Source organism: Arachis ipaensis, chromosome B4 (genome assembly GCF_059453495.1).
Source record: "Arachis ipaensis isolate K30076 ecotype BB chromosome B4, ASM5945349v1, whole genome shotgun sequence".
In the NCBI taxonomy this organism is placed as follows: Eukaryota; Viridiplantae; Streptophyta; class Magnoliopsida; order Fabales; family Fabaceae; genus Arachis; species Arachis ipaensis.
In genome coordinates, this window is record NC_142439.1 from 54,854,586 (window position 1) to 54,926,674 (window position 72,089).

The 72,089-nt window shown below is 37.6% G+C and overlaps 3 non-coding genes across 3 annotated transcripts; 1 reads left to right on the forward strand and 2 right to left on the reverse strand.

Moving 5' to 3' along the window:
- Positions 1–4,759: 4,759 nt before the first annotated feature.
- LOC148567629 (small nucleolar RNA R71) lies at positions 4,760–4,866 on the reverse strand. The gene has a single exon (XR_015882242.1). It is a non-coding gene; the product is annotated as a small nucleolar RNA R71 (small nucleolar RNA).
- A 19,936-nt stretch (positions 4,867–24,802) lies between these two features.
- On the forward strand, positions 24,803–24,910 carry LOC148567630 (small nucleolar RNA R71). The gene has a single exon (XR_015882075.1). It is a non-coding gene; the product is annotated as a small nucleolar RNA R71 (small nucleolar RNA).
- A 31,817-nt stretch (positions 24,911–56,727) lies between these two features.
- LOC148567631 (small nucleolar RNA R71) lies at positions 56,728–56,835 on the reverse strand. Its single transcript, XR_015882336.1, has one exon. It is a non-coding gene; the product is annotated as a small nucleolar RNA R71 (small nucleolar RNA).
- Positions 56,836–72,089: the final 15,254 nt, after the last annotated feature.

Consider the following 72,089-nt stretch of genomic DNA (forward strand, 5'->3'; position numbering starts at 1 on the left):
ACATGAAAATAAACATAGCTTATCAATACACATAGATTTTTAATTTTTTATAGTTTCACATGAGTAGGTACATAAATTCTCATTATTTTATCATGGTAAAAACATAACACATTCCCTTATTAACCCATGTTCCCACAATTTTCCCACACTTAATTGTTACACAATCTCTATCTTAAGCTAACCAAAGATTCAATTGGGATATTTAATTATTTTTCTACTTAATGCTAGTGATGTGATAAAATATAGAATACATGGGGATTTACAAGGCTCAAAGTGGCTGACAAGGATGATTTAAAGGGTAGGCTTATTTGGGATAAGTGAGCTAAATAAGTAATGGCCTCAATCATATGCAAGCATGTAAATACACTAAATATTGGACATATAGAATGGAACAAAGCAAAGATTACAATCATAGAGAAGAAAATACACAAGAATAAAAATTTATGGTTAAATAATGTAACCATATAAATAAGCTCAAAATCTCACGGGTTGTGTGTTCTTTGGCTCAAAAAACCATGTTCCAAATACAACTTCAAACAAATTTAACACAAAAGTTTTACTTTAAATTAGTGAAATACTATAAAAATTTCTTGAAAAAGAAAATATTACTTCAACCAAGTGGTAACTAAATGCATAAAATCAAACAACCATGCAATTAAATATGCAAATGCAGCAATTAACAAAGAAAATAAAATATTGGTGTTGAGAAGAAAATAAACTAACTCATGGAGATCGGTATCGACCTCCCCACACTTAAAGATTGCACCGTCCTCGGTGCATGGTAAGATGTGCAAGTGGACGGGTTGCTTCAACTGACGCTTTTCTCATCAAGGAATGTGCGTAGGAACTTCGTTTGTCTATCCCATGTAAACGTCTTCCGGTTTTCTTCCTGGTGGCCATCCTGAAAGAAAAAGGGAAGAAAAGTAACCCAAAACAAAGATAAAAAAAACAAATAAAATACGAGTGGGTGAATGCCAAATAATAAGGGTCTGAATTACATGGTAGCTACAACATGCAAGTGAGAAAACAATAGAAGCACGTGGCATATCAATAGTGCAAAAATTGTAACAAAGGGAAAAAGAGTGTGGGTGATGCACGATAGTATAAGCTCATGCCAATGCAAAAGTAATACAGATATAAAAGATTGGCATTGATTTAAATAATATTACCCATTCAGAATAAAATAAATCACTAAGCACCCAAAATAATACAAGAGAAGATGCAACAGTTAGATAAGAAAATTTAACACCAACGGAAAAATAATAAATTTAGAAAATAAAGTAAAAATATGCACAAAATTAAAATGCAATGAATGAAAGTATGCAAATAAATTAAGTAAAATAGAATAAAGGTGAAAAAGAATGAGAAGTGAAAGAGATAAAGTAAGAAAGAAAGAGGGAAGTGATGCCAGGGCATTTTGGCCAGTTTCACTGACCTTTTCTTTACTGTTTTTAGGGTAGCTTCATGCATTTCCTTAGGAAATAAGCTAGTTTTGGGTAGATATTCACTTACATCTTGATTCAAGCATACATTTGCACTTTACATGATTTCATGAGGATTTTGCATGAATTTAATGACAAATTGGATGTTGCATTTCCCATGACTTGGACTAGAACTTTGATGCACTTTATTGCTTGATTTCAGGACAAAGGAAGCAAAGAAGAACCACATTAGTGGCTACTTTAGTTACACTAACGTTAACACTAACGTTGAATGGGAGTAACTTGCAAAGTTAATGAGAAAAGTAATTGCCAATAACGCTCTCGAAGCCATCATTGCCCATGTTAAGAGTCACATTAACTAAGTTAACGTGAACTCTAACGTGGAAGAAAGGAAATGGAGCCAACGTTAGTGACACTTAACATTATCACTAACGTTGGACTAAGCTCATAAGTGGCCACGTTAACTTAGTTAACGTGGCCTCTAACGTTAAGAAGTAAAGGGGAAGCCAACGTTAGTGACATTCAACTTTATCACTAACGTTGGCCAAGTCACAATAAGCCACGTTAACTCCCACATTAACCTAGTTAACGTGGAAGCTAACGTGAAGAAACAAGGTGGTCGACAACGTTAGTGACACCAAACATTGTCACTAATGTTGGAAGGAACCCACACAAGCCCCAATAACCCACGTTAACTCCCACGTTAACTTAGTTAACGTGGAAGTTAACGTGAAGAAGGGAGGTGATCGCCAACGTTAGTGACACCCAACATTGTCACTAACGTTGGAATGAGCCCACACAAGCCACTATGAGCCACGTTAACTCCCACGTTAACTTAGTTAATGTGGAAGCTAACGTGGATAAGGGAATGATGAGCCAACGTTAGTGACACTCAACTTTGTCACTAACGTTGGAGATGGCTAGCATGGCCACGTTAGAAGCCACGTTAACCTAGTTAACGTGGACTCTAACGTGAGAAATAGGGGCACATTGGAACGTTAGTGACAATGGTAAGTGTCACTAACGTTCTCGAAGGTTGGCAAGCCTACGTTAAAAGAGCCACGTTAACTAAGTTAACGTGGACTCTAACGTAGGGAAGGAGGAGACTTCTTAATGTTATTGGGAAAGGCAAATCCCAATAACGTGTGCGAAGGACAAAGAGGCAACGTTAGTGGCAACGTTTGTGCCACTAACGTTGAAGATAACGTGGCACTTACTTGGGAGAGGAACGTTAGTGAAAAAGGTGATTGTCACTAACGTTCTCGAACCCATATTTTCACTGAACATTAACACCACTAACGTCCTGAGCTAAAGTTTCTGCCCACTTCACACTTTCTCTCTGCAAGTAAAGCCAAGCCCAATGAAGAAGAGAACTGCTTCAAACTCAATATCCAAAGGCCCATACCCAAGACTTGAAGAGCCAACTAGAAGAACAGAAGAGTAGTATATATAGGAGTAGCTTTGAATTAAATTGAGAGTTTGGAAATTATAGGGAGCCTCTTGGCATAGAACTACTCTCTATATTTTACTTTCTCTGCACTTCTAGTTTCATCATGTATTCTCCATCTTTGTTTTCATTTTCGAGAGCTATGAACAACTAAACCCCTTTCATTGGGTTAGGGAGCTCTGTTGTAATTTGATGGATCAATACTGGTTTTCATTATTCTTCTTCTATCTTTTCTCTTGATTTTACTTGAAAGCTTTGGATCTTCATCCAATTGGATAGTTAGTTTGGAAAAGAAGCTATTCAAACTTGGATCTCTTCTGAACCTTGAAAGAGGAATGAAAAGATCATGCTAGAAATGCTTTCTCATGCTGGACCAAATTGGGTTTCGATGGATATGTGACTATAATCTTCTCAACACTTGATTTGGGAAATGCATGTGGTATAATCAGTGACCATACTTCATCTCTTCTCATGAGCAATTGACCAAGGAATTGGCTATTGATCAAGATTTGAGAGATTGAATTACAAGGAATTGTAATTCGATCACTTAAGATTGCCAAGGAGATCAATGAGTGCATTGATTGAGGAAGAGATGAAAATGAAATTGATCCGGAGAATGCAACATCTCCTGAGCCCAATGAACTCCCCATTTCTGATCTTACCCATTCTCTTTAATTTCTGTCATTTACTTTTATGAGCAATTACCCCATTCCTATTTAAGATTCTGTAATTTACTTTCCATCATTTACATTCAGCTTTTTATTTCTAGCATTTACTTTTCTGTTATTTACTTTTCCGCCATTTAATTTTCTGCAATTCTCAACTCAAATTCTGATTCGCTCAACTAGAACATTCCTCTAATTAAAGTTGCTTGATCAATCAATCGCTGTGGGATTCGACCTCACTCTATTGTGAGTTTTTACTTGACGATAAATTCGATACACTTGCCAAAGGGAAATTTGTTACGAGACAAGTTTTCCGTGCATCAAGTTTATGGCGCCGTTGCCGGGGATTGATTGTGCATCAACAATGATTAAATTGGAGGATAACTAGATTGAGCATTTTTATTTTTGTTTGATTTAATCTTCTGTTTGAGTCATTTACTTTCTGTTTTAGTTAATTTCTTCCCTTTTCCCTACTTTTTCTTTGTTATTTACCATTCATTTCACTAACCCACTAACTGTTTGATATATTGCATCACTCACACTAACAGTAATTCTGACAGATATACTTTCTGCACCTATTCTCTTTGCTTGTACTTGTTGGTTGTATGACAGGGAGAAGAAGCGGGGCTTCAACTTCCTTTGATTCTGAACCTGAGAGAACCTTCCTTAGACTAAGGAGAGAGGCAAGAGAAAAATGCGTAGTTGGTGCTGAAGAAGAGGAGGAACACTTTGAGGAATACTTTGAACCAAATATGGAAGAAAACATGGAAAACCATCGTGAAGAAGAAGCTCACAACCATGGCGGAGGAGGACGAGCAAATCATGCTAGGGAGGATAGAAGAGTTTTAGGCTCTTACATCAACCCAAACCCAGGAAACTGTGGAAGTAGCATTCAAAAGCCAACCATCCATGCCAACAATTTTGAACTAAAACCACAGCTCATCACCCTTGTTCAGAACAACTGTTCGTTCGGAGGAAGTGTCCAAGAAGACCCCAATCAACATCTAACCACCTTCTTGAGAATATGTGACACAGTGAAGTCTAATGGTGTTCATCCTGACGCCTATAGACTGCTCTTATTTCCATTCTCACTCAAGGATAAGGCAGCCAAGTGGTTGGAGTCTTTTCCGAAGGAGAGCTTGACAACTTGGGAAGATGTGGTGAACAAATTCTTAGCAAGATTTTACCCCTCTCAACGAATCAATAGGCTGAGAGCTGAGGTCCAAACTTTCAGGCAACAAGATGGTGAGACTCTGTATAAAGCATGGGAGAGTTTTAAAGACCTAACAAGGAGGTGCCCACCAGATATGTTCAATGAATGGGTACAGCTGCACATTTTCTATGAAGGACTGTCTTATGAGTCAAAGAAGGCCGTAGACCATTCATCCAGAGGATCTTTGAACAAGAAGAAGACCATTGAGGAGGCCATAGATGTCATTGAAACTGTAGCAGAGAATGACTACTTTTATGCTTCCGAAAGAGGGAACACGAGAGGAGTAATGGAGCTAAACAATGTAGATGCTCTGCTGGCCCAAAACAAGCTCATTACCCAGCAGCTGGCTGACCTCACCAAGAAGATGGAGAGGAACCAAGTAGCAGCAATCGCCACTTCATCAACAACCCAAGAAGGGGTGAATGAAGAAGCAGAGGGTAGTCAGGAGCAAGCCAACTACATTGGAAATTCACCTAGGCAGAACCATGATCCATACTCCAAGACCTACAACCCTGGATGGAGGAATCACCCAAACTTTGGGTGGGGAAATCAACAAGACCAAAGCCTTGATCAAAGACGGCCAAATCCCAACAATGCAGCCCACCAACATTTCACATCTAGACCATATCACCACCCCCATAACAACACCTCTCCACATTCATATCAAAACCAAAATAACTTACCTCATCCTTCCACCTCTGATCCCAATCTACAATCATTGGATGACAGACTCTCAAAGATTGAGAATCTACTTGAAGGCATAGGCAAGGAGATTCAAGACAACAAGGTGTTCAAGGAGGAAGTGCGAGCCAGTTTCAAAAACCAAGGAGACACAATCAAGAGGTTGGAATCTCAAGTGGGGTATCTCTCTGAGCAAATTCCCAAACCCACAGATGGGTTCCCAAGAGACACAGAGAAGAATCCGAGAGGTGAAACAAAGAAAGTAAGATGGGAAGACTGCAAGATGGTCACTATAAGTGATAAGGAGACTGAGGACAAGCAAAACAAGTCGGCAGAACAACCTGGAGACACCTCAGCAGAGAAGGAGGAAAAAAATTACCAAGAACCAGAAATCTCACAACAGGAGCTGCTGAGACTCTATGCACCTTTTCCCCAACTGCTCAATGGTGCTGTGGAGAAGATAATATACTCAAGGTTTCTAGATTTGTTTGCATCTCTGCATGTCAACATACCATTCATCAAGACTATTCAACAAATGCCTGCATACATCAAGTATATGAAGGAGCTGCTTCCCAGGAAAAGCTCACTCAAGGGAGGCCAAACTATAGTGATGAACAAGGAGTGCAGTGCCCTCATTCAACCACAGTTGTCAACAAAAAGAAAAGATCCAGGGAGTTTTCATGTCCCCTGTGCCATAGGAGAAACAATGTTTGATAAAGCACTCTGCGATTTGGGAGCAAGCATCAACTTAATGCCCTTATCCCTGGTGAAGAGGCTGCAGATCAATGAGATAATGTCCACAGATGTAGTCATCAGGCTGGCTGACAAAACTCAAAAACAAGCAATAGGGGTGGTGGAAAATGTATTGTTAAAGGTTGGGAAATACTTCCTCCCAACAGACTTTGTCATCCTAGACATGGAAGAAAGTCACACTCACCCAATCATATTGGGAAGACCATTCCTAGCTACAGCCAGAGCACTCATAGATGTGGAGCAAGGGGAGCTAATATTGAGGATCCATGACGAATGACTCAGCTTCAATGTCTTCCAACTGTCACAAGAAGCAGATCAAGAGAACAAAGAACCAAGCAAAGATCATCATGAGATACTGAAAGAGGAAGCAAGCACTGAAGCACAACCAGCCCATCTGGGAAAGCCCTCTGTTGATGAACAAGGCAAACAGCAATTGTCACAGCTCAAGAAAAAGTTGGAGGAACCTAAACCACCAGAGACATGTGAAGACAACAACAAAATTCCCTTAGAAGAAGAGGTCACAAAGAGTAAGGCAACATCAAAGGGAACAAAGAAGAATGTACCAAGGAGGTGGAGGAACAAGAAGATCCCTACGGAAGACTTCTCTCCAGGGGATAAAGTGATCTAAGCTTACTTCCCAGATATCCCCCCTAATCTCCCCACTGTACCATCTCAGTTACCTAAGGTCTTCACTATCAACAGAGTTCTCTCCTTGGAACATGTAGGGATCATTAATACAACCAATGGATATAAATCCACTGCCAGAGGAGAAGACTTCAAGCATTATCAACCTCCCTTATGAAGGCAAAACGTCAAGCTAGTTACGCTAAAGAAGCGCTTCATGGGAGGTAACCCATGTTTTATATGCTTTTAGAAAATAGTGAATAAGTCAATATTTATGAACTCCAACCCAAACTTGACAAACACTTGGTGAAATCCTTATTATGCAGTATATAGTGAAGAACATGTTTGGTGTTTAAAGCATGCCAAGAAAGCATGAATGCAACCCAGAGCATGCTAGTCCTGGTGCTTTGAACAACAACCTTTTCATCACAATGCTCGAAACTAAGTTTGGTGTTACCCCATGGTGCCACCAATGTGCATATAAGGATACACAGTTAGTTAGTTAGTTGGAGTTCATGGATAAACAATCTAATCTTTTCTTCCCTTTATTATTCTAGCCGTAAAATTTAAATTGATTTTTTTATGATATTAATTCTTACTTTTCTTATTTGATCTTTATAGGGAAAAGGAGAGGAGCATTGAAGGAGATTGATTGGACAATTAAATGAGAAAGGCTCGGCCACTTCATGAAGAGGGACTACACACTTGTCTCAAGAAGGAATGCATTGGAAAATGTTGCCATGCAACATTGAAGAAAGGAGACTCTTGAAGACCGAACCAATAACCCTCACAAAATGATGATCCTTGTCCTTTCTCCATGTACAACCCCAACCGTCCATCAAGCAACCATTCCATCAATCCACACCCTCCATTCACTCACAATCTCCCTATATAAGTGAGTCCTAGTGCATATTTACCCCTCACACTCAAATTCCCACTCTCCACACTTCACACTTTCGACGTCCAAAACCTCTTTATTACACCTCATCCTAACCAACCAAATTCCTTATCTATCCTTACCTTCCAATCCCCTCACACAGCAACTCAAATTCATGGCATCATCAATTTTCAAGAGGCAAAAGAGGAAGGAACTAATGGAGAACATTCCTTTCGATGAGAAGAGATTCAAAACTGCCTTCCATGAACAAGAATTTGAAAGGATCAAGATCAAGAAGATACTGCCTGAGTTAACCTTCCAAATCAATGAAGACGAGTGCCCACAGATTCGGGAGAAAATTGAACAAAGAGGGTGGCAAAGGCTCACTAATCCAGAGGGGAAGATCAATGCAAACCTCATCAAAGAGTTCTACGCAAATGTGGTTAGAGAAGACAAAACCAGGGCCCCAACCTTCAAAAGCTATGTAAGAGGAAAGGAGGTAGACTTCAGCCCAAATGCTATAACAAGAACTCTTCACTTGAAATCACCACTTTTTGATGAACCCAGTTATCATGCAAGGATAAGTAAGAGCCCTGACAATGATGAGCTCACAGAAGTCGTGACTGACATCTGTGTCATAGCAGCTGATTGGGAGAGGTATACAGATGGAAGACCCTGGTTCATCAAAAGGGGAGACCTTAGCCCAGAAGCCAAAGAGTGGTTTGAACTCGTAAGGAGGTCCATCCTCCCAGCTGCAAATAATTCAGAGGTCAATATTAATCGAGCGACTATGGTACATTGCCTAGTACAGGGTGGAGAAATCAATGTGCATGAACTCATAGCTGAGGGGATTCAAGAGTCAGCTGAGAAGGCTGATTCGGGTGCCAGGCTTTGGTACCCCAGCACTATTCTCAGACTATGTACAAAGGCTAAGGTGGTCTTCAAGGATAGCAATCCAGACTGGGTGAACCCTGGAAGGCTATTTACAATCCAGTGTCTTGTCTATACTACACCTGCTCAGCAACAAAGAAGGCCACAAATAGGGAAGCTAAAAGCGAAAGAAGGAGCTCACCAAGAGGAGTCTCATCAAGAAGAATATCAACAAGAAGAGCATCATGACCCAGCCAACTTGAATATCAATCACCTTCCAAGGGCCATTGAAGATCCGGGGATGAGACATATGGAAGGACAAGAGCAAATACTAAACCTTTAGTCCAACTGGATGAGCCAACAAGAAGAGTGGCAGAAACAACAAATGGAGCAGCAACAGGAACAATACTCCCAGCTCACTCAAGCCATCCACCAAGTTACTGAGAGGCAAGAACGTCAAGATAAGCATTTGCAGGAACTCAATCAGTGGCAAATAGCTCAGATGAAAGCATTCAATGAGTTCACTGTACTTAATGAAGGACGACAACTACATAGGAAAGAGTTCAACGTAAACACTCAAGCCAAGTTGAACTACATGTCTAGTAATATGCATCATCTACACTATGCCATCCCTACATATGATGAGGTCCAAAAATATTTTGTAGAACAAGAAGAGAGGAAGGTGAAACAACAGAAGGAAACACTCAAGAAGAAGATGGAAGATGGTGGTTTCTGGAAGAAGCTGATTGGAAAAAGCAAAGGGAGTGCGAGTACGAGCAATCAAGAGGGACACAAAGAGGACAAGCAAGGAGGAGAGCATGGGAAACCACATGAGTAAAAGGTGGTGGAGTTCCTTCTTTGGTCCATCTTTCTCTATGCTTTAAATAAGGAAGATCTTGTATGAAATAGAACTCGCTTCCATGTTAGTTTAAACCTTTTTAAATTCTGTCTTTTAAGTTTTTGTGTTGAAGAGGTCTATGTGTGCTAATGTTTATGTCACTGCATCCTTACTTTGCTTACTTGTATGTTTGTCCCTTTAAATCAAATGAAAAGAGATTGAGTGTTTTTAAAGACCAGAGAGGAGTTCATACTATGGAGTAAGTTCATGAGTTTATGGTATAGTCATAAGTTAGCTAAGTTGGTTCAACCACAAGGTGGGAGGACAACTATCTGTCATGAATACTATGCTTGAGACACACCCCATGAGACTAGCTAAATAAGAAGATCCTAATAAGAAAAAGGGAAAGAATAATAAAGGTTGAAAAATAAAAGAAAAAGAGTAAGCAATAAGGCTAGGCACCAATGGTTTTAATATTGAGGCATGTGTCTGTGGTGCTCCTGTGTGAGGGATCTACTTGGATGAATAAGCTCTTAGGGGTGCCTTATCACTTGGTAACTTGGGTTAACTAACTCGGGATTATCAGCTGAAAGTCCACTATCAAGAGTAACCCTCAATACAGAGCATTTAGTAACCCAAAGAGGTGCTGGACACCAAGGTCTTAAGAAAAGAAAATAAATAAACTATATGCCTGTGGTGTGTATGTATGGGGGAGAGACTTGAGCAAGTAAGTCCTTAGGGGTGCTTCAACACTTAGCACCTTGAACCAACTGGTTTGGGAGTGTTGGCTGAAAGCTTATTTTAAAGAGTTGCCCCCTTACAGAGCACTTAGCTTAAGAACAAAAATAAGCCCTGAAATGACAACAAAAGGATCAATGAATAAAAGTCTCATGGGATGCAATCACAGTGAGTATTCTAGGATATGATAAAGGTCTGAAAGCCAGGAATGAACCTAAGTTGCTATGCATGAAACCACCATAAAACCAGGGACATGACTTCCACAAGAATGACTCATTTCTCTTGGCATTCCATTCATCATTCTCTTGTTCCAATACTTGCTTAGGGACAAGCAAGCTTTAAGTTTGGTGTTGTGATGCCAGGACATTTTGCCCAGTTTCACTGACTTTTTCTTTACTGTTTTTAGGGTAGTTTCATGCATTTCCTTAGGAAATAAGCTAGTTTTGGGTATATATTCACTTACATCTTGATTCAAGCATACATTGTGCACTTTACATGATTTCATGAGGATTTTGCATGAATTTAATGACAAATTGGATGTTGCATTTCCCATGACTTGGACTAGAACTTTGATGCACTTTATTGCTTGATTTCAGTACAAAGGAAGCAAAGAAGAACCACATTAGTGGCTACGTTAGTTACACTAACGTTAACACTAACGTGGAATGGGAGTAATTTGCAAAGTTAATGAGAAAAGTAATTGCCAATAACGCTCTCGAAGCCTTCATTGCCCATGTTAAGAGTCACGTTAACTAAGTTAACGTGAACTCTAACGTGGAAGAAAGGAAATGGAGCCAACGTTAGTGACACTTAACATTATCACTAACGTTGGACCAAGCTCATAAGTAGCCACGTTAGTTGCCACGTTAACTTAGTTAACGTGGCCTCTAACGTTAAGAAGTAAAGGGGAAGCCAACGTTAGTGACATTCAACTTTATCACTAACGTTGGCCAAGTCACAATAAGCCACGTTAACTCCCACGTTAACCTAGTTAACGTGGAAGCTAACGTGAAGAAACAAGGTGGTTGACAACGTTAGTGACACCAAACATTGTCACTAACGTTGGAAGGAACCCACACAAGCCCCAATAAGCCACGTTAACTTAGTTAACGTGGAAATTAACGTGAAGAAGAGAGGTGATCGCCAACGTTAGTGACACCCAACATTGTCACTAACGTTGAAATGAGCCCACACAAGGCACTATGAGCCACGTTAACTCCCACGTTAACTTAGTTTACGTGGAAGCTAACGTGGATAAGGGAATGATGAGCCAACGTTAGTGACACTCAACTTTGTCACTAACGTTGGAGATGGCTAGCATGGCCACATTAGAAGCCACGTTAACCTAGTTAACGTGGACTCTAACGTGAGAAATAGGGGCACATTGGAACGTTAGTGACAATGGTAAGTGTCACTAACATTCTCGAAGGTTGGCAAGCCTACGTTAAAAGAGCCACGTTAACTAAGTTAACGTGGACTCTAACGTAGGGAAGGGAGAGACTTCTCAACGTTATTGGGAAAGGCAAGTCCTAATAAAGTGTGCGAAGGACAAAGAGGCAACGTTAGTGGCAACGTTTGTGCCACTAACGTTGAAGATAACGTGGCTCTTACTTGGGAGAGGAACGTTAGTGAAAAAGGTGATTGTCACTAACGTTCTCGAACCCATATTTTCACTGAACGTTAACACCACTAACGTCCTGAGCTAAAGTCTCTGCCCACTTCACACTTTCTCTCTGCAAGTAAAGCCAAGCCCAATGAAGAAGAGAACTGCTTCAAACTCAAGATCCAAAGGTCCATACCCAAGACTTGAAGAGCCAACTAGAAGAACAGAAGAGTAGTATATATAGGAGTAGCTTTGAATTAAATTGAGAGTTTGGAAATTATAGGGAGCCTCTTGGCATAGAACTACTCTCTGTATTTTACTTTCTCTGCACTTCTAGTTTCATCATGTATTCTCCATCTTTGTTTTCATTTCCCAGAGCTATGAACAACTAAACCCCTTTCATTGGGTTAGGGAGCTCTATTGTAATTTGATGGATCAATACTAGTTTTCATTATTCTTCTTCTATCTTTTCTCTTGATTTTACTTGAAAGCTTTTGATCTTCATTCAATTGGGTAGTTATCTTGGAAAAGAAGCTATTCAAACTTGGATCTCTTCTGAACCTTGAAAGAGGAATGAAAAGATCATGCTAGAAATGCTTTCTCATGTTGGACCAAATTGGGTTTGGATGGATATGTGACTATAATCCTCTCAACACTTGATTTGGGAAATGCATGTGGTATAATCAGTGACCATACTTCATCTCTTCTCATGAGCAATTGACCAAGGAATTGGCTATTGATCAAGATTTGAGAGATTGAATTATAAGGAATTGTAATTTGATCACTTAAGATTGCCAAGGAGATCAATGAGTGCATTGATTGAGGAAGAGATGAAAATGAAATTGATCCGGAGAATGCAACATCTCCTGAGCCCAATGAACTCCCCATTTTTGATCTTACCCATTCTCTTTAATTTCTTTCATTTACTTTTATGAGCAATTACCCCATTCCCATTTAAGATTCTGCAATTTACTTTCCATCATTTACATTCAGCTTTTTATTTCTAGCATTTACTTTTCTATTATTTACTTTCCCGCCATTTAATTTTTTGCAATTCTCAACTCAAATTCTGATTCGCTCAACTAGAACATTCTTCTAACTAAAGTTGCTTGATCAATCAATCCCTGTGGGATTTGACCTCACTCTACTGTAAGTTTTTACTTGACGACAAATTCGGTACACTTGTCGAAGGGAAATTTGTTACGAGACAAGTTTTTCGTGCATCAGGAAGAAGAAAAGATAGAAGAAATTAGGATTAAAAAAGAAAACATAAGATAATTGGCGCTGATTTGGATAAGTTGTGCGACGCAGGCAACGCGGACGTGTGAGTGACGCGGTCGCGTGGTGTGCGATAAGGTCAGGTGACGTGGACGCGTAGGTCACGCAATCGCATGACCTGATTTGTGCGATTGGCGCGAGTGCAGCCTCGCGTTTGCGCAACTCTCTGTTCGAAACTCTTTTTGCCAAATGTTTGGGTGACGCGGTCGCGTGGTTGACGCACACGCGTGAATGGCCTTTCTTTTAAAAATGATGCAGACGCGTAGGGCACGCGGTCGCGTGATAGGGCTTGTGCTTCTAGCACGAGTCCAGCCCAGCTCCATCATAATTCTTTGCCATACACCCCTTTTTACGTCGATTTTGGGGCACGCGTTCACGTGGGTGACGTGGACGCGTGGGAGGCATTTTTCCCATATGACGCGGATGCGTCAGCGACGCGGTCGCGTGGATCAATTTGTGCCAAAGGCACGCCTCCAGCCACGCTCTCGCGTGACTCTCTGTTCAATTCTCTTTTCTTCAAAACGCACTGGTGACGCAGACGCGTCTCGTGCGTACTTTTTTTTTTTATAATAATGCAGTATGCAGAATGCAATGCTAATATGAATGTTATGCATGATTCTAGGTTCAATCAAAACTCAAAAACAAACAAAACAGACTAGAATTAAAACTGAAAAAGGGACGATCATACCATGGTGGGTTGTCTCCCACCTAGCACTTTTAGTTAAAGTCCTTAAGTTGGACATTTGATGAGCTCCCTGTTATGGTGGCTTGTGCTTGAACTCGTCTTGAAACTTTCACCAATGCTTGGACTTCCAATAAGCTCTATCAATATCAAGTAAATTCCTCAAGCTTTGATGGGGTTCTTCACAAGATTTGAGCTCCCAAAGTTGATCCTCCTATATTCCTGGATCCCAAATCTTGTTTCTACACCCATTTTCAAGTTGATTATCATGATTCCATCCGGGTGGTTCAGCTTTAGAATTCTCACTGAAGCTTCCAAACAACTTCCCAGACCCATTCAATTGAGCTCTACACCAACCTTTGCGTTTAAACTTAAAGCTTCCAACCATAATGAACCTTGCAAGACAATTCTTACCACTGACCATCGTCCTCATACTCTTAATGTGACAAAGAGCTCTAAGTTGACCATCCGTCTTCAGTAGCCCATATTCAAGTGGAATTAGAAAGCTAAGGGATATGAATTTTACCCACTTGAATGTTGTGAAGGATGATGGCAACTTAGGGGGGGTATTTCTAACGAATTTGCAAGCTCCACTCTGTTGGGTTCTTCTCTGACAACTTCCACCTCTTTGCAAGTTTCTTCAATATCAACCTCTTCCTCTTGTTAGCTTTCTTCCAATTCAATCTCTTCTTCATTGCTCACCAAGGGCATGGGAGGTTGTGCTTCTTCTTCTTTAATCTTCATCTCTTGACCAACCTCTTCCAAGTCTTCAACTATGATATGCCTTGGAGGTTGTACACCCTCCTCAACATCAAATGCAACCGTCTTGGAAGGAGGCTTTATGTCTTGACTTTCCCATGGAGGTTCAGCATCTCGCAAGTCTTCAACCACTTTTTCCTCTTTAATAATTACTTCTTTGTCCAGTAGTTTTAATATAAAATTGTACTCATCCTTGATGATTTTCTTTCCATGACAACTCCTTTCAACTATTCTTTCATCTTAAAGGGTTTTTACTACCTTCACCTTTAGGGCCTCCTCTAGCTCCTTATGAAGTATGGATTCGCAAAGATGATCCCTTCTCTCTTATTCCATGTCAATAGCATCATTGGGATCATGTTTCTTTTGGATTGATGGATGTGGGTGCTCTACCATGAATCGTGGCGATAGGATGGAGAGATCGTTCTGTGGTTGAAAAGGAAGTGCACTAGAGCTTGAGGGTTGATTGTTGAAGGTATTTGGTGGTCCGATTTGGGCAACGAGAGCTTGTATAGTAGAGTTTAGATCGATAAGTGCTTTCTCTATGGAGGTTTGGGGTGGATAGGAGGGTTCATTTGGCTCATAAGGTGGTTGGTATGGTGGATACGGGTTAGGGTCATATGGAGGTGAATGGTGGAAAGGGGCTTGTGAGTATGGTGGTCCAAAGCTATTTTGAGGAGGTGGTTTATTGGCATATGATGGAGCTTGCTGGTAACTACAAGGGGGTCCACCATATCTATTGTCTTGGCATGCATTGTAGGATGGTCGTTGTCCATGGTATCTTGGAAGGTGATGTTGCCGAAAGGGTTGATTAGATCCTTGTGGCTCCTTCCATCTCTGATTGTTTTGACCTTGATGCATGTTCCTGTAATAATTTCCATTCCTTGCAACAGCATTGGGACTAAACTCAAAGCGATGGGGGTGAGAACTCATAATAGCAAATAAAAATTAAAAAAGAAAATAAAAACAAATTTAAATTAAAAGGTTATTGAAATTTAAATTTTGAATTTCAAAAATTAAATTTTGAAATTTGAAATTTGAAATTTGAAATTTGAAATTTAAATATTGAATTTTGAAATTTGATTTTTGAAATAAGATAAGATAAGATTTTGAAAAAGATATGGTTTTTGAAAAAGATTTGAACTTTGAAATTTAAAACTAAGATAAGATAAGATAAAAATTTTAAAATAAAAATCTGAAATTTTTTTATGCAAATTTCAAAAATTCAATTAAAATAAAGAAAAAAGATATTTTTGAATTAAATGAGGAAAGAGAAAAACAATAAAATGACACCAAACTTAAAATTTTTAGATCAAAACGAAGAAAACAACTAAGAACAACTTGAAGGTCAAGATGAACACGAAGAACAAATTTTTGAAAATTTTTTTATAACTAAATAAAAACCAATAACCTCTTAATTTATGAAAAAGCAAAAATAAAAACAAAAATAAAAACAAATAAACAAGCAAAAAGCAAATATTTACAATAACCAATAATAAGGCACACGTTTACAATAACCATATCTATTGTCTTGGCATGCATTGTAGGATGGTCGTTATCCATGGTATCTTGGAAGGTGATGTTGCCGAAAGGGTTGATTAGATCCTCGTGGCTCCTTCCATCTCTGATTGTTTTGACCTTGATGCATGTTCCTGTAATAATTTCCATTCCTTGCAACAGCATTGGGACTAAACTCAAAGCGATGGGGGTGAGAACTCATAATAGCAAATAAAAATTAAAAAAGAAAATAAAAACAAATTTAAATTAAAAGGTTATTGAAATTTAAATTTTGAATTTCAAAAATTAAATTTTGAAATTTGAAATTTGAAATTTAAATATTGAATTTTGAAATTTGATTTTTGAAATAAGATAAGATAAGATTTTGAAAAAGATATGGTTTTTGAAAAAGATTTGAACTTTGAAATTTAAAACTAAGATAAGATAAGATAAAAATTTTAAAATAAAAATCTGAAATTTTTTTATGCAAATTTCAAAAATTCAATTAAAATAAAGAAAAAAGATATTTTTGAATTAAATAAGGAAAGAGAAAAACAATAAAATGACACCAAACTTAAAATTTTTAGATCAAAACGAAGAAAACAACTAAGAACAACTTGAAGGTCAAGATGAACACGAAGAACAAATTTTTGAAAATTTTTTTATAACTAAATAAAAACCAATAACCTCTTAATTTATGAAAAAGCAAAAATAAAAACAAAAATAAAAACAAATAAACAAGCAAAAAGCAAATATTTACAATAACCAATAATAAGGCACACGTTTACAATAACCATATCTATTGTCTTGGCATGCATTGTAGGATGGTCGTTATCCATGGTATCTTGGAAGGTGATGTTGCCGAAAGGGTTGATTAGATCCTCGTGGCTCCTTCCATCTCTGATTGTTTTGACCTTGATGCATGTTCCTGTAATAATTTCCATTCCTTGCAACAGCATTGGGACTAAACTCAAAGCGATGGGGGTGAGAACTCATAATAGCAAATAAAAATTAAAAAAGAAAATAAAAACAAATTTAAATTAAAAGGTTATTGAAATTTAAATTTTGAATTTCAAAAATTAAATTTTGAAATTTGAAATTTGAAATTTAAATATTGAATTTTGAAATTTGATTTTTGAAATAAGATAAGATAAGATTTTGAAAAAGATATGGTTTTTGAAAAAGATTTGAACTTTGAAATTTAAAACTAAGATAAGATAAGATAAAAATTTTAAAATAAAAATCTGAAATTTTTTTATGCAAATTTCAAAAATTCAATTAAAATAAAGAAAAAAGATATTTTTGAATTAAATGAGGAAAGAGAAAAACAATAAAATGACACCAAACTTAAAATTTTTAGATCAAAACGAAGAAAACAACTAAGAACAACTTGAAGGTCAAGATGAACACGAAGAACAAATTTTTGAAAATTTTTTTATAACTAAATAAAAACCAATAACCTCTTAATTTATGAAAAAGCAAAAATAAAAACAAAAATAAAAACAAATAAACAAGCAAAAAGCAAATATTTACAATAACCAATAATAAGGCACACGTTTGCAATTCCCCGGCAATGGCGCCATTTTGAAGAAGCGGATGCTTGACGGTTTAGAATTTAGAATAAATTCCCGTTGTAAGTATAGTTTCTAAACCAAGCAATCATCCTTTCTTACAAACGTTTTGGTTGTCACAAGTAACAAACCCCTTTAAAATTGATAACCGAAGTATTTAAACCTCGGGTCGTCTTCTCAAGGAACTGCAGGGAGGTATGTTCTTATTATTGGTTATGAGTTTTGTAAATTGGGGGTTTTGAAAGTAAGGAACAAGTAATTTAAATGACAAGTAAAATAAATAAATAACTGTAAAACAAACTCTTGGCAAAGTATGAAAATTCGAAAGTCCTATCCTAGTTACTCCTACGAGAATGGAAGTTAATTCCACTTAGTTAACCTTTACAAAAGCAAGGGAAAGTCAAGTGAACTAATCAGTTAGATTCCCAAGTCCTAGCCAACTCCTAAGGAAAGACTAGAGTTAGTGGAATTCCAGTCAATTAGTCGACATAACAACCAATCACGATAAGTTGATAACTCAAGAGCTTCCAGTTAATCAATTAAAACCAAGAATATAAAAAGCTAAATAAGAATTATAAATCAGAAATACCTCAATTGCATTAATAAGAGAAAATCATTCTAAACATAAAGAGTTCATAAGCCAATTTGGCAACATAAGTAATTAAAAGAAAGCATTAAAGTATCTGACAATAATAAGAGAAATATGAAGTAAAAGGAATATTGAACTTGATAAAGAGTTGAAATCCTAATTTGAAATAATAAGAAATCCTAATTCCCTTAAGAGGAATCCTAAATCTAAAACCTAAGAGAGAGGAGAGAACCTCTCTCTCTAAAAACTACATCTAAATTGTGAATTATGAGCTAATTGTGAGTTGTATCATGAATAGATGCATTCCCCCACTTTATAGCCTCTAATCTGTGTTTTCCGGGCCAAAAACTGGGTCAAAAACAGCCCAAAAATTGCCCCCAGCGTATTCTGGTACGTACAGGTCGCGGGAAAGTGACGCGGAAGCATCGTCCATGCGTTTGCATGGATTGCGTTTTTGCCAGGTCATGCGTCCGCGTAATCCATGCATTCTCGTCACCTGGATTCGGGGCAACTATGGCAAATTATATATCATTGTGAAGCCCCGGATGTTAGCTTTCTAACGCAATTAGAACAATCCCATTTGGACCTCTGTAGCTCAAGTTATGATCGTTTGAGTGCGAAGAGGTCAGGCTGGACAGCTTAGCAATTTCTTCTACTTCTTGTATTCCTTCCACTTTTGCATGCTTTCTTTCCATCCTCTGAGCCATTCCTGCCCTGTAATCCCTGAAATCACTTAACACACATATCAAGGCATCTAATGGTAATAAGAGAGGATTACTATTAGCAAATATAAGGCCAAAGAAGTATGTTTTCAATCATAGCACAAAATCAGGAAGGAAAACGTAAAACCATGCAATTAGTATGAATAAGTGGGCAAGGACTTGATAAAAACCACTCTATTGAGCACAAGATAAACCATAAAATAGTGGTTTATCAGAGTGCATGGAGGCGTTTAACAAGCTGAAGGTTGCCTTGACCCAAGCTCCTATTGTGAGAGGGCCTGACTGGAGTCGGCCATTTGAGATCATGTGCGACGTATCAAACTATGCGGTAGGAGCGGTGGTGCGCAGAAATTGTGACTACACTTTGATCATGTAAAATTCATCGCTCTTTCTTTCCCTGGTAATGGCGCCAAAAACATGACGCCAATACCATGGTTCACAACTTCGCACAACTAACCAGCAAGTGCACTGGGTCGTCCAAGTAATACCTTACGTGAATAAGGGTCGAATCCCACGGAGATTATTGGTATGAAGCAAGCTATGGTCACCTTGTATATCTCAGTCAGGCGGATATAAAATAGTAATGGAGTTTTTGAAAATAATTAATAAAATAGGGATAGAAATACTTATGTAAATCATTGGTGAGAATTTCAGATAAGCGCATAGAGATGCATTTGTTCCTCTGAACCTCTGCTTTCCTGCTATCTTCATCCAATCAGTCTTACTCCTTTCCATGGCTGGCTTTATGTGATACATCACCATTGTCAATGGCTACTTTCGGTCTTCTCTCGGGAAAATCATCCAAATGCCCTGTCACGGCACGGCTAATCGTCTGGAGGCATCACCCTTGTCAATGGTTTCACCTAATCCTCTTAGTGAAAATGGTCAACGTACCCTGTCACGGCACGGCTATTCATCTGTCGGTTCTCGATCATGCTGGAATAGGATTTACTATCCTTTTGCGTCTGTCACTAACGCCCAGCACTCGCGAGTTTGAAGCTCGTCACAGTCATTCAATCATTGAATCCTACTCGGAATACCACAGACAAGGTTTAGACCTTCCGGATTCTCTTGAATGCCGCCATCATTCTAGCTTATACCACGAAGATTCCGATTAAAAGATCTAAGAGATATTCATTCAATCTAATGTAGAACGGAAGTGGTTGTCAGGCACGCGTTCATAAGGAATGGTGATGATTGTCACGTTCATCACATTCAGGTTGAAGTGCGAATGAATATCTTAGAAGCGAAATAAGAAGAATTGAATAGAAAACAGTAGTACTTTGTATTAATCTTTGAGGAACAGCAGAGCTCCACACCTTAACCTATGAAGTGTAGAAACTCTACCGTTTGAGAATACATAAGTGAAGGGTCCAGGCATGGCCGAGATGGCCAGCCCCTCTGATCTAAGAACCAGACGTCCAAAGATGATCAAAGGATCAAAAGATAATCCAAAGATGTCTAATACAATAGTAAGAGGTCCTATTTATAATAAACTAGCTACTAGGGTTTACAGAAGTAAGTAATTGATGCATAAATCCACTTCCGGGGCCCACTTGGTGTGTGCTTGGGCTGAGCTTTAACTTTCCACGTGCAGAGGCCATTTGTGGAGTTGAACGCCAGGTTTTGATCCATTTCTGGCGTTCAACTCTGGTTTTTGATCCCTTTCTGGCGCTGAACTCCAGAATTGGGCAGAGAGCTGGCGTTGAATGCCAGTTTGCGTCGTCTAAACTTGGGCAAAGTATGAACTATTATATATTGCTGGAAATCCCTGGATGTCTACTTTCCAACGCAATTGGAAGCGCACCATTTCGAGTTCTGTAGCTCCAGAAAATCCATTTTGAGTGCAGGGAGGTTAGAATCCAACAGCATCAGCAGTCCTTCTTCAACCTCTGAATCTGATTTTTGCTCAAGTCCCTCAATTTCAGCCAAAAAATACCTGAAATCACAGAAAAACATACAAACTCATAGTAAAGTCCAGAAATGTAAATTTAACATAAAAACTAATGAAAACATCCCTAAAAGTAACTAGATCCTACTAAAAACATACTAAAAATAATGTCAAAAAGCGTATAAATTATCCGCTCATCACAACACCAAACTTAAATTGTTGCTTGTCCCCAAGCAACTGAAAATCAAATAGGATAAAAAGAAGAGAATATACTATAAATTTCAAACTATCAATGAAACATAGCTTCAATCATATGAGCGGGACTTGTAGCTTTTTGCCTCTTGAATAGTTTTGGCATCTCACTTTATCCATTGAGGTTCAGAATGATTGGCATCTATAGGAACTCAGAGTTCAGATAGTGTTATTGATTCTCCTAGTTCACTATGATGATTCTTGAACACAGCTTCTTTATGAGTCTTGGCCGTGGCCCTAAGCACTTTGTTTTCCAGTATTACCACTGGATACATAAATGCCACAGACACATAATTGGGTGAATCTTTTCAGATTGTGACTCAGCTTTGCTAAAGTCCCCAATTAGAGGTGTCCAGGGTTCTTAAGCACACTCTTCTTTTGCTTTGGACCTTGACTTTAACCGCTCAGTCTCAATTTTTCACTTGACACCTTCACGCCACAAGCACATGGTTAGGGACAGCTTGGTTTAGCCGCTTAGGCCAGGATTTTATTCCTTTAGGCCCTCCTATCCACTGATGCTCAAAGCCTTGGGATCCTTTTTATTTGCCCTTGCCTTTTGGTTTTAAGGGTTATTGGCTTTTTGCTCTTGCCTCTTGGTTTTAAGAGCTTTTGGCTTTTTCTGCTTGCTTTTTCTTTTTCTTTCTATTTTTTTTTTGCCTTTTTTTTTCTGCAAGCTTTGTTCTTTGCTGCTTTTTCTTGCTTCAAGAATCATTTTTATGATTTTTCAGATTATCAAATAACATGTCTCCTAGTCATCATTCTTTCAAGAGCCAACATATTTAACATTCTTAAACAACAACTTCAAAAGACATATGCACTGTTTAAGCATACATTCAGAAAACAAGAAGCATTGTCACCACATCAATATAATTAAGCTAAGTTCAAGGATAAATTCGAAACTCATGTACTTCTTGTTCTTTTGAATTAAAACATTTTTCATTTAAGAGAGGTGATGGATTCATAGGACATTCATAACTTTAAGACATAGTTACTAACTACTAATGATCATGTAATGAAGACACAAACATAGATAAGCACATAACATAGAAAACGAAAAACAGAAGAAATAAGAGCAAGGAATGAATCCACCTTAGTGATGGTGGCGTTTCCTTCTTGAGGAACCAATGATGTCCTTGAGCTCTTCTATGTCTCTTCCTTGTCTTTGTTGCTCCTCCCTCATTGCTTTTTGATCTTCTCTTATTTCATGAAGGATGATGGAGTGCTCTTGATGTTCCACCCTTAATTGTCCCATGTTGGAACTTAATTCTCCTAGGGAGGTGTTAATTTGCTCCTAATATTTATGTGGAGGGAAGTGCATCCCCTGAGGTATCTCAGGGATCTCTTGATTTGCAGCCACATGTTCTACCACTGAGCTATAAACCCTTGAGATGAATCTTTCCATCTCCCATGACTCGGAGGTGGAAGCCTTTGTCTTCCCTTCCCCTCTTTTAGAGGTTTAGGTGCCATCAATGGTAATGGAAAAACAAAAAACTTATGCTTTTACCACACCAAACTTAGAATGTTGCTCGCCCTCGAGTAAAAGAAGAAAGAATAGAAGAAGAAGAAGATATGGAGGAGATGGAGGGATGTGTGTATAGATGTGAGTGGTGAATGGAGAACAAAAGGGATGATCATGAATGGAGAGAGAGAGGGTGAGGTGGGTGGGGATCCTGTGGTATCCACAGATCCTGAGGTGTCAAGGATTTGCATCCCTGCACCAATTAGGCATGTAAAATGCCTTTGCACATAACTCTGGGCGTTCAGCGCCAGGTTGGTACCCATTTTGGGCATTCAACGCCCATTTGTTGCCATTTCTGGTGTTGAACGCCAGAACCATGCTTGTTCTGGGCGTTCAGCGCCAGGATGCTGCCCATTTTGGGCGTTCAGCGCCAGAACCATGCTCTGTTCTGGCGTTGAACGCCAGGCAGGTGCTTCCTCCAGGGTGTGATTTTTCTTCTGCTGTTTTTTATTCCGTTTCCAATTTTTATATTTATTTTGTGACTCCACATGATCATGAACCTAAGAAAACATGAAAAACAAAAATATAGTTAGATAAATAAACATTGGGTTGCCTCCCAACAAGCGCTTCTTTAATGTCAATAGTTTGACAGTGGGCTCTCATGGAGCCTCACAGATGTTCAGAGCATGGTTGAGACTCTCCAACACCAAACTTAGAGTTTGGATATGGGAGTTCAACACCAAACTTAGAGTTTGGTTGTGGCCTCCCAACACCAAACTTAGAGTCTGACTGTGGGGGCTTTGGTTGACTCTGCTTTGAGAGAAGCTTTTTCTGCTTCCTCTTCATGGATGCAGAGAGGGATCCTTGAGTTGTAAACACAAGGTTGTCCTTATTTAATTGAAGGATCAATTCTCCTCTGTCCACATCAATCACAGCTCTTGCTGTGGCTAGGAAAGGTCTTCCTAGGATGATGGATTCATCCTCTTCCTTTCCAGTATCCAGGACTATGAAATCAGCAGGGGTGTAAAGGCCTTCAACCTTTACTAACACGTCCTCTACTTGTCCATAAGCCTGTTTTCTTGAATTGTCTGCTATCTCTAATGAGATTTTAGCAGCTTGCACCCCATAGATTCCCAATTTCTCTATTACAGAGAGGGGCATGAGGTTTATTCCTGAACCAAGGTCACACAGAGCCTTAAAGATCATGGTGCCTATGGTACAAGGTATTATGAACTTTCCAGGATCCTGTCTCTTCTGAGGCAATGTTAGTTGATCCAGATCACTTAGTTCATTGGTGAACAAGGGAGGTTCATCTTCCCAAGTTTCAATACCAAATAATTTGGCATTCAGCTTCATGATTGCACCAACAAACTTGGCAGTTTGCTCTTCAGTAACATCCTCATTCTCTTCAGAAGAGGAATACTCATCAGAGCTCATGAATGGCATAAGGAGGTTCAATGGAATCTCTATGGTCTCTGGATGAGCCTCAGAGTCCTTTAGTTCCTCAGAAGGAAGCTCCTTATTGATCACTGGACATCCCAGGAGGTCTTCCTCCTTGGGATTCACGTCCTCTCCTTCCCTTACAGGTTCGGCCATGGTGCTTATGTCAATGGCCTTGCACTCTCCTTTTGGATTATCTTCTGTATTGCTTGGGAGAGTACTAGGAGGGATTTCAGTGATCCTTTTACTCAGCTGGCCCACTTGTGCTTCCAAATTTCTAATGGAAGACAAGTTTCATTCATGAAACTCACAGTGGCCTTAGATAGATCAGAGACTAAATTTGCTAAGCTAGATGGATTCTGCTCAGAATTCTCTGTCTGTTGCTGAGTGGATGATGGAAAAGGCTTGCTGTTGCTAAACCTGTTTCTTCCACCATTATTAAAGCCTTGTTGAGGCTTTTGATCCTTCCATGAGAGATTTTGGTGATTTCTCCATGATGGATTATATGTGTCTCCATAAGGTTCACCCATGTAATTTACCTCTGCTATTGCAGGGTTCTCAGGATCATAAGCTTCTTCTTCAGAAGATGCCTCTTGAGTACTATTGGATGCAGCTTGCATTCCATTCAGACTCTGGGAAATCGTATTGACTTGCTGAGTCAATATTTTATCCTGAGCCAATATGGCATTCAGAGTATCAATTTCAAGAACTCCCTTCTTCATAGGCGTCCCATTACTCACAGGATTCCTCTCAGAAGTGTACATGCACTGGTTATTAGCAACCATGTCAATGAATTCTTGAGCTTCTGCAGGTGTTTTCTTTAGGTGAATGGATCCACCTACAGAAGTATCCAATGACATCTTTGATGGCTCAGATAAACCATCATAGAATATATCCAGGATGGTCCATTCTGAAAGCATGTCAGAAGGACACTTTTTGGTCAGCTGCTTGTATCTTTCCCAAGCTTCATAGAGGGATTCACCTTCTTTCTGTCTGAAGGTTTGAACATCAGCTCTAAGCTTGCTCAGCTTTTGAGGAGGAAAGAACTTGGCTAAGAAAGTCGTGACCAGCTTATCCCAAGAGTTCAGGCTATCCTTGGGTTGAGAGTCCAACCACACTCTAGCTCTGTCTCTTACAGCAAAAGGGAAAAGCATGAGCCTGTAGACTTCAGGATCTACTCCATTAGTCTTAATAGTATCACAAATCTGCAAGAATTCAGTTAAGAACTGAAAAGGATCTTCAGATGGAAGTCCATGAAACTTGTAGTTCTGCTGCATCAGAGAAACTAATTGAGGTTTCAGCTCAAAGTTGTTTGCTCCAATGGCAGGAATGGAGATGCTTCTTCCATGTAAATTGGAATTAGGTGCAGTAAAGTCACCAAGCATTCTCCTTACATTATTATTATTTTCAGCTGCCATCTTCTTTTCCTGTTTGATAATTTCTGACAGGTGCTTGCTGGTTTGTTGTAATTCAGCTTCTCTTAGTTTCCTCTTCAGAGTCCTTTCAGGTTCTGGATCTGCTTCAACAAGAATGTTCTTGTCCTTGCTCCTGCTCATATGACAAAGAAGAGGGCACAGAAAAATAATAATAATAGGGATCCTCTTTTTTTTTTTTTGAGTGAGGGAGAGATGTTAGTAGATGAATAAACAAATAGAAGGAGATGAGAGAGAAGGATTTTCGAAAATAATTTTTGAAAAAGAGTTAGTGGTTTTCGAAAATAGTTTTGAAAAAGGTTAGTAGTTTTTTGAAAATTCAAATAAAAAATAATTAGTTAATTAAAAAGAAATTTTTGAATAAGGGGGAAGATATTTTCGAAAATTAGAGAGAGAGAGTTAGTTAGGTAGTTTTGAAAAAGATAAGAAACAAACAAAAAGTTAGTTAGTTAGTTGAAACAAATTTGAAAAGATAAGAAGTTAGGAAGTTAGAAAAGATATTTTTGAAATCAAATTTTTGAAAAAGATAAGATAAGAAGATATTTTTGAAAAGATATGATATAAATTAGTTTTTGAAAAAGATTTGAATTTTTAAAATCACAATTAATGATTTGATTCACAAGAAATCACAAGATATGATTCTAGAACTTAAAGTTTGAATCTTTCTTAACAAGTAAGTAACAAACTTGAAATTTTTGAATCAAAACATTAATTGATTATGTTATTTTCGAAAATTTGATATAAAAATAAGAAAAAAAATTTTGAAAAATATTTTTGGAATTTTCGAAAATAACTAAGAAATTCGAAAAAGATTTGATTTTTGAAAAAGATTTTGAAAAAGATGAGATTTTTAAATTGAAAATTTGATTTGACTCATAAAAACAACTAGATTTTAAAATTTTTTGAAAAAGTCAAATCTAATTTTCGAATTTATGAGAGAGAAAAAGGGAAAGATATTTATTTTTTTGATTTTTGAAATTTTTTTTTATGAGAGAGAAAAACAAGAAAATTGATGCAATGCATGAAAGTTGTGAATCAAAACAATGAATGCATGCAAGAATGCTATGAATGTCAAGATGAACACCAAGAACATTATGAAGATCAAAATGAACACCAAGAACATATTTTTGAAAAATTTTTAATGCAAAGAAAACATGCAAGACACCAAACTTAGAAATTCTTAATGCTTAGGCACTAAGAATTCAAGAATGCATATGAAAAACAAGGAAAGACACAAAACATGCACATGCAAAGATCAAACAAGAAGACTTACCAAGAACAACTTGAAGATCATGAAGAACACTATGAATGCATGAGAATTTTCGAAAAATGCAAGATGCACATGCAATTGACACCAAACTTATAACATGACTCAAGACTCAAACAAGAAACACAAAAATATTTTTGATTTTTATGATTTTATGATTTTTTTTTTTGTATTTTCTTTTAATTTTTTCGAAAATCATTTAAAAAAAAAAGAAAAATAAGGATTCAAAATTTTTAATATGAATTCCAGGAATCTTATACTCTAAAGCTCCAATCAAAGGGTCAGGCATGGCTTAATAGCCAGCCAAGCTTTAGTATGTAACTCAGACATGACATGCCTGACATACCCTATCCAGAAGGATTGGGCATGACTCCACTGAGGTGATTAGTTGAAGGCCAATCCCAAAGCAGTTTGGGTATGGCTTTACAGCCAGATAGGCTTCAACATGCTTCATGAAACACTAGAATTCATTCTTAAAAATTTTTAAGCCATAGAATAATTTATTTTTGAAAACATTATTTTTATTATTATATATTTTTTTTTTCGAAATCAAAAGAAAAATTTTTGAAAACAAAACAAAAAGAAAATTACCTAATCTGAGCAACAAGATGAACCGTTAGTTGTCCAAACTCGAATAATCCCCAGCAACGGCGCCAAAAACTTGGTGCGCAGAAATTGTGACTACACTTTGATCATGTAAAATTCATCGCTCTTTCTTTCCCTGGTAATGGTGCCAAAAACATGACGCCAATACCATGGTTCACAACTTCGCACAACTAACCAGCAAGTGCACTGGGTCATCCAAGTAATACCTTACGTGAGTAAGGGTCGAATCCCACGGAGATTGTTGGTATGAAGCAAGCTATGGTCACCTTGTAAATCTCAGTCAGGCGGATATAAAATAGTAATGGAGTTTTCGAAAATAATTAATAAAATAGGGATAGAAATACTTATGTAAATCATAGGTGAGAATTTCAGATAAGCGAATAGAGATGCTTTCGTTCCTCTGAACCTCTGCTTTCCTGCTATCTTCATCCAATCAGTCTTACTCCTTTCCATGGCTGGCTTTATGTGATACATCACCATTGTCAATGGCTACTTTCGGTCTTCTCTCGGGAAAATGATCCAAATGCCCTGTCACGGCACGGCTAATCGTCTGGAGGCATCACCCTTGTCAATGGTTTCACCTTATCCTCTCAGTGAAAATGGTCAACGCACCCTGTCACGGCACGGCTATTCATCTGTCGGTTCTCGATCATGCTGGAATTGGATTTACTATCCTTTTGCGTCTGTCACTAACGCCCAGCACTCGCGAGTTTGAAGCTCGTCACAATCATTCAATCATTGAATCCTACTCGGAATACCACAGACAAGGTTTAGACCTTCCAGATTCTGTTGAATGCCGCCATCATTCTAGCTTATACCACGAAGATTCCGATTAAAAGATCTAAGAGATATTCATTCAATCTAATGTAGAACGGAAGTGGTTGTCAGGCACGTGTTCATAAGGAATGGTGATGATTGTCACGTTCATCACATTCAGGTTGAAGTGCGAATGAATATCTTAGAAGCGAAATAAGAAGAATTGAATAGAAAATAGTAGTACTTTGCATTAATCTTTGAGGAACAGTAGAGCTCCACACCTTAACCTATGAAGTGTAGAAACTCTACCGTTTGAGAATACATAAGTGAAGGGTCCAGGCATGGCCGAGATGGCCAGCCCCTCTGATCTAAGAACCAGACGTCCAAAGATGATCAAAGGATCAAAAGATAATCCAAAGATGTCTAATACAATAGTAAGAGGTCCTATTTATAATAAACTAGCTACTAGGGTTTACAGAAGTAAGTAATTGATGCATAAATCCACTTCCGGGGCCCACTTGGTGTGTGCTTGGGCTGAGCTTTAACTTTCCACGTGCAGAGGCCATTTGTGGAGTTGAACGCCAGGTTTTGATCCATTTCTGGCGTTCAACTCTGGTTTTTGATCCCTTTCTGGCGCTGAACTCCAGAATTGGGCAGAGAGCTGGCGTTGAACGCCAGTTTGCGTCATCTAAACTTGGGCAAAGTATGGACTATTATATATTGCTGGAAATCGCTGGATGTCTACTTTCCAACGCAATTAGAAGCGCGCCATTTCGAGTTCTGTAGCTCCAGAAAATCTATTTTGAGTGCAGGGAGGTCAGAATCCAACAGCATCAGCAGTCCTTCTTCAACCTCTGAATCTGATTTTTGTTCAAGTCCCTCAATTTCAACCAGAAAATACCTGAAATCACAGAAAAACACACAAACTCATAGTAAAGTCCAGAAATGTGAATTTAACATAAAAACTAATGAAAACATCCCTAGAAGTAACTAGATCCTACTAAAAACATACTAAAAACAATGTCAAAAAGCGTATAAATTATCCGCTCATCAAGCGGCGCTAGCTCAGCGTGAAGGTAAGGACCCATATGTTATTGCCTATGCCTCTAAGACTTTAGACGGTGCTCAGTCTAATTATACTACCATTGACAAAAGAGCTATTGGCTATTGTTTTTGCTCTGGATAAATTCCGAGCTTACTTACTTGGAACTAAGGTGGTAGTATATTCAGACCATGCAGCCTTGAAATATTTATTTGCTAAGAAAGAGTCTAAACCAAGGTTAATTCGTTGGATATTGCTGTTGCAAGAATTTGATTTAGAAATAAAAGATAGGAGTGGTTCCCAAAATTTAGTGGCAGACACTTGAGTTGCCTTGAACACATTAAAAGTGATTCCACTCCTATCAATGATGTGTTTCCACCGGATATATAACACCCTACCACACAGGGTATTACACCTAAGATGTAACACAGAGGTGATGAGGCGCTACGACCTCTAAAATAAAATATGTACATATAAGAGCAAAAAGAATATAATAAACTAGGAGCCTTGAAAAACAGAAGAAATAAAAAGCGCAACGCTCTGGAAACGGAATAACTTGGGTGTGAAGAAAACTATATCTATCAAACATCATAAAATAATAAAAGTAGGAATAGAGAGCCAAAGATACAAAATAACAAGCTCCTAACTCAGCCTGCGAAGTCAAGGCTGGCCAGAGAATACTTACACACACACACACACACAGATATATATATATATATATATATCCAAAATCCAAATGTACATAAACAAAATCCTTTCTCTCCATAAACCTCTAAGAGGATAAAAAGAACAAGTTATGTAGAGAGTAAGCTAAGTACATATATATACATACATCACTGTATAACAAAATAGCCCAGTAACTACTTTGCTTCAGCAACCTAGACGCCTAATGAGACGCCTCTCAGCATGGAATGAGAACTGGAGGTTCTCAGTATGGTAAAGGTGCCACACACATAATATATAAGGCCCTGGGAATATCAGAGGCAATCCTAGAACGCCGACACTCATATTATAGAGCTTAAAGTATTAAACAGGAGCCATAAAAAGGTCGTTTTCTAAGAGTATCTAAACCTAACTTAACTTAACCTTAAAATCTAAGTCCCATACTGCCATTCCTCCATACCTCCATCTCCGTCAGCATTTCATAGACAAATAAGCAGATAAAGACAACCACAAGAAGGATACAAATACTACAGGTAACACATATACGTTTAACATGGCAAGAACACTTAGGCACACCCAATTAATGCACAAACAAGTAATTCAAGTCCGAAAAACTTAGACTGTCCCCCGACGTGCATCCCCAAGAGTCTATGAATAGCTTTTTCTCAAATAATCAATATTGCTCAATGGGGGTTACATTCTCAGGAATTTATAGTGCCCGGTCACACTTACGTCGTAGGGTCAACAGAGTATCGAGCTTTCAACCTAGTATACGTGGTGGCTAGCCACGACACTTTATCCAGGGAATCTCGTATCTCAGATCATTAAATCATTCAAGCCAAATTTTGTACGTAATCTTTTATCAGAATATCTAGTCAAGTAACATATATGACTTATCCATAACATCTGATAATCAATTCATCACTTTTCAATTGTACTTTACCTTTAAGTTATCCTCATTTCCTAACTTCATCTGATTATCAGGTTTAACACTATTATTTATGACCAATGGAATGAAAATAGAGGTTTAGTAGTTTGAAATAGGTTTTAAAAAACCTTAAAAATCATGTTTGCTGGAACAGGTGCCACGCGTACGCGTGGACGTATGTCCTTTTTAAAAGCAACAGTAGATTACCAGAGAGCTGCAAACCTTGCAAATCTCAGCAGCATAACCACATATTTATCATCCAAACTTCCGACGGGCATAACTCAATCGTTTTAAATCGTTTTTCTTTCGTTCTTCGAATGGCATAAACATCACGAACCCAATTTTCATTTTAAAACAAGTTGGGAACAAATTGAAGGTCCAGAAGCCAAGTTATGCCTCGCCAAAATTCGGCCAAAAATCAACATTTGCAAAAATATTCAAACCTCAATTTTCAATCAAAACTCCATTCCATTCCTTGTTAAATATGCCAAATCTAACACCATATACCAATAGCAAGACTCAACACAACTTTAGACCATTTATCAACTAAAGAATTTCATTTCTCAATAATTCCTTCAAGTTTCCATTCAATGTTCTTGTAAGCATGTAAACAACCAATCAACCACATTTTCTTCCAATATCAACTTCAATAATAATCTCCACCACATATTTAAATTACCAACTATCCAACAGGCACTAACTAAACTTAATCATTAACAACATTCAACCATGTTTCCTTCCAAATCAACATAACAACAACCACCATCCATAATCAATTACTAATTATCGACAAACACCAACCAAGTATATTCAATAACAAATTACTAAACATTAAACATACACCTGCATTCCAACTTATCCTATGGTCATATAGCCTAAGTTTTCACAGAACATTATATATTAAATGCAAGAAACCTAAACTATACCTTCGCCAATTCCCATGTAACGATCAAGGCAATTTATTTAAAACAAACACAACCTTTCCAAAATTCAATAACCACTAGGCTTAGCTTCCTCCAAGTTCCAATATCCACAATTCCAAGCTCTAATTATTTATTCACAACCTAATACACATTTATAACACATATATACCCAATTTAATACTCAAAGCTCAAATTCAATAAAATTAAAATAGAATTATCATATCCTCACCTAACTCAAGCTTCACATAAGCAAGAGTGAATGTTTCCCTCAAGTTAATTGGATCCTAGAACATCAGAAATCAAAGAAATTCAACATCTCTTCCAATTATTTGAAAATATGGGAAAAGAATGGCTGGAAGTGATAATGTCTTACCAAAGAAATTTTTCTGGTAGAAACGTAGAGCTTGATGCGGTGTACGTGTGGCCGTAAATGGTGCGGCGATCGGAACTCGAACGGAGAAGTTACGGCGTTCGGGACTTGACGTAGGGGTTTCGGTACGTTTCTCTTCTCCTCCCCCTGTTACATTGCTGCCTCTGCTACGTTTGAAGAAAGAAAAGAGCTTTGAGCTCATTTAATGGGTTGGTCCGGTTTGGTCCACAGGCCCAATTTAGGCCCGATTCAACCGGTTCGGCCCGTTCGGTCTAATCTTGGACCAATTTTCTCGAAATTAGTGTCAAAATTCTCATCTTGGTGAGCTCTATCCTAATTTAATATAATATTCGTGTTTCTAATCTTCCTTATTAAAAACTAATTTATTGACTAATTATTTACTAATTTAATGGGGTTTACATCCTACCCACCTAACAAAGAATTTTGCCCTCAAAATTCAGATGCAGTTACCTGAAAAGAGATGTGGGTAGTCTTTCCACATATCTGATTCGAGTTTCCAAGTGTGTTCCTCAATACCAGCTTGACTCCAAGTTACTTTTACCAAAGATACTTGTTTCCCACACAATCGTTTAATACTAGTGTCATCTATTTTCACCAGAATTACTGGAAGCGTTTGATCTTCTCTCACTTGGATCGGTTCTTGTTCTAGAATATGACTTGTGTCAGGAGTATACTTCATAAGTTGTGACACATGAAACACGTCGTGCAAATTCGAAAGATACGGCGGTAAGGAGATTCTATAAGCTACCGGCCCAATTCTTTTTAGGATCTCAAACGGTCCAATATAACGGGGATTCAGTTTCTTAGTCTTAATAGATCTTTCCACTTCAGTGGTTGGTGTAACCTTCAGAAAGACATGCTCCCCTTCTTCAAAACCTAAAGGCTTTCACCTTAGATTAGCATAGCTCTTCTGACGGCTTTGGGCTATAAGCATTCGGCTACGAATCTTCTTCATCTGCTCAGTAGTTTCAGCTATCATCTCAGGCTCTAACAAACTTCTTTCTCTAGTTTCATACCAACATAGTGGAGATTGACATTTTCTGTCATACAGAGTCTCATATGGAGCCGTTCCGGTGCTTGCATGGTAGCTATTATTATAAACAAACTTCACTAAAGACATATACCGATCCCAACTCCCCGGCTAGTCCAAGACATAAGCCCTTAACATATCCTCCAAGATCTGAATAGTTCTCTCTGATTGTCCATCCGTCTGAGGGTGATATGCAGTACTTAAACTCGACTGAGTTCCAAATGCACGTTGAAGAGCTCCCCAGAATCTTGATGTGAAACGAAGATCTCTATCAGATATAATGGTAGAAGGCACGCCGTGTGATGAGCGGATAATTTATACGCTTTTTGGCATTGTTTTTAGTATGTTTTTAGTAGAATCTAGTTACTTTTAGGGATGTTTTCATTAGTTTTTATGTTAAATTCACATTTCTGGACTTTACTATGAGTTTGTGTGTTTTTCTGCGATTTCAGGTATTTTCTGGCTGAAATTGAGGGACTTGAGCAAAAATCAGATTCAGAGGTTGAAGAAGGACTGCTGATGCTGTTGGATTCTGACCTCCCTGCACTCAAAATGGATTTTCTGGAGCTACAAAACTCGAAATGGGGCACTTCCAATTGCGTTGGAACGTAGACATCCAGGGCTTTCCAGAAATATATAATAGTCCATACTTTGCCCAAGTTTAGATGATGCAAACTGGCGTTCAACGCCAGCTCTCTGCCCAATTCTGGCGTCCAGCGCCAGAAACAAGTTGCAAAGTGGAGTTCAACGCCCAAACTGGCACAAAAGCTGGCGTTCAACTCCAAGAATGACCTCTCCACGTGTAGACTTCAAGCTCAGCCCAAGCACACACCAAGTGGGCCCCGGAAGTGGATTTATGCATCAATTACTTACTTCTATAAACCCTAGTAACTAGTTTAGTATAAATAGGACTTTTTACTATTGTATTAGATATCTTTGGATTATATTTTGATCTAGTGGTCTCGTTTTGGGGGCTGGCCATTCGGCCATGCCTGAACCTTTCACTTATGTATTTTTAACGGTAGAGTTTCTACACTCCATAGATTAAGGTGTGGAGCTCTGTTGTTCCTCAAAGATTAATGCAAAGTACTACTGTTTTTCTATTCAATTCAACTTATTCCGCTTCTAAGATATTCATTCGCATTTCAACCTGAATGTGATGAACGTGACAATCATCATCATTCCCTTTGAACGTGTGCCTGATAACCACTTCCCTTCTACCTTAGATTGAATGAGTATCTCTTGGATCTCTTAATCAGAATCTTCGTTGTGTAAGCTAGATTGATGGCGGCATTCATGAGAGTTCGGAAAGTCTAAACCTTGTCTGTGGTATTCCGAGTAGGATTCAGGGATTGAATGACTGTGACGAGCTTCAAATTCGCGAGTGCTGGGCGTAGTGACAGACGCAAAAGGAGGGTGAATCCTATTCCAGTATGATCGAGAACCTCAGATGATTAGCCGTGCTGTGACAGAGCATTTGGACCATTTTCACAAGAGGATAGGATGTAGCCATTGACAACGGTGATGCCCTTACATAAAGCCAGCCATGGAAAGGAGTAAGACTGATTGGATGAAGGCAGCAGGAAAGCAGAGGTTCAGAGGAACGAAAGCATCTCTATGCGCTTATCTGAAATTCTCACCAATAATTTACATAAGTATTTCTATCCTTCTTTTATTATTTAATTTCGAAAACTCCATAATTATTTTATATCCGCCTGACTGAGATTTACAAGGTGACCATAGCTTGCTTCATACCAACAATCTCCGTGGGATCGACCCTTACTCACGTAAGGTTTATTACTTGGACGACCCAGTGCACTTGCTGGTTAGTTGTATCGAAGTTGTGACAAATTATGAATTGAGATTACAATTGAGCGTACCATGTTGATGGCGCCATTGATGATCACAATTTCGTGCACCAAGTTTTTGGCGCCGTTGCCGGGGATTGTTCGAGTTTGGACAACTGACGGTTCATCTTGTTGCTCAGATTGGGTAACTTTCTTTTCGTTTTCTTTTCAAAAAGTTTTCAAAAATTTTTCAAAAAAATCTTTCAAAAATATATTTTTCTTCAGAATTTTTAAGAATGAATTCTAGTGTTTCATGAAGCATGTTGAAGCCTGGCTAGCTGTAGGGAATGTCAAGCGTGACATGTCTGAGTTACATACTAAAGCTTGGCTGGCTATTAAGCCATGCCTGACCCTTTGATTGGAGCTTTAGACTAAAGAGCATAAGATTCCTGGAATTCATATTAAAAATTTTGGAATCCTTATTTTTCTTTTTTAAAATGATTTTTGAAAAAAAAATTTAATTAAAAGAAAATACAAAAAAAAATCATAAAATCATAAAAATCAAAAAAATATTTCGTGTTTCTTGTTTGAGTCTTGAGTCAAATTGTAAGTTTGGTGTCAATTGCATGTTTTAAAGCTTGCATAAAATTTTTGAAAAATTCATGTATTCATAGTGTTCTTCATGATCTTCAAGTTGTTCTTGGTAAGTCTTCTTGTTTGATCTTGATGTTTTCTTGTTTTGTGTCTTTTCTTGTTTTTCATATGCATTCTTGCATTCATAGTGTCTAAACATGAAAGATTTCTAAGTTTGGTGTCTTGCATGTTTTCTTTGCATATAAAATTTTCAAAAATAAGTTCTTGATGTTCATCATGATCTTCATAGTGTTCTTGGTGTTCATCTTGACATTCATAGCATTCTTGCATGCATTCATTGTTTTGATCTAAAATTTCCATGCATTGAGCATTTTTAGTGTTTTTCTCTCTAATCATTAAAAATTCAAAAATCAAAAATATCTTTCCCTTTTTCTCTCTTAAAATTTCAAAAATTAGATTTGATTTTTTAAAAAAATTTTAAAATCTAGTTGTTTTTATGAGTCAAATCAAATTTTCAATTTAAAAATCTTATCTTTTTCAAAATCTTTTTCAAAAATCATATCTTTTTCACTCTTCTTATTTATTTTCGAAAATTTTTAAAATATTTTTCAAAAATCTTTTTCTTATCTTTATCTCATAATTTTCGAAAATAACATCATCAATTAATGTTTTGATTCAAAAATTTCAAGTTTGTTACTTGCTTGTTAAGAAAGATTCAAACTTTAAGTTCTAGAATCATAGTTTGTGATTTCTTGTGAATCAAGTCATTAATTGTGATTTTAAAAATCAAATCTTTTTCAAAACTAATTTCAATCATATCTTTTCAAAAATATCTTATTATCTTATCTTTTTCAAAATCCTATCTTTTTCAAAATTTGATTTTAAAATATCTTTTCTAACTTCCTATCTTCTTATCTTTTCAAAAATTGATTTTCAAATTTGTTTCAACTAACTAACTAACTCTTTGTTTGTTTCCTATCTTTTTCAAAACCACCTAACTAACTCTCTCTCTCTAATTTTCAAAAATATCTTCCCCCTTTTTCAAAATTTATTTTCAATTAACTAACTACTTTAATTTTTTATTTCTATTTTCGAAAAACTACTAACCTTTTTCAAAAACTATTTTCAAAAATCACTAACTCTTTTTCAAAAAAAAAAATTTATTTTCGAAATTTTCCCTCTCTCATCTTATTCTATTTATTTATTCATCCACTAACATCTCCTCCTCACATCACTCACCAAAAATCCGAACTTCCTCTCTCTCTCTCTGAGTTCAGATTTTCTTCTTCTTTTCTTCTACTCACACAAGGACCTCTATACTGTGGTATAAAGGATCCCTATTATTATTATTATTATTATTATTATTATTATTATTATTATTATTATTATTATTATTATTATTATTATTATTATTATTATTATTATTATTATTATTATTATTATTATTATTATTATTATTATTATTATTATTATTATTATTATTATTATTATTATTATTATTATTATTATTATTATTATTATTATTATTATTATTATTATTATTATTATTATTATTATTATTATTATTATTATTATTATTATTATTATTATTATTATTATTATTATTATTATTATTATTATTATTATTATTATTATTATTATTATTATTATTATTATTATTATTATTATTATTATTATTATTATTATTATTATTATTATTATTATTATTATTATTATTATTATTATTATTATTATTATTATTATTATTATTATTATTATTATTATTATTATTATTATTATTATTATTATTATTATTATTATTATTATTATTATTATTATTATTATTATTATTATTATTATTATTATTATTATTATTATTATTATTATTATTATTATTATTATTATTATTATTATTATTATTATTATTATTATTATTATTATTATTATTATTATTATTATTATTATTATTATTATTATTATTATTATTATTATTATTATTATTATTATTATTATTATTATTATTATTATTATTATTATTATTATTATTATTATTATTATTATTATTATTATTATTATTATTATTATTATTATTATTATTATTATTATTATTATTATTATTATTATTATTATTATTATTATTATTATTATTATTATTATTATTATTATTATTATTATTATTATTATTATTATTATTATTATTATTATTATTATTATTATTATTATTATTATTATTATTATTATTATTATTATTATTATTATTATTATTATTATTATTATTATTATTATTATTATTATTATTATTATTATTATTATTATTATTATTATTATTTCTGTGCCCTCTTCTTTGTCATATGAGCAGGAACAAGGACAAGAATATTCTTGTTGAGGCAGATCCAGAACCTGAAAGGACTCTGAAGAGGAAACTAAGAGAAGCTAAATTACAACAATCCAGAGATAACCTTTCAGAAATTTTCGAACAGAAAGAGGAGATGGCAGCCGAAAATAATAATAATGCAAGGAGGATGCTTGGTGACTTTACTGCATCAAATTCCAATTTACATGGAAGAAGCATCTCCATTCCTGCTATTGGAGCAAACAATTTTGAGCTGAAACCTCAGCTAGTTTCCCTGATGCAGCAGAACTGCAAGTTTCATGGACTTCCATCTGAAGATCTTTTTCAGTTCTTAACTGAATTCTTGCAGATCTGTGATACTATTAAGACTAATGGAGTAGATCCTGAAGTCTACAGGCTCATGCTTTTCCCTTTTGCTGTAAGAGACAGAGCTAGAGTGTGGTTGGACTCTCAACCCAAAGACAGTCTGAACTCTTGGGATAAGCTGGTCACGGCTTTCTTAGCCAAGTTCTTTCCTCCTCAAAAGCTGAGCAAGCTTAGAGTGGATGTTCAAACCTTCAGACAGAAAGAAGGTGACTCTATGAAGCTTGGGAAAGATACAAGCAACTGACCAAAAAGTGTCATTCTGACATGCTTTCAGAATGGACCATCCTGGACATATTCTATGATGGTCTGTCTGAGTTAGCTAAAATGTCATTGGACACCTCTGCAGGTGGATCCATTCACCTAAAGAAAAAGCCTGCAGAAGCTCAAGAACTCATTGACATGGTTGCTAATAACCAGTTCATGTACACTTCTGAGAGGAATCCTGTGAGAAATGGGAAGCCTATGAAGAAGGGAGTTCTTGAAATTGATACTCTGAATGCCATATTGGCTCAGAACAAAATGTTGACTCAGCAAGTCAATATGATTTCTCAGAGTCTGAATGGAATGCAAGCTGCATCCAACAGTACTCAAGAGGCATCTTCTGAAGAAGAAGCTTATGATCCTGAAAACCCTGCAATAGCAGAGGTAAATTACATGGGTGAACCTTATGGAAACACCTATAACTCATCATGGAAAAATCATCCAAATTTCTCATGGAAGGATCAAAAGCCTCAACAAGGCTTTAATAATGGTGGAAGAAATAGGTTTAACAATAGTAAACCTTTTCCATCATCCACTCAGCAACAGACAGAGAACTCTAAACAAAATTCATCTAGCTTAGCAAATTTAGTCTCTGATCTATCTAAGGCCACTGTGAGTTTCATGAATGAAACAAGATCCTCCATTAGAAATTTGGAAGCACAAGTGGGCCAGCTGAGTAAAAGGATCAATGAAATCCCTCCTAGTACTCTCCCAAGCAATGCAGAAGAAAATCCAAAAGGAGAGTGCAAGGCCATTGACATAACCACCATGGCCGAACCTGTAAGGGAGGTTGAGGACGTGAATCCCAGTGAGGAAGACCTCCTGGGACGTCTAGTGATCATTAAGGAGTTTCCCTCTGAGGAACTAAAGGAATCTGAGACTCATCTAGAGACCATAGAGATTCCATTGAACCTCCTTATGCCATTCATGAGCTCTGATGAGTATTCCTCTTCTGAAGAAAATGAGGATGTTATTGAAGAGCAAGCTGCCAAGTTTCTTGGTATAATCATGAAGCTGAATGCCAAATTATTTGGTATTGAGACTTGGAAAGATGAACCTCCCTTGTTCACCAATGCACTAAGTGATCTGGATCAACTGACATTGCCTCAGAAGAAACAGGATCCTGGAAAGTTCGTAATACCTTGTACCATAGGCAACATGATCTTTGAAAAGGCTCTGTGTGACCTTGGTTCAGGGATAAACCTCATGCCCCTCTCTATAATAGAGAAACTGGGAATCTATGGGGTGCAAGCCACTAAAATCTCATTAGAGATGGCAGACAATTCAAGAAAACAGGGTTATGGACAAGTAGAGGACGTGTTAGTAAAGGTTGAAGGCCTTTACATCCCTACTGATTTCATAGTCCTAGATACTGGGAAGGATGAGGATGAATTCATCATCCTTGGAAGACCGTTCCTAGCCACAGCAAGAGCTGTGATTGATGTGGACAGAGGAGAATTGATCCTTCAATTAAATGAGGACAACCTTGTGTTTAAAACTCAAGGATCTCTCTCTGTACCCATGGAGAGGAAGCACAGTAAGCTTCTCTCATTGCAGAGTCAACCAGAGCCCCCACAGTCAAACTCTAAGTCTGGTGTTGGGAGGCCACAACCAAACTCTAAGTTTGGTGTTGAACTCCCATATCCAAACTCTAAGTTTGGTGTTGGAGAGTCTCAACAATGCTCTGAACATCTGTGAGGCTCCATGAGAGCTCACTGTCAAGCTATTGACATTAAAGAAGCGCTTGTTGGGAGGCAACCCAATTTTTATTTAGCTAATTTTCATTGTTTTTCATGTTTTATTAGGTTCATGATCATGTGGAGTCACAAAATAAATCAAAAAATTGAAAACAGAATCAAAAACAGCAGAAAAAAAATCACACCCTGGAGGAAGACCTTGCTGGCGTTTAAATGTAACGACCCAATTTTCAGTACGCCTAGGACATACCAGAAACTGAGTGCTACCAATTTGTCATCCTAATTAGTATCTATTATTTATTATATGAGCCTGATTCGTTGTTAAAAGCGTAGTTAGTTAACGAGGTACTTTTTATTTTGAAAACATTTGGATTAATAGACGGAATCATTTATAATCAATTCACAAATAATAACAGATAAAACAGTTATAAGCAACCACACATAAATACATCACAAGCAGCTAACAACATTTAGTGATCCAGACTTTATTAGAGTATAGACTTTTAGTTAGAACACCCCTAGATATAGCTAGATAATAACTATATACATATATATACATACAACATCCCAGGGCCTGACCTGTTCAAGAAGTCCCTAAGCTGGCACCCAGGCTAGTCTAGACTCTATACTCACCTATTCCCTCTAAACTACTAAAGCGAGGGAAAGTACGCTCTAAGTCTTCAAAACTCAAGTCAGTTGGAACGTCACCAAAAGGTAGAACGTCATCTGCTACTCCTCCGCACGATCATATGTCATCAAAGAGCGTCTCTCAAGTACTTCATCGTGTGGCCACATAACAGCAATATCGTACGGAGGACCTAGGCTAAAGTTTGTAGAAAAGCAAGGTGCAGACGTTGGCTGGCCTCATAGTATATACATATAAATAGGTAACGGAGTTCACCATAGACTCAGAAGACTATTTAGAGTGGAATCCTTTTTGTGAACGATCGTCAGCGAACAACGAAAAGGTACTCATGCTTCCATCTGAAGGGGGAATGGAGAGAGAAGGGGTAAGAACTGGGGAGTTCTTAGTAGGGTCGGGGTTATTAGTTAAGTTCATTAATTCCGTGTTATTTAGCAGATAAATAGCAGAATACCGAGAAGCAGTAGACAGAAAAACAGATAAATAGAGAAAATAAAGAAAACAGAAAGCAAAACACAAACAAAAGAATACAAGAAAACAAAACACAGACACAGAGAATAGAATAAAAACAAAGAAGGCATACATTCAAACAACAATCATAACAGAGGAAATGCACAACCAAATATGATGCATGTCTAGCCCTAGCGCAGGTAATGAGCTCATTTATCGGTTACATACCCGCTCCAGATGTTACCCGGAGTCCTCTGACCAGGTAAGGCTTTCCTGTTGGCAATGTCCCTCGCAAGAGTCCTTTGACTTGTGAGGCAAACCACTGCAAGAGTCCTTTGACTTGTAGGGCGGCACTAGCAACCCACTGCAAGAGTCCTTTGACTTGCATGGTGCAGCTAGTTAACTTATATCTGCCCAACACACTCTTTGTATGAGTCCTTTGACTTACAAGAGCATACACACACTCTCACTGTAAGAGTTCTTTGACTTACAGGAGCATACACACACACTCTCACTGTAAGAGTCCTTTGACTTACAGGAGTATATGCTAGTCGTGTGTTCTCGATACCTCTGTAAGAGTCCTCTGACTTACAGAATAGCGTTATAGTTAAGTATCCCAGGAAACCACTTTCAGTGGTCGTACCACCATCTATCTGACTACCTTCACGCAGCAGATCATCACATAATCATTCTCATTATCATCATTCATTATCATTCTCATTATTCATCATCACTTTCACATTCTTATGCAGTACCTCTTTCTTTCTCTGTATCTCTTTACTCTGTTTTAATTACTCTGTTCTTTGCATCTCTTTTCTCTTCTCTGATTACTCTTTTCATCTGTATCTATATTACTCTTTTTCTCTTTATCTCTTTACTTAGCTCTGGTTACTCTATTCTCTGTGTTTCTTTACTCTGCTTTGATATCTCATCATAACATATGTATTTAAAGCTTATGTAAATTTCGGTATGAATAGTTCGCCTGTCCCAAGTATAGGTTCATTAAGTCTATACTGAAACAGTTTAACTTTTCATATATTACCTAACCCTAGTCGCAACTCAAGGACTAACTATGTTGCCCTAGTTCGTTCACTAATCTCTGTCTGTTTTTCTGTCATTAAATTTTACAGACTTTTCTTCGACTTTTATCTTCTCTTCAACTTTTTATCTTTTATTTATCTTTGCCTCACTAATATGTTCTTACCACTCCCTAAGTGTTTTATGAAGGTAGTTATGAGATTCTGCGCTTAAAGTTGTCTTTCTAAAGCTTTTACAGAAAACTGCCTTTTCCGCATTATTTTATTATTTTTATTAAAATATTATTTTTAATTAAATATTATTATTTAATATTTTATTATTTTTTTATTATTTTATCATTAAATTTTCGAAAATTAACTTACTTTTACTTTTAACCTTTAAAATTCACTTTTTACCACCCGTAACTTTTAATATTTCTACTTTTACCACTCTAACTTTCAGAAATTACCAAATAACCCCCCAAACACCAAATTAATTACTTCCTTGCCCTTTTAGGAATCAAAAAGGTGTTATTCATTGTTCTTCATCACACTCAAAGTGTTCTTCATGTTCTTCATAAATTCTTCAGATTCTTTCTCTGTTTTTACCCGTTTTTCAGTCTTTTCAGCAACCGATTTTTACCATAATTCAAAATAAAATTGCAGCCACTAAAACCCCATCTTTTCTACATGATTTCAACATAAATTGAACCTCAATTTATGCTTAGGGTTTCGTTTTTCCAGCTGCCCAAGAACATGAACTTTAAAGCTTGAATTTCATCAAATTTCATCAAAATTTCACCATATTTTCACCAAGAATCAATCATGTATGCAACCAATTTTTAGCACAGCCAATTTATACAACATTCACACAAATCAAACACAAATAATCAAGATTAATTTCGTGACACCCTACCTGGTTTTGCTGCTCCTAATTCGGTTAAACTTTCAGGTGATCCTTAAGCACTTTTCCCTCCTAAATCACATCAAGAACAACTTTAAATCCAAAAACTCTCAACTGACCAAATCTCACTCAGTATGTTAGGAAGAGATATCTCACCTTATACTTGCTGGAAATTCACGTTTCTTGGCCCTCAAGTTAAGTTAAGCATGATTCCTAAGGAAGAACATCAAGAAAACACATGTTTTGCATGGTTTTCCTTGAAAACCGAATTGAAGAGGGAGGGAGACAGCCATCTCACCTTATTTTCATCCTTGATAAGTTACATGGTTATGTAGAGGAAGAAGAGAGGATCATTTTGGTGAAATCGGAGTTTTGATTTGAGTTTTGGTTCAGAAGAAATCAAGCTTTGAAGATTAAGTGTTCATGAAAGTTTCTCTCTTTTCTCTCTTGTTATTTTCGGCCAAAATGATGAAATGAGACAGCCTTGGAGGTCTTGGGGGTGTAAGGTGAGTTGTGATTGGTTGGCTTGGAGGTGGATTAAAATAATATTAAAATATCTCTGGTGTACAACTACTAAAACTAGGTGTACCAGAACACTCATAAAAACATCTCTAAAAATTATTTTCTGAGCTACTAGCATAAATGACACTAGTAACATATTTATTATGAGAATAGAACATGTATAATGAGGCCTTAGCATTGCTAAAGTCATCAGAGAGTGCTGGTGCTAAGCTGCACCAGTAAACCGTAAACCCGGTTAAACCGATTTTCTGTTTTTAACTAAAACTGACCAGGTAACCTTATAATATCATTCAAGCATTTTCTAATACTAATATAATGATAATATTATACTATTATCTCTCTTCTCTCATAAATCGAGTCCGGTTTGTCAAACTGAGACTATTTACGAAAAACCGAATCAAAATCCCTAACCGATACGGTTCAAAAACTAGGTTCTTCGTGACCGCGTTATCGAGCTTGTCTCAACTAAGGTTCTGAGTTAAAGATAATATAATGACAATGAGGATTGAGATGCTTGATGATATAGAAGAGGTATTCCCTTTACTGATCTTTTGGAGAAATCTGTGTATTCAGAAATGATCTCGCGTACTCGAAAATTAGGGTTGTTACATTCTACCCTCCTAAAAGAAAATTTTGCCCTCAAAATTTCCTTTACCTGTAAACAGGCTCGGATAATCATCCCTTACCTTATCTTCGAATTCCAAAATTATGCGCAATAGTTAATGAAGGGAAGGAATATATTATACCCTTATTATATAGTACATTTAAAGAGCAAGTCTTGACATAACACTAACCTTGGATCACGGAATCTTAGTACAGAGCATCATCAACAGTCATGGTAGATATTCATCCTAATAGTTGTGTTCTGGCTGGATCTTGAACAAACCTATTTGGGCAAGCCCTGGCCATATGTCCAGGTTCTCCGCAAGTATAACAATTGTTTGTTCCATACTGACAAGGTCTATTACCATGATCTTTCCCACACCTTGAGCATATTGAAATACCCTGAGATTGACCTCCTCGTTCCTGTCCCAGATTATAGTTATGGTTGTTGTTGTTGTTGCGAGCAAGAAAATCACCATTCCATTGATTCCTATTTTGGCGCCGATATTGATCATTGGCTTTAAAGTTGCAACCTTGAGGGGCTAAATTCTGAATAAGGTCTCTTCATGAGGCCTCCCTATGATCTGCTCGAGCTATCGCCGCCTTCTTCGAACATTCTTCCACTAGTTTACTTTTATTCACCAGTTCAGCAAAATTTCGTATCTCTAGCGGAACAACAGAATTCATCAGTTCTTCTCGGAGTCCTCCTTCAAACTTCAGACACTTCCATTCCTCAAAGTCGGCCGGGTTCCCTTGACAAATCTTGGAGAAATGGCACAAGTCATCGAACTTACGGGCGTACTCAGCAATAGTCATATCCTCTTGCTTCAGTTGCATAAGCTCTATCTCCTTAGCGTCACGTGCCGCTCTCGGAAAATACTTCTTATAGAATTCGTCCCTAAAGGTATCCCAAGGAATGTCACCTTCATTTTGTTGCAGCAGTCGCTATATCCCCTGCCACCAATACTCAGCCTCTCCTTCGAGCATATAGGTAGCAAACTCTACATGTTGGCCTTCCGGAACATGTTGTGCTCGCAGTGATCGCTCGATACCCCGGAACCAGTTGTCGGCATCAGTCACAACGAGTGTACCTTTGAACTTAGGTGGATTCACTTTCAGAAAAGTAGCAAGGGTCATGGGTTTATCAGGATGCGCTGGATCAGTCTCATTGTTCCCATTATCCTCTCCATTTTCGTTTTCATTTCCATTTCTCACTCCAAGACGCTCAACAGCTTTAGCAGCAGCCATTGCAGCCTCACGCACTACATCAGCTACAGTGTTCATCGTAGCCATAAACGTTTCCTGATCTCTCTCTCGGTTATCACTAGGGGTTTCTTTCCGCGCACTCCGTCTCTGTGGTCTCATTATAGCGTTGTTCACACCAAACAATCATTATTAAGGTGATCAGTCTCAATACTTCAAGTTAAGTGTGAACATTTCCCAAAATCAAAGCACAGAAACGATCATGCAATACATATCAATAAGATATGCTATAAGCATGAGACACACAACAGAGTTTGCAATGAAGCATAGTCAGTCCACTCCCCAAGCTCTACCGGGAACGAACTGCTCTGATACTAAATTGTAACGACCCAATTTTCAGTACGCCTAGGACATACCAGAAACTGAGTGCTACCAATTTGTCATCCTAATTAGTATCTATTATTTATTATATGAGCCTGATTCGTTGTTAAAAGCGTAGTTAGTTAACGAGGTACTTTTTTTTTTTTGAAAACATTTGGATTAATAGACGGAATCATTTATAATCAATTCACAAATAATAACAGATAAAACAGTTATAAGTAACCACACATAAATACATCACAAACAGCTAACAACATTTAGTGATCCAGCCTTTATTAGAGTATAGAATTTTAGTTAGAACACCCCTAGATATAGCTAGATAATAACTATATACATATATATACATACAACATCCCAGGCCCTGACCTATTCAAGAAGTCCCTAAGCTGGCACCCAGGCTAGTCTAGACTCTATACTCACCTATTCCCTCTAAACTACTAAAGCGAGGGAAAGTACGCTCTAAGTCTTCAAAACTCAAGTCAGGTGGAACGTCACCAAAAGGTAGAACATCATCTGTTACTCCTCTGCACGATCATATGTCATCAAAGAGCGTCTCTCAAGTACTTCATCGAGTGGCCACATAACAGCAATATCGTACGGAGGACTTAGGCTAAAGTTTGTAGAAAAGCGGGGTGCAGACGTTGGCTGGCCTCATAGTATATACATATAAACAGGTAATGGAGTTCACCCTAGACTCAGAAGACTATTTAGAGTGGAATCCTTTTTGTGAAGGATCGTCAGCGAACTACGGAAAGGTACTCATGCTTCCATCTGAAGGGGGAAAGAGAGAAGGGGTAAGAACTGGGGAGTTCTTAGTAGGGTCGGGGTTATTAGTTAAGTTCATTAATTCCGCGTTATTTAGCAGATAAATAGCAGAATACTGAGAAGCAGTAGACAGAAGAAACAGATAAATAGAGAAAATAAAGAAAACAGAAAGCAAAACACAAACAAAAGAATACAAGAAAACAAAAAATAGACACAGAGAATAGAATAAAAACAAAGAAGGCATACATTCAAACAACAACCATAACAGAGGAAATGCGCAACCAAATATGATGCATGTCTAGCCCTAGCGCAGGTAATGAGCTCATTTGTCGGTTACATACCTGCTCTCGACGTTACCCGGAGTCCTCTGACCAGGTAAGGCTTTCCTGTTGGCAATGTCCCTCGCAAGAGTCCTTTGACTTGTGAGGCAAACCACTGCAAGAGTCCTTTGACTTGCAGGGCGGCACTAGCAACCCACTGCAAGAGTCCTTTGACTTGCATGGCGGAGCTAGTTAACTTATATCTGCCCAACACACTCTTTGTATGAGTCCTTTGACTTACAAGAGCATACACACACTCTCACTGTAAGAGTCCTTTGACTTACAGGAGCATACACAGACACTCTCACTGTAAGAGTCCTTTGACTTACAGGAGTATATGCTAGTCGTGTGTTCTCGATACCTCTGTAAGAGTCCTCTGACTTACAGAATAGCATTATAGCTAAGTATCCCAGGAAAGCACTCTCAGTGGTCGTACGACCATCTATCTGACTGCCTTCACGTAGCAGATCATCACATAATCATTCTCATTATCATTCTCATTATTCATCATCACTTTCATATTCTTATGTAGTACCTCTTTCTTTCTCTGTATCTCTTTACTCTATTTTAATTACTCTGTTCTTTGCATCTCTTTTCTCTTCTCTGATTACTCTTTTCATCTGTATCTATATACTCTTTTTCTCTTTATCTCTTTACTTTACTCTGGTTACTCTGTTCTCTGTGTTTCTTTACTCTGCTTTGATATCTCATCATAACATATGTATTTAAAGCTTATGTAAATTTCGGTATGAATAGTTCGCCTGTCCCAAGTAAAGGTTCATTAAGTCTATACTGAAACAGTTTAACTTTTCATATAATACCTAACCCTAGTCGCAACTCAAGGACTAACTATGTTGCCCTAGTTCGTTCACTAATCTCTGTCTGTTTTTCTGTCATTAAAACTTTACAGACTTTTCTTCGACTTTTATCTTCTCTTCAACTTTTTATCTTTTATTTATCTTTGCCTCACTAATATGTTCTTACCACTCCCTAAGTGTTTTATGAAGGTAGTTATGAGATTCTGCGCTTAAAGTTGTCTTTCTAAAGCTTTTACAGAAAACTGCCTTTTCCGCATTATTTTATTATTTTTATTAAAATATTATTTTTAATTAAATATTATTATTTAATATTTTATTATTTTTTTATTATTTTATCATTAAATTTTCGGAAATTAACTTACTTTTACTTTTAACCTTTAAAATTCACTTTTTACCACCCGTAACTTTTAATATTTCTACTTTTACCACCCTAACTTTCAGAAATTACCAAATAACCCCCCAAACACCAAATTAATTACTTCCTTGCCCTTTTATAAATCAAAAAGGTGTTCTTCATTGTTCTTCATCACACTCAAAGTGTTCTTCATGTTCTTCATAAATTCTTCAAATTCTTTCTCTGTTTTTACCCGTTTTTCAGTCTTTTCAACAACCGATTTTTACCATAATTCAAAATAAAATTGCAGCCATTAAAACCCCATCTTTTCTACATGATTTCAACATAAATTGAACCTCAATTTAAGCTTAGGGTTTCGTTTTTCCAGCTGCCCAAGAACATGAACTTTAAAGCTTGAATTTCATCAAATTTCATCAAAATTTCACCATATTTTCACCAAGAATCAATCATGTATGCAACCAATTTTTAGCACAGCCAATTTATACAACATTCACACAAATCAAACACAAATAATCAAGATTAATTTCGTGACACCCTACCTGGTTTTGCTGCTCCTAATTCGGTTAAACTTTCAGGTGATCCTTAAGCACTTTTCCCTCCTAAATCACATCAAGAACAACCTTAAATCCAAAAACTCTCAACTGACCAAATCTCACTCAGTATGTTAGGAAGAGATATATCACCTTATACTTGCTGGAAATTCACGTTTCTTGGCCCTCAAGTCAAGTTAAGCATGATTCCTAAGGAAGAACATCAAGAAAACACATGTTTTGCATGGTTTTCCTTGAAAACCGAATTGAAGAGGGAGGGAGACAGCCATCTCACCTTATTTCCATCCTTGATAAGTTACATGGTTATGTAGAGGAAGAAGAGAGGATCATTTTGGTGAAATCAGAGTTTTGATTTGAGTTTTGGTTCAGAAGAAATCAAGCTTTGAAGATTAAGTGTTCATGAAAGTTTCTCTCTTTTCTCTCTTGTTATTTTCGGCCAAAATGATGAAATGAGACAGCCTTGGAGGTCTTGGGGGTGTAAGGTGAGTTTTGATTGGTTGGCTTGGAGGTGGATTAAAATAATATTAAAATATCTCTGGTGTACAACTACTAAAACTAGGTGTACCGGAACACTCGTAAAAACATCTCTAAAAATTATTTTCTGAGCTAATAGCATAAATGACACTAGTAACATATTTATTATGATAATAGAACATATATAATGAGGCCTTAGCATTGCTAAAGTCATCAGAGAGTGCTGGTGCTAAGCTGCACCAGTAAACCGTAAACCCGATTAAACTGATTTTCTGTTTTTAACTAAAACTGACCAGGTAACCTTATAATATCATTCAAGCATTTTCTAATACTAATATAATGATAATATTATACTATTATCTCTCTTCTCTCATAAATCGAGTCCGGTTTGTCAAACTGAGACTATTTACGAAAAACCGAATCAAAATCCCTAACCGATACAGTTCAAAAACTAGGTTCTTCGTGACCGCGTTATCGAGCTTGTCTCAACTAAGGTCCTGAGTTAAAGATAATATAATGACAATGAGGATTGAGATGCTTGATGATACAGAAGAGGTATTCCCTTTACTGATCTTTCGGAGAAATCTGTGTATTCAGAAATGATCTCGCGTACTCGAAAATTAGGGTTGTTACATTAAACGCCAGTAAGAAGCATGTTTTGGGCGTTCAACGCCAGAACAGAGCATGGTTTTGGCGCTGAACGCCAGAAATGGGCAGCATCTGGGCGTTTGAACGCCAGAAGTGCACCCTGGAGAAGAGATGGCACTGAACGCCCAGAACAAGCATGGTTCTGGCGTTCAACTCCAGAAATAGGCAACAAATGGGCGTTCAACGTTCAGAACAAGCACCAATCTGGTGCTGAATGCCCAGAGTTGTGTGCAAAGGCATTTTGCATGCCTAATTTGGTGCATCACCTCAAGATCTGTGGACCTCACAAGATCACTTCAGGATCTATGGACCCCACAGGATCCCCACCTACCTCCACTCACTTCTTCTCACCCCTCTTTCACACAATCCCATAAACACTCTTCCCCAAAACTCTTCACCAATCACCTCAATCTCTCTTCCCCATCACCTCTTCACCACTCACATCCATCCACTCTCCCCCATAAACCTACCTCATAAACTCCATCTACCTTCAAAATTAAAAATCAATTTCCCACCCAAATCCACCCTAAATGGCCGAACTTACCCCCCTCCCTTCCCTATATATAACCCACCATTCTTCCTCATTTTCACACAACACAACCCTCTTTTCTCTTCTTGGCCGAAACACACCTCCCCCTCCTCTCCATATTTTCTTCTTCTTCTTCATCTATTCTTTCTTCTCTTTCTCGAGGGCGAGCAAAATTCTAAGTTTGGTGTGGTAAAAGCATAAGCTTTTTGTTTTTCCATTACCATTGATGGCACCTAAGACCAGAGAATCCTCTAGAAAAGGGAAATGGAAGACAAAAGCTTCCTCCTCCGAGTCATGGGAGATGGAAAGATTCATCTCCAAAGCTCATCAAGACCACTTCTATGATATTGTGGCCAAGAAGAAGGTGATCCCTGAGGTCCCTTTCAAGCTCAAAAAGAATGAGTATCCGGAGATCCGACATGAAATCCAAAGAAGAGGTTGGAAAGTTCTAACAAAACCCATCCAACAAGTCGGCATCCTAATGGTTCAAGAGTTTTATGCCAATGCATGGATCACTAGGAACCATGATCAAAGTAAGAACCCGGACCCAAAGAATTATCTCACAATGGTTCGGGGGAAATACTTAGATTTTAGTCCGGAAAATGTGAGGTTGGCGTTTAACTTGCCTATGATGCAAGGAGATGCACGCCCCTACACTAGAAGGGTCAACTTTAATCAAAGGTTGGACCAAGTCCTCATGGACATATGTGTGGAAGGAGCTCAATGAAAGATTGATTCCAAAGGTAAGCCGGTTCAACTAAGAAGATTGGACCTCAAGCCTGCAGCTAGAGGATGGTTAGAGTTCATCCAACGCTCCATCATCCCCACTAGCAACCGATCCGAAGTTACTGTGGATCGGGCCATCATGATTCATAGCATCATGATTGGAGAGGAAGTAGAAGTTCATGAAGTCATCTCCCTTGAACTCTACAAAATAGCCGAAAAGTCCTCCCCCATGGCAAGGCTAGCTTTTCCTCATCTTATTTGCCATCTATGTTACTCAGCTGGAGCTTTCATAGAAGGAGACATTCCTATTGAGGAAGAGAAGCCCATCACTAAGAAAAGGATGGAGCAAGCAAGAGAGCCCATTCATGGAGCTCAAGAGGCGCAGGAAGCTCATCACCATGGGATCCCGGAGATGCCTCAAATGCATTTTCCTCTACAAAATTATTGGGAGCAAATCAACACCTCCCTAGGAGAATTAAGTTCCAACATGGGACAACTAAGGGTGGAACATCAAGAGCACTCCATCATCCTTCATGAAATTAGAGAAGATCAAAAAGCAATGAGGGAGGAGCAACAAAGACAAGGAAAAGACATAGAAGAGCTCAAGGATATCATTGGTTCCTCAAGAAGGAAACGCCACCATCACTAAGGTGGACTCATTCCTTGTTCTTACATTCTCTGTTTTTCGTTTCTATGTTAAGTGCTTATCTAAGTTTGTGTCTTCATTACATGATCATTAGTATTTAGTAACATTGTCTTAAAGTTATGAATGTCCTATGAATCCATCACCTCTCTTAAATGAAAAATGTTTTAATTCAAAAGAACAAGAAGTACATGAGTTTTGAATTTATCCTTGAACTTAGTTTAATTATATTGATGTGGTGACAATGCTTCTTGTTTTCTGAATGAATGCTTGAACAGTGCATATGTCTTTTGAAGTTGTTGTTTAAGAATGTTAAATATGTTGGCTCTTGAAAGAATGATGACAAGGAGACATGTTATTTGATAATCTGAAAAATCATAAAAATGATTCTTGAAGCAAGAAAAAGCAGCAAAGAACAAAGCTTGCAGAAAAAAAAATGGCGAAAAAAAAAAGAGAAAAAGCAAGCAGAAAAATCCAAAGCTCTTAAAACCAAAAGGCAAGGCAAAAAGCCAATAACCCTCAAAACCAAAAGGCAAGGGTAATAAAAAGGATCCCAAGGCTATGAGCATCAATGGATAGGAGGGCCTAAAGGTATAAAATCCTGGCCTAAGCGGCTAAACCAAGCTGTCCCTAACCATGTGCTTGTGGCGTGTAGGTGTCAAGTGAAAACTTGAGAGTGAGCGGTTAAAGTCAAGGTCCAAAGCAAAAAAAGAGTGTGCTTAAGAACCCTGGACACCTCTAATTGGGGACTTTAGCAAAGCTGAGTCACAATCTGAAAAGGTTCACCCAATTATGTGTCTGTGGCATTTATGTATCCGGTGATAATACTGGAAAACAAAGTGCTTAGGGCCACGGCCAAGACTCATAAAATAGCTGTATTCAAGAATCATCATACTAAACTAGGAGAGTCAATAATACTATCTGAACTCTGAGTTCCTATAGATGCCAATCATTCTGAACCTCAATGGATAAAGTGAGATGCCAAAACTATTCAAGAGGCAAAAAGCTACAAGTCCCGCTCATCTGATTGGAGCTATGTTTCATTGATAGTTTGGAATTTATAGTATATTCTCTTCTTTTTATCCTACTTGATTTTCAGTTGCTTGGGGACAAGCAACAATTTTAGTTTGGTGTTGTGATGAGCGGATAATTTATACGCTTTTTGGCATTATTTTTATGTTAAATTCACATTTCTGGACTTTACTATGAGTTTGTGTGTTTTTCTATGATTTCAGGTATTTTCTGGCTGAAATTGAGGGACTTGAGCAAAAATCAGATTCAGAGGTTGAAGAAGGACTGCTGATGCTGTTGGATTCTGACCTCCCTGCACTCAAAATGGATTTTATGAAGCTACAAAACTCAAAATGGCACGCTTCCAATTGCGTTGGAAAGTAGACATCTAGGGCTTTCCAGAAATATATAATAGTCCATACTTTGCCCATGTTTAGACGATGCAAACTGGCGTTTAACGCCAGCTCTCTGCTCAAATCTGGCGTCCAGCGCCAGAAACAAGTTGCAAAGTGGAGTTCAACGCCCAAACTGGCACAAAAGCTGGTGTTTAACTCCAATAATGACCTCTCCACGTGTAGACTTCAAGCTCAGCCCAAGCACACACCAAGTGGGCCCCGGAAGTGGATTTATGCATCAATTACTTACTTCTGTAAACCCTAGTAACTAGTTTAGTATAAATAGGACTTTTTACTATTGTATTAGATATCTTTGGATTATATTTTGATCTAGTGATCTCGTTTTGGGGGCTGGCCATTTGGCCATGCCTGAACCTTTCACTTATGTATTTTTAACGGTAGAGTTTCTACACTCCATAGATTAAGGTGTGGAGCTCTGCTGTTCCTCAAAGATTAATGCAAAGTACTACTGTTTTTCTATTCAATTCAACTTATTCCGCTTCTAAGATATTCATTCGCATTTCAACCTGAATGTGATGAATGTGACAATCATCATAATTCCCTATGAACGCGTGCCTGACAACCACTTCCGTTCTACCTTAGATTGAATGAGTATCTCTTGGATCTCTTAATCAGAATCTTCGTGGTGTAAGCTAGATTGATGGCGGCATTCATGAGAGTCCAGAAAGTCTAATCCTTGTCTGTGGTATTCCGAGTAGGGTTCAGGGATTGAATGACTGTGACGAGCTTCAAACTCGCGAGTGCTGGGCGTAGTGACAGACGCAAAAGGAGGGTGAATCCTATTCCAGTATGATCGAGAACCTCAGATGATTAGCCGTGCTGTGACAGAGCATTTGGACCATTTTCACAAGAGGATGGGATGTAGCCATTGACAACGGTGATGCCCTTACATAAAGCCAGCCATGGAAAGGAGTAAGACTGATTGGATGAAGGCAGCAGGAAAGCAGAGGTTCAGAGGAACGAAAGCATCTCTATGCGCTTATCTGAAATTCTCACCAATGATTTACATAAGTATTTCTATCCTTCTTTTATTATTTAATTTTGAAAACTCCATAATTATTTTATATCCGCCTGACTGAGATTTACAAGGTGACCATAGCTTGCTTCATACCAACAATCTCCGTGGGATCGACCCTTACTCACGTAAGGTTTATTACTTGGACGAACCAGTGCACTTGCTGGTTAGTTGTATCGAAGTTGTGACAAATTATGAATTGAGATTACAATTGAGCGTACCATGTTGATGGCGCCATTGATGATCACAATTTCGTGCACAAAGTTTTTGGCGCCGTTGCCGGGGATTCTTCGAGTTTGGACAACTGACGGTTTATCTTGTTGCTCAGATTGGGTAACTTTCTTTTCGTTTTCTTTTCAAAAATTTTCAAAAATTTTTCAAAAAAATCTTTCAAAAATTTCTCCTTTGTTTTCGAAAATATTTTAAAATAAAAATGTTTTCAAAAATATATTTTTCTTCATAATTTTTAAGAATGAATTCTAGTGTTTCATGAAGCATGTTGAAGCCTGGCTGGCTGTAGGGAATGTCAGGCGTGTCATGTCTGAGTTACATACTAAAGCTTGGCTGGCTATTAAGCCATACCTGACCCTTTGATTGGAGCTTTAGACTAAAGAGCATAAGATTCCTCGAATTCATATTAAAAATTTTGGAATCCTTATTTTTCTTTTTCAAAATGATTTTCGAAAAAAAAAATTTTAATTAAAAGAAAATACAAAAAAAAATCATAAAATCATAAAAATCAAAAAAATATTTCGTGTTTCTTGTTTGAGTCTTGAGTCAAATTGTAAGTTTGGTGTCAATTGCATGTTTTAAAGCTTGCATAAAATTTTCGAAAAATTCATGCATTCATAGTGTTCTTCATGATCTTCAAGTTGTTCTTGGTAAGTCTTCTTGTTTGATCTTGATGTTTTCTTGTTTTGTGTCTTTTCTTGTTTTTCATATGCATTTTTGCATTCATAGTGTCTAAACATGAAAGATTTCTAAGTTTGGTGTCTTGCATGTTTTCTTTGCATATAAAATTTTCAAAAATAAGTTCTTGATGTTCATCATGATCTTCATAGTGTTCTTGGTGTTCATCTTGACATTCATAGCATTCTTGCATGCATTCATTGTTTTGATCTAAAATTTCCATGCATTGAGCATTTTTAGTGTTTTTCTCTCTCATCATTAAAAAATCAAAAATAAAAAATATCTTTCCCTTTTTCTCTCTTAAAATTTCAAAAATTAGATTTGATTTTTTCAAAAATTTTTAAAATTTAGTTATTTTTATAAGTCAAATCAAATTTTCAATTTAAAAATCTTATCTTTTTCAAAATCTTTTTCAAAAATCATATCTTTTTCACTCTTCTTATTTATTTTCGAAAATTTTTAAAATATTTTTCAAAAATCTTTTTCTTATCTTTATCTCATAATTTTCGAAAATAACATCATCAATTAATGTTTTGATTCAAAAATTTCAAGTTTGTTACTTGCTTGTTAAGAAAGATTCAAACTTTAAGTTCTAGAATCATAGTTTGTGATTTCTTGTGAATCAAGTCATTAATTGTGATTTTAAAAATCAAATCTTTTTCAAAACTAATTTCAATCATATCTTTTCAAAAATATCTTATTATCTTATCTTTTTCAAAATCTTATCTCTTTCAAAATTTGATTTTAAAATATCTTTTCTAACTTCCTATCTTCTTATCTTTTCAAAATTGATTTTCAAATTTGTTTCAACTAACTAACTAACTCTTTGTTTGTTTCCTATCTTTTTCAAAACCACCTAACTAACTCTCTCTCTCTAATTTTCGAAAATATCTTCCCTCTTTTTCAAAATTTATTTTTAATTAACTAACTACTTTAATTTTTTATTTCTATTTTCGAAAAACTACTAACCTTTTTCAAAAACTATTTTCAAAAATCACTAACTCTTTTTCAAAAAAAAAATATTATTTTCGAAATTTTCCCTCTCTCATCTTATTCTATTTATTTATTCATCCACTAACATCTCCTCCTCACATCACTCACCAAAAATCCGAACTCCCTCTCTCTCTGAGTTCAGATTTTCTTCTTCTTTCCTTCTACTCACACAAGGACCTCTATACTGTGGTATAAAGGATCCCTATTATTATTATTATTATTATTATTATTATTATTATTATTATTATTATTATTATTATTATTATTATTATTATTATTATTATTATTATTATTATTATTATTATTATTATTTCTGTGCCCTCTTCTTTGTCATATGAGCAGGAGCAAGGACAAGAATATTCTTGTTGAAGCAGATCCAGAACCTGAAAGGACTCTGAAGAGGAAACTAAGAGAAGCTAAATTACAACAATCCAGAGATAACCTTTCAGAAATTTTCGAACAGGAAGAGGAGATGGCAGCCAAAAATAATAATAATGCAAGGAGGATGCTTGGTGACTTTACTGCACCAAATTCCAATTTACATGGAAGAAGCATCTCCATTCCTGCTATTGCAGCAAACAATTTTGAGCTGAAACCTCAGCTAGTTTCTCTGATGCAGCAGAACTGCAAGTTTCATTGACTTCCATCTGAAGATCCTTTTCATTTCTTAACTAAATTCTTGCAGACCTGTGATACTGTGAAGACTAATGGAGTAGATCTTGAAGTCTACAGGCTCATGCTTTTCCCTTTTGCTGTAAGAGACAGAGCTAGAGTGTGGTTGGACTCTCAACCCAAAGACAGCCTGAACTCTTGGGATAAGCTGGTCACGGCTTTCTTAGCCAAGTTCTTTCCTCCTCAAAAGCTGAGAAAGCTTAGAGTGGATGTTCAAACCTTCAGACAGAAAGAAGGTGAATCCCTCTATGAAGCTTGGGAAAGATACAAGCAACTGACCAAAAAGTGTCCTTCTGACATGCTTTCAGAATGGACCATCCTGGACATATTCTATGATGGTCTGTTTGAGTTAGCTAAAATGTCATTGGACACCTCTGCAGGTGGATCCATTCACCTAAAGAAAATGCCCGCAGAAGCTCAAGAACTCATTGACATGGTTGCTAATAACCAGTTCATGTACACTTCTGAGAGGAATCCTGTGAGTAATGGGAAGCCTATAAAGAAGGGAGTTCTTGAAATTGATACTCTGAATGCCATATTGGCTCAGAATAAAATATTGACTCAGCAAGTCAATATGATTTCTCAGAGTCTGAATGGAATGCAAGCTGCATCCAACAGTACTCAAGAGGCATCTTTTGAAGAAGAAGCTTATGATCCTGAAAACCCTACAATAGCAGAGGTAAATTACATGGGTGAACCTTATGGAAACACCTATAACTCATCATGGAGAAATCATCCAAATTTCTCATGGAAGGATCAAAAGCCTCAACAAGGCTTTAATAATGGTGGAAGAAATAGGTTTAACAATAGTAAACTTTTTCCATCATCCACTCAGCAACAGACAGAGAACTCTGAACAAAATCCATCTAGCTTAGCAAATTTAGTCTCTGATCTATCTAAGGCCACTGTGATTTTGATGAATGGAACAAGATCCTCCATTAGAAATTTGGAAGCACAAGTGGGCCAGCTGAGTAAAAGGATCACTGAAATCCCTCCTAGTACTCTCCCAAGCAATACAGAAGAAAATCCAAAAGGAGAGTGCAAGGCCATTGACATAACCACCATGGCCGAACCTGTAAGGGAGGTTGAGGACGTGAATCCTAGTGAGGAAGACCTCCTGGGACATCCAGTGATCAATAAGGAGTTTCCCTCTGAGGAACCAAAGGAATCTGAGACTCATCTAGAGACCATAGAGATTCCATTGAACCTCCTTATGCCATTCATGAGCTCTGATGAGTATTCCTCTTCTGAAGAAAATGAGGATGTTACTGAAGAGCAAGCTGCCAAGTTTCTTGGTACAATCATGAAGCTGAATGCCAAATTATTTGGAATTGAGACTTGGGAAGATGAACCTCCCTTGTTCACCAATGAACTAAGTGATCTGGATCAACTGACATTGCCTCAGAAGAAACAGGATCCTGGAAAGTTCGTAATACCTTGTACCATAGGCAACATGATCTTTGAAAAGGCTTTGTGTGACCTTGGTTCAGGGATAAACCTCATGCCCCTCTCTGTAATAGAGAAACTGGGAATCGATGGGGTGCAAGCCACTAAAATCTCATTAGAGATGGAAAACAATTCAAGAAAACAGGGTTATGGACAAGTAGAGGACGTGTTAGTAAAGGTTGAAGGCCTTTACATCCCTGCTGATTTCATAGTCCTAGATACTGAGAAGGATGAGGATGAATTCATCATCCTTGGAAGACCCTTCCTAGCCACAGCAAGAGCTGTGATTGATGTGGACAGAGGAGAATTGATCCTTCAATTAAATGAGGACAACCTTGTGTTTAAAACTCAAGGATCTCTCTCTGTACCCATCGAGAGGAAGCACAGTAAGCTTCTCTCATTGCAGACTCAACCAGAGCCCGCATAGTCAAACTCTAAGTTTGGTGTTGGGAGGCCACAACTAAACTCTAAGTTTGGTGTTGAACTCCCATATCCAAACTCTAAGTTTGGTGTTGGAGAGTCTCAACAATGCTCTGAACATCTGTGAGGCTCCATGAGAGCCCACTGTCAAGCTATTGACATTAAAGAAGCGCCTGTTGGGAGGCAACCCAATTTTTATTTAGCTAATTTTCGTTGTTTTATTAGGTTCATGATCATGTGGAGTCACAAAATAAATCAAAAAATTGAAAACAGAATCAAAAATAGCAGAAAAAAAAATCACACCCTAGAGGAAGACCTTACTGGCGTTTAAACGCCAGTAAGAAACATGTTTTGGGCGTTCAACGCCAGAACAGAGCATGGTTCTGGCGCTGAACGCCGAAAATGGGCAGCATCTGGGCGTTTGAACGCTAGAAATGCACCCTGGAGAAGAGCTGGCGCTGAACGCCCAGAACAAGCAGGGTTCTGGCGTTCAACGCCAGAAATAGGCAACAAATGGGCGTTGAATGCCCAGAACAAGCACCAATCTGGCGCTGAACGCCCAGAGTTGTGTGCAAAGGCATTTTGCATGCCTAATTTGGTGCAAGGTTGTAAATCCTTGAACACCTCAGGATCTGTGGACCCCACAGGATCCCCACCTACCTCCACTCACTTCTTCTTACCCCTCTTTCACACAATCCCATAAACACTCTTCCCCAAAACTCTTCACCAATCACCTTAATCTCTCTTCCCCATCACCTCTTCACCACTCACATCCATCCACTCTCCCCCATAAACCTACCTCATAAATTCCACCTACCTTCAAAATTCAAAATCAATTTCCCACCCAAACCCACCCTAAATGGCCGAACTTACCCCCCTCCCTTCCCTATATATAACCCTCCATTCTTCCTCATTTTCACACAACACAACCCTCTTTTCTCTTCTTGGCCGAAACACACCTCCCCCCTCCTCTCCATATTTTCTTCTTCTTCTTCATCTATTCTTTCTTCTCTTGCTCGAGGGCGAGCAAAATTCTAAGTTTGGTGTGGTAAAAGCATAAGCTTTTTGTTTTTCCATTACCATTGATGGCACCTAAGACCGGAGAATCCTCTAGAAAAGGGAAAGGGAAGACAAAAGCTTCCTCCTCCGAATCATGGGAGATGGAAAGATTCATCTCCAAAGCTCATCAAGACCACTTCTATGATATTGTGGCCAAGAAGAAGGTGATCCCTAAGGTCCCTTTCAAGCTCAAGAAGAATGAGTATCCGGAGATCCGACATGAATTCCAAAGAAGAGGTTGGAAAGTTCTAACAAAACCCATCCAACAAGTCAGCATCCTAATGGTTCAAGAGTTCTATGCCAATGCATGGATCACTAGGAACCATGATCAAAGTAAGAACCCGAACCCAAAGAATTATCTCACCATGGTTCGGGGGAAATACTTAGATTTTAGTCCGGAAAATGTGAGGTTGGCGTTTAAGTTGCCTATGATGCAAGGAGATGCACGCCCCTACACTAGAAGGGTCAACTTTAATCAAAGGTTGGACCAAGTCCTCATGGACATATGTGTGGAAGGAGCTCAATGGAAGATTGATTCCAAAGGTAAGCCGGTTCAACTAAGAAGATTGGACCTCAAGCCTGCAGCTAGAGGATGGTTAGAGTTCATCCAACGCTCCATCATCCCCACTAGCAACCGATCCGAAGTTACTGTGGATCGGGCCATCATGATTCATAGCATCATGATTGGAGAGGAAGTAGAAGTTCATGAAGTCATCTCCCTTGAACTCTACAAAATAGCCGAAAAGTCCTCCCCCATGGCAAGGCTAGCTTTTCCTCATCTTATTTGCCATCTATGTTACTCAGCTGGAGCTTTCATAGAAGGAGACATTCCTATTGAGGAAGAGAAGCCCATCACTAAGAAAAGGATGGAGCAAGCAAGAGAGCCCATTCATGGAGCTCAAGAGGCGCAGGAAGCTCATCACCATGGGATCCCGGAGATGCCTCAAATGCATTTTCCTCTACAAAATTATTGGGAGCAAATCAACACCTCCCTAGGAGAATTAAGTTCAAACATGGGACAACTAAGGGTGGAACATCAAGAGCACTCCATCATCCTTCATGAAATTAGAGAAGATCAAAAAGCAATGAGGGAGGAGCAACAAAGACAAGGAAAAGACATAGAAGAGCTCAAGGATATCATTGGTTCCTCAAGAAGGAAACGCCACCATCACTAAGGTGGACTCATTCCTTGTTTTTACATTCTCTGTTTTTCGTTTCTATGTTAAGTGCTTATCTAAGTTTGTGTCTTCATTACATGATCATTAGTATTTAGTAACATTGTCTTAAAGTTATGAATGTCCTATGAATCCATCACCTCTCTTAAATGAAAAATGTTTTAATTCAAAAGAACAAGAAGTACATGAGTTTTGAATTTATCCTTGAACTTAGTTTAATTATATTGATGTGGTGACAATGCTTCTTGTTTTCTGAATGAATGCTTGAACAGTGCATATGTCTTTTGAAGTTGTTGTTTAAGAATGTTAAATATGTTGGCTCTTGAAAGAATGATGACAAGGAGACATGTTATTTGATAATCTGAAAAATCATAAAAATGATTCTTGAAGCAAGAAAAAGCAGCAAAGAACAAAGCTTGCAGAAAAAAAAATGGCGAAAAAAAAGAGAAAAAGAAAGCATTAAAAGCCAAAGCTCTTAAAACCAAAAGGCAAGAGCAAAAATCCAACAACCCTTAAAACCAAAAGGCAAGGGTAATAAAAAGGATCCTAAGGCTTTGAGCATCAGTGGATAGGAGGGCCTAAAGGAATAAAATCCTGGCCTAAGCGGCTAAACCAAGATGTCCCTAACCATGTGCTTGTGGCATCTAGGTGTCAAGTGAAAACTTGAGACTGAGCGGCTAAATTCAAGGTCCAAAGCAAAAAAAGAGTGTGCTTAAGAACCTTGGACACCTCTAATTGGGGACTTTAGCAAAGCTGAGTCACAATCTGAAAAGGTTCACCCAATTATGTGTTTGTGGCATTTATATATCCGGTGATAATACTGGAAAACAAAGTGCTTAGGAGAGTCAATAACACTATCTGAACTCTGAGTTCCTATAGATGCCAATCATTCTGAACCTCAATGGATAAAGTGAGATGCCAAAACTATTGAAGATGCAACAAGCTACAAGTCCCGCTCATCTGATTGGAGCTATGTTTCATTGATAGTTTGGAATTTATAGTATATTCTCTTCTTTTTATCCTACTTGATTTTCAGTTGCTTGGGGACAAGCAACAATTTAAGTTTGGTGTTATGATGAGCGGATAATTTATACGCTTTTTGGCATTGTTTTTAGTATGTTTTTAGTAGAATCTAGTTACTTTTAGGGATGTTTTCATTAGTTTTTATGTTAAATTCACATTTCTGGACTTTACTATGAGTTTGTGTGTTTTTCTATGATTTCAGGTATTTTATGGCTGAAATTGAGGGAGTTGAGCAAAAATCAGATTCAGAGGTTGAAGAAGGACTGCTGATGCTGTTGGATTCTGACCTCCCTGCACTCAAAATGGAGTTTTTGGAGCTACAAAACTCGAAATGGCGCGCTTCTAATTGCGTTGGAAAGTACACATCCAGGGCTTTCCAGAAATATATAATAGTTCATACTTTGCCCAAGTTTAGTTTATGCAAACTGGCGTTCAACGCCAGCTCTCTGCCCAATTCTGGCATCCAGCGCCAGAAACAAGTTGCAAAGTGGAGTTCAACGCCCAAACTGGCACAAAAGCTGGCGTTCAACTCCAAGAATGACCTCTCCACGTGTAGACTTCAAGCTCAGCCGAAGCACACACCAAGTGGGCCCCGGAAGTGGATTTATGTATCAATTACTTACTTCTGTAAACCCTAGTAACTAGTTTAGTATAAATAGGACTTTTTACTATTGTATTAGATATCTTTGGATTATATTTTGATCTAGTGATGTCGTTTTGGGGGCTGGCCATTCGGCCATGCCTGAACCTTTCACTTATGTATTTTTAACAGTAGAGTTTCTACACTCCATAGATTAAGGTGTGGAGCTCTGATGTTCCTCAAAGATTAATGCAAAGTACTACTGTTTTTCTATTCAATTCAACTTATTCTGCTTCTAAGATATTCATTCGCATTTCAACCTGAATGTGATGAACGTGACAACCATCATCATTCCCTATGAACGCGTGCCTGACAACCACTTCCGTTCTACCTTAGATTGAATGAGTATCTCTTGGATCTCTTAATCAGAATCTTCGTGGTGTAAGCTAGATTGATGGCGGCATTCATGAGAGTCCGGAAAGTCTAAACCTTGTCTGTGGTATTCCGAGTAGGATTCAGGGATTGAATGACTGTGGCGAGCTTCAAACTCGCGAGTGCTGGGCGTAGTGACAGACGCAAAAGGAGGGTGAATCCTATTCCAGTATGATCGAGAACCTCAGATGATTAGCCGTGCTGTGACAGAGCATTTGGACCATTTTCACAAGAGGATGGGATGTAGCTATTGACAACGGTGATGCCCTTACATAAAGCCAGCCATGGAAAGGAGTAAGACTGATTGGATGAAGGCAGCAGGAAAGCAGAGGTTCAAAGGAACGAAAGCATCTCTATGCGCTTATCTGAAATTCTCACCAATGATTTACATAAGTATTTCTATCCTTCTTTTATTATTTAATTTCGAAAACTCCATAATTATTTTATATCCTCCTGACTGAGATTTACAAGGTGACCATAGCTTGCTTCATACCAACAATCTCCGTGGGATCGACCCTTACTCACGTAAGGTTTATTACTTGGACGACCCAGTGCACTTGCTGGTTAGTTGTATCAAAGTTGGGACAAATTATGAATTGAGATTACAATTGAGCGTACCATGTTGATGGCGCCATTGATGATCACAATTTCGTGCACCACCGTGCAATCTGACAATCTCTTTGATATACATTCGAGCTAATTCTTCCTTTGTACAACTTATTTGAATGGGAAAAAATGAGTTGATTTTGTCAGTCGATCCATAACCTCCCAGATAGCGTCACAGCCAGACCGGGTTCTAGGCAAACCTATCACAAAATCCATTGCAATACTCTCCCAATTCCATTGTGGAATCTCCAAAGGCTGAAGGGTTCCTGATGGTCTCTGATGCTCAATCTTAACCTTCTAACATGTTAAACATTTAGATACATGCAATGCTACATCGTTCTTCATCCTTGGCCACCAAAACATCACTTTCAGATCCTGATACATCTTGGTACTCCCTTGATGAATTGAGAACTCGCTCTTATGAGTTTCCTTTAAGATACTCTATTGCAGGTCTCCGACATCTGGCACAACAATCCGGTTCTTGAATCTCCATAAACCATCCCGACCTTCCAAAATTTTCCACTATTTTTCCTGTTCAACTACTGGTAATACCTTATGTAACGCATCAATATCTCAATGAGCCTTCAGAAGTTCTGATTTAAAATCACTTGAGATCTGCAACTGACTCATATACAGAATTTCAGATTCTTCTCTAACTCCTAAGTTCAAACCTTGAAATGCCTTTAGTAACTTTTCTTCTTGCAACATCATCCAAGCTGCATATAAGGATTTCCGACTCAAGGCGTCCTCCACAACGTTTGCTTTTCCTAGATGGTAATTCAATTCAAAATCATAATCTTTCAAAAGCTCTATCCATCTCCTTTGACGCATATTCAAGTCCTTCTGCTCAAAAAGATACTTCAAACTCTTATGTCTAAGAAAATGTGGAACTTGACACCACAGAGATAATGCCCCCAGATTTTTAAAGCAAACACAACAGCAGCAAATTCTAAGTCGTGAGTCGGATAGTTCATCTCATACGGCCTTAATTACCATGAAGCATATGCTACAACATTCTGGTGCTGCATTAGAACGCACCCTAAACCCTTTAGTGATGCATCACAGTACACTTCAAATGGTTCACTTGGTTCAGGCAATACCAACACGGGTGCAGTAGTCAACTTGTGATTCAATACTTGAAAACTCTCCTCACACTCTGATGTCCAGACAAAAGGCGTATCCTTCCTAGTCAACTTAGTTAAAGGTAAGGCGAGCTGTGAAAATCCCTTAATGAATCTCCGATATACCCCGCCAAACCTAGGAAACTCCTGATCTCTGTCACCAAAGTTGGTCGCTCTCAGTTCATTATTGCTTCCACCTTAGCAAGATCCGCAACTATTCCCTACTTACTCACCACGTGACCAAGGAACTTCACCTCACTCTTCCAGAATTCGCATTTAGATAACTTAGCATATAACTTCCTATCTCTCTGAATTCATAGCACAGTTCGCAAATGATCAGCATGCTCCTCCTCAGTCTTAGATTAAACAAGAATATCATCAATGAAGACAATGAAAACTTATCTAGGTATGGTCGGATATTCCTGTTCAAGTAATCCATGAATACTGCTAGAGCATTAGTAAATGCAAAAGACATCACCGCATACTCATAATGACCATAACGGGTTCTAAAAGCAGTTTTTAGAATATCTTCATCTCTAACCCTTATCTATTTTAAACCTAACTTCACTCCAAACCGGTTCACCCTTCTAAGTTAGCTAAATATTACCCCGCCTTAACAACTAACAGCCTTCGACCTATCATCGACTTGGGCTTCAGGTTTATCAACGCGCGTCATATATTACGAATGAATATCACATATTAACGATATGCAAGGAAGTTCGAAATTCAACTACCAGTTTATGATTACCTTAGGTTTGGGAATCGGATTCGGCTGCATCCCGGCGTTTCCTGTATGAACAGTCTCGAGCCATATGCCCTGGCTTCCTGCACTTGTAGCAAACACCTAGCCCGGCTTTGCATGGTCTGTTCGGATGGTACTTCTTGCATCTTGGGCATCTTAAGTCTTCCGGTCGAGTACTAGTTTGCCCTTCTAAATTTAGATTCGGACGGTTGTCGTTCCTTCGGTCATTGTTTTGGCATTGAGAGCGTGAAGTAACAGAATGACCCCTTTTGAAATTTTGGCTACTAGGTGTAATCTTTGTCTTTTTTTCCTTTTTCTCTGTAAAATATTCCCAGCAATTATTCCTTGCCAACACAGTTCTTCTTGAGCTTTCTCCTGTTGCTTGACCTATATTAGTTAACTCTGGATAACCCGTTATCTCCACTGGTACCATTGCACTTGGGGCATTATTCCTGCCTTCATGTTCATTTCCACCATCATTGCCAATTCTAGCTTGTGGCTCCATCCTATCCATCGCTTGACTGGTCGCAGTAGCAACAGCACCAATGGAAGCAGCAGCACTCGTCATTGCGGTCCCAAAGTTGGTCAAACTGTCCATCGGTATGTTTATCTCATTACCTCTCTGTCCTCGACCTTGATTACGCCCACGACCGCGCCCACGAGACGCCATTTGGTTCTTGTTCACACCAAACAATTGATATTAAGGTGATCAGTCTCAATATCTCAAGTTTAATACTTTCAAGAACCAAATACATGCTCACGAACACGTATGCTACACATACCAGTCTGATATCCTAAGTAGCACAGAGTCTCACATAGAGTATGCTCAAAAGCATAATCAGTCAATTTTTCAGGCTCTACAGGAACGAACTGCTCTAATACCATAATGTAACACCCTACCACACAGAGTATTACACCTAGGATGTAACTGATGAGGGAAAAACGATTCCACACAAAACTCACCGACAAGTGTACCGGGTCGCATCAAGTAGTAATAACTCACAAGAGTGAGGTCGATCCCACAGGGATTGATGGATCAAGCAACTTTAGTGAGGTGATTAGTTTAGTCAAGCTAACAGTGTTGAATTAGATGAAATTGAAGCAACAGAAAGGAAATTGCAAGGAATTTTAAAATATAGAAAGTAAATTACAGTGAAAGTAAAGTGTAGAATGTAAATTAGCTGAAGCTTAAATGACAAGAAAAGTAAAATTGCATCAGATCAAACTTGCAGGAAGTAATTGACAGAACCTTAAACAATAAGGAATGTAAATTGCATCAAATGTAAAGGGGGCTGGTTGCTGAAAAATTAAATGAAAGCAGTAAATCAGAACTCAGAGCAATTGTAGAAGATTAAAATTGCATGAAAGTAAATTGGAAGCAATGGGAACAGAAAATTTAAACTCAAGCTCATTGTAAACTGAATTGAAAAATTGCAGAAGAAGAAATTGCAGCAGAGAGGTGTAAGAAATGGAAATTATATAAAGCTGAATTGAATTCTGAAATATAGAGAGTGTTCTATTATATCCTACTCCTACTCCTATTGCTCTCCAGCAGAGCCAGCATTTTTTTTTATGAAATGAAATTGATGCCTTTATATAGGCTTTACAAAATGAAAATGAAATTGAAATTGAAAACAAATTACAATTTAAATGAATTCCTATTCTAACTATCTCTTGTGCCTTTGAATGATGATAATGGGCTTTGCTTGCTTTGGATTTGAAGAAGAGTGGATCCGGATGGCTTGGTTCAAGTGGCATGGGTCTGGGTGCATTTGGTTCCCTCCCAGGGAAGCGCTCCGTTTTGAAAGTGAACGCCCAGTTCACTTTTCCAAGGCATGCCTTTGGTGCTCCCTTGGTGTGCCTAGGTTGCTAGCGTTCACTTAGTGAACTTCGCGTTCACTTATTGAATGTTGTTCCTTGTGGGTGGCTCTTCTTAGTGCGCGCTATTCTTTCCTTGGCTCTCTCTCTTCGAAAACGTTCACTTTAGTGAACGTGGCGTTCAATTTTTTGAATGCTAGCTTCCTTTGGTTGCATCCTTTGTGTGCTTTACCTGTGCGCCTTGCTCTGTTGGCCCATTATGCCAAAAAACATTCACTTAGTGAACGTGGCATTCACTTTTTGAACGCTACCCTTTTTGCTGAGCCTTCCTTGGTTGGTTTTTGGGCCTTAAAGATGCCTATCACTTGTACTTCAATTTCATGCCAAATATAGATTGTTATACATCGTTGGAAAGCTCTGAATGTCAGATTTCCAATGAAACTGGAAGTGCATAAATTAGACATCTGTAGTTCAAGTTATGGTCCTTTGAAGAAGGCATGGTCACGCTGTTTTGGAGGCCGAAAACGTTCAATTTAGTGAACGTGGCGTTCACTTAGTGAACGCTGCATTGGAGGCCAAAGTTAACACCAGCTTTTGAGCCCTAAAATTAATGTTCACCCCATACTATTAAGTATCGTTAGAAAGCTCTGGATGTCTACTTTCCAATGCATTTGAGAGCGCATCCTTCTAAGTTCTACAGCTCAAGTTATTCTCCTTGGAAGGTGAAGAGGTCAGCTGGCCTTACTGCAGGTTGATACTATGTTCATCTTTGCACTTTCGGGATAAGTTTTCTTCATCGGATTTAGTGTCCACCATGTAGTGCCATATATTCTTGGAAAGCTCTAGATTCCGAAATTCCAATGCCACTAGAATCACCTCATTTGGAGTTTTGTAGCTCGAGTTATTCTTGTTCGAGTGTAAAGAGGTCAGGGTTGCAAATCCTCTTTTTTCCTCCTTGAGTCTGTTTCCACTCTTTTGCCACCTTGGGATTGTGATTCTTCTTTTAATCCTTTTATTGCTCCTTCTCGTTCATATTTTCACCTATCATCAACCAAACAAATACATCAAAGCCTTGGCATAATCATCAAATCTTGCATCATTCATATTATCAACTAAATCTTGCAAGAAATCTAATGAAAATGCATAAAATTACCAATGTTTGATTGAATCAAGACAAGCATGAAATTCTCACTCAAACACTTACTTATTGCCTAAAAATGCATGAAAACCAAGTGAAAACTAATGAAATAGGCTTGTAAAACTAGCCTAAGATGACTTGTCATCACAACACCAAACTTAAATCTTGTTTGTCCCCAAGCTAGCAGCAAACAGAACAAGAATGAATGAAGACAGAGAAGAGTATAAGTCTTTATTTGCAAAACATTCGATACTGGTTAATGGGGTTTTCATGCATGATATCTTAGAGATTTTTATTCTGTGGCTGAGACATCAACACTCCTTTGGATCCTTACTTGAATTACACAAAAAAAGAGACTTGTTATTACTTGGTCCTTAGTTTTTCTTGCTCTCTTTCTTTTGATTGAGATTTATTGCTTAGCTGAGGCATAATGTTATGTGATAAGGCAGCTTTTTAGAGTAAGCTTTCATCCAGCATTTCCGCCCCAGTTGGTTCAAGATGCTAGGTGTTTAAACACCCCTATGGGCTTACTTGCTCAAGCCTCTCCTTAGCACACACACATCACAAGCATTTAGCTTTGTTTTGTCCTTTGGAAATTAATGTTCAGCACCTCTTTGGGTCACTAAATGCTCTGGCTCAAAGTAGCTCTTGATGGTGGACTTTCAGTTGGTAATCCCGGGTTAGTTAACCCAAGTTGATGGGTGATGAAGCACCTCTTAGGACCTAGTTATCCAAGCTTATCTTTGTACAAGAACATCACAGGCATTTATCTAAATTTTCAGCCATTGGTGCCGAGCTTTGTTTATTTCTTTTTGCTTCTTTCTCTTGCATTTTCTTTCTTTTATTTTGGACCTTTTTTATTTGTCAAGTCTCATGAAATGTAACTCAAGTTCATATCACAAAGTCATGCCAACATTCAGCCTTATTTATAAATCCACTAATGAACCAGCACATACCACCACATAACCTTATTCTATCTCATATCATACCAGACTTTTACTCTTTCTTGATGCCAGGACATTTTGGCCAGTTTTACTGACCTTTTCTTTATTGTTTTAGGGTAGTTTCATGCATTTTCTTAGTAAATAAGTAAGTTTTGGATAGATATTCGCTTACATCTTGATTCAAGCAAACATTGTGAACTTTACATGATTTCATGAGAATTATGCATGAATTGAATGATAAATTAGATAATGCATGATCTCATGACTTGGAATAGAGCTTTGATGCACTTTAATTGCTTGATTTCAGGACAAAGGAAGCAAGGAAGAACCACGTTAGTAGTCACGTTAGTCTAATTAAGGTGACCACTAACGTGGAATGGGAGCTAGCTTGCAACGTTAATGAGAAAAGTAATCGCCAATAACGCCTTCGAAAGCCATTATAGCCCACGTTAATTACATTAACGTGGAAGCTAACGTGGAGGAGAAGGGAAGCTCCAACGTTAGTGGTAAAAGTGAATACCACTAACGTTGGAAAAAGGGCACACTTGGCCACGTTAAGAGTCACGTTAATTACATTAACATGAACTCTAACGTGAAAGGAACAAGGAATTGCCAACATTAGTGACACTCACCTTTGTCACTAACGTTGGATTAAGCCACTATTGCCCACGTTAGTTGCCACGTTAATTAAATTAACGTAGAAGCTAACGTGGAGGAAGAATTGATGGACCAACATTAGTGACACTCACCTTTGTCACTAACGTTGGAGATGGCAATCACCACCACGTTAGTGGTCACGTTAATCTAATTAACGTGAAATCTAACGTGGGAAGGAGGGGCGTTTGGAGTGTTAGTGACAAAGGTAAGTGTCACTAACGCTCTCGAAGCTTAGGCATGCCCACGTTAAGGGTCACGTTAGTTATACTAACGTGAACTCTAACGTGGGGAAAAGGGGCAATAAGCAACGTTATTGGAAAAGGTGAATGCCAATAACGTTTGCGAAGGACCAAGAGGCAACGTTAGTGGTCACGTTAGTGCCACTAACATTGAAGTTAACGTGGATCATTTTTGGCTTGGAACGTTAGTGAAAAAGGTGATCGTCACTAACGTTCTCGAACCCACATTTTCACTTAACGTTAACACCACTAACATCCTAACTAACGTCCATGCCTAACTCACACTTTTTCTGCAAGCAAAGCTGAGCCCACTGAAGATTGTAACTGCTTCAACTAAAGATTCAAAGGCCCATATCCAAGACTTGGAAGAGCCAACTAAAAGATCAGAAGAGTAGTATATATAGGAGTAGTTTTGAACTAGTAAGGAGCTTTTGGCATTTTGGAGAACTACACTCTGTATATTTTACTTTCTCTGCAACTTCTAGTTTTATTTTAAAAATGTACTTTTCATCTACGCTTTCCATTCCCAGAGCTATGAACAACTAAACCCCTTTCATTGGGTTAGGGAGCTCTGTTGTAATTTGATGGATCAATAATAGTTTTTATTATTCTTCTTCTTTCTTTTCTCTTGATTTTACTAGAAAGCTTTTAATCTTCATCCAATTGGGTAGTTGTCTTGGAAAAGAAGCTATTCATACTTGGATCTCTTCGGAACCTTGGAAGAGGAATGAAGAGATCATGCTAGAAATGCTTTCTCATGTTGGACCAAATTGGGGTTTGGATGGATATAGTGACATATAATCCTACCAACACTTTGATTTGGGAATACATGTGGCATAATCAGTGACCATACTTCATCTCTTCTCATGAGCAATTAGACCAAGGAATTGGCTATTGATCAAGATTTGAGAGATTGAATTACCAAGGAATTGGAATCCAATCACTTAAGATTACCAAGGAGATCAATGAATGCATTGATTGAGGAAGAGATAAGAATGAACTTGATCCGGAGAATACAACATCTCCTGAGCCCAATGAATCCCCCATTTCTGATCTTACCCATTCTCTTTATTTTCTGCCATTTACTTTTATGTTCATTTCCCCAAATCCCAATTTAAGATTCTGCAATTTACTTTCCGCCATTTACATTTTGCTCTTTATTTCCAGCATTTACGCTTTATGTTATTTACTTTCCCGCCATTTATGTTTCTGCAAATATCAACTCAATTTCTGCGTAGCTCAACTAGAACATTCCTCTGATTAAAGTTGCTTGACCAATCAATCCCTGTGGGATTCAACCTCACTTTATTGTGAGTTTTTACTTGACGACGATTCGGTATACTTGCCGAGGGAAATTTGTTGAGAGATAAGTTTCCGTGCATCATTTCTCTATTTCACAGTTATTTTTCTTTTATTCAAGCTTGAGGAACAAAGCTTATAATTCAAGTAAGATGAAAGTGAATCAAGCACTTAGACTAGCAAGCTATAACAACATGAAAACAATCATACTAACAAACAGTAAATAAATCTAAGAAGACACTAATCAACAGGGGACATTTGCACTTTCAATTAGCATGTTTAGGCTAAAGTCAGTTAGAGAACAATACAACCTCTTGGAGTCCATTTGGTTCCTCTGTGTTATCATCATTGTTGGGTTCCATATCCTCCCTTTGTCCATGATGATGTATCTTTTCCTCTAACAGATTGAATGACTTCCTACAAGAGATATTGAAAGTTGCTTGTTCCCTAAGCACTTGAGAAACAGTTAGCATGCATGTATGCTTGTGATTCTCTAATCCTAAGTTGGTGTGGGAACACCAAACTTAGTTCCTTGCCTACTTCTATGTGTAGCAGAATAAATACATGCATGAAACATCAAGTACTTTTTATTAAGAAAAATAAACTATGAACTAGAAAACAAACTGAAAACTAGAAACATGACAATTGTTAAGTGGTTTCTCTTATTGTTTGGAGCTAATATTAATCATGCTGAGGGTGCAATGTGTTCTTAATGATATTTTTGGTAGAACACCAAACTTAGCATCCAACATTCACCCCTTAATTATTTTGGTGTGCAACACCAAACTTAGCTCTTTGTAATACAGAGAAATCTACTTAACTCTTCTATTGAAATAACTAAGAAAGGAAAAACTACTGA